At 42.0% G+C, this 72,089-nt stretch overlaps 4 protein-coding genes across 7 annotated transcripts in view; 2 read left to right on the top strand and 2 right to left on the bottom strand.

Annotated features, from left to right (window-relative positions):
* LOC121753969 (nuclear envelope-associated protein 2-like) overlaps positions 1-160 on the bottom strand; it is a 3,358-nt gene extending 3,198 nt beyond the window's left edge. Inside the window, exon 1 of one of the 3 annotated variants that reach the window (XM_042149279.1) lies at positions 3-160. The gene's annotated coding sequence lies outside the window, so the exon portion shown is untranslated. The other 2 variants (XM_042149282.1, XM_042149280.1) reach the window with 2 other exon arrangements.
* Positions 161-17,970: 17,810 nt separating this feature from the next.
* Positions 17,971-22,086, top strand: LOC121755465 (cyprosin-like). 2 transcript variants are annotated; one of them, XM_042150752.1, is made up of 14 exons: positions 17,971-18,123; positions 18,922-19,282; positions 19,360-19,420; positions 19,556-19,650; positions 19,737-19,849; positions 19,927-20,095; positions 20,209-20,248; positions 20,350-20,414; positions 20,535-20,648; positions 20,762-20,826; positions 21,236-21,386; positions 21,464-21,583; positions 21,670-21,758; positions 21,844-22,086. In XM_042150752.1, exons 2-14 carry the CDS (start codon positions 18,935-18,937, stop codon positions 21,926-21,928), a joined length of 1,515 nt encoding a protein of 504 aa, XP_042006686.1. In that variant the 5' UTR covers positions 17,971-18,123; positions 18,922-18,934; the 3' UTR covers positions 21,929-22,086. The 2 variants fall into 2 exon arrangements, with proteins under 2 accessions (XP_042006686.1, XP_042006687.1); XM_042150753.1 differs by lacking the exon at positions 17,971-18,123 and adding an exon at positions 18,309-18,444.
* A 9,835-nt stretch (positions 22,087-31,921) lies between these two features.
* Positions 31,922-32,416, top strand: LOC121754726 (secreted RxLR effector protein 161-like). Its single transcript, XM_042150040.1, has one exon. The coding sequence runs from the start codon at positions 31,922-31,924 to the stop codon at positions 32,414-32,416; it is 495 nt and encodes a 164-aa protein (XP_042005974.1).
* Positions 32,417-44,851: 12,435 nt separating this feature from the next.
* LOC121753839 (pentatricopeptide repeat-containing protein At5g66520-like) lies at positions 44,852-46,834 on the bottom strand. Its single transcript, XM_042149099.1, has one exon. It carries the CDS (start codon positions 46,731-46,733, stop codon positions 44,937-44,939), a length of 1,797 nt encoding a protein of 598 aa, XP_042005033.1. The 5' UTR covers positions 46,734-46,834; the 3' UTR covers positions 44,852-44,936.
* Between the last annotated feature and the right edge of the window lie 25,255 nt (positions 46,835-72,089).

The following is a 72,089-nucleotide window of genomic DNA, read 5'->3' on the forward strand; positions in this document are numbered from 1 at the left end:
ACTTCCGTGAGTCGATGGATTTCAGCTACCTATAAAGCGAATTCGCCACAAAATTGATGCTCCAACCATTCAAATTTGAAGAGAGAGAGAGAGGTGGCGTTGACAGGTAAAGAAAAATTAAATGCGGAAATTCGCGAATAATGGAGAGTCGTTGATTATAATTGGTATAGTTGCTGGCGATGATCGAGTGAGAGAGTGAATGAAGACAAAACAGGGTGGCGGAGCCTGAGGCTAGGAGTACCCGAGCCTCAGGTGTTGCGAAGATGACAAGATTCGAACCTGGTTCGGATGAGCTCAGCGCGGCAATATGAAATTTGACATCTGAGCACGTGGAGGGCTTCATGGCTCACGTGTCATGCTTGAGCTTGGGTTGGGCTCAGGCCCAACTATATGGAACCAAATGTTGTTTACTACTGTACATAGTTTGAACGACGATAATAATGTAAAATAATTAATGAAAATTAGGCAAATATATTAATGACCTAAGGTCTAAGTTCCACAATGCAAAGGGTTAAACATAAATATTAAGTTAAGTTAGTTGACTTGCCCGCACGTCTGCGATAGTTGGTAAATTTGTCACTTTTAAACGTTTCTTTCAATTTAGAGTAGATTTTAGGTGGTACACTTCTTACGAAAGGATTGGATCATAACGCATTTATTGCTGTGAGTGATTAATGTTTATCTACCAAAAAGTCTCCTACCATTATCTTGATTAGGCTCCATACTTTAAAAATAGCTTTGGACATATAAGGTGATTTGACCACCTATCAAGTATACGTTATACTTACTAGATTAATTTAACATACTACTTTAAAATTAAAAGTATGCTAGAATTTATTTAACAATAATAATAGTAATCTATAACAAACAGTTAATTTATTTAAAATTTCATTTCATAACTTTTCTTAACCTTATAACACATAACTTTATCAATTCGCATATATCGGTTGGTTGACTCATAAATATCAGTTCATAACTAGATATCAGAAATTGATATGGCTTATGATGTTAATTGATAATATTTCACTGATACGATTTTCAGTAATCATTTTTAAAAAAAATTCTCACTTATCTATGTATGATGTTGGTATAGTTTAACATCATAGACAATAAGATGATCGACTGAAGTGATGTCCTCCATAAATGCACTTGTTTTCTAATTCATCACAAATGTATCATTTCTTAACTACATCTTCCTCTCTTCTTTTTCGTATCTTCATACAGCTCTTGCAGTAAATGAATTGTGGCAAAGATCACGTTTAATTTATTTTCTAGGAACAAAACTTTGGCATGTAGGACGATGGCGTCGCCGGCTGGAAGGCGGAGGAGGTGAAAGCCCTGGCGGTGTGCTGGAGGTCGATGGCGGCGGCGGTGGTGGCGTTGTCGACGATGGAGACTTCGTCGACGTGATCGGCGTTGATGAGGTTTTGGATGAGGAGGCGAGTCTGGAGGATGGAAGGCTTGAGGGTGTTGTAGTAGAAATGATCGGGCTGGCGGAGGAAGAGGAGCTGGTGGCGGTGCTGGGCGGCGATGATGGAGGCGGGGCAGCAGCCGAAGCTGCCGTTGTTGACGCGGGCGATGGAAGGGTCGTGGTGTGAGAACTCCGATTGGATCTCCGATTGAGAAATTAGGGTTTGTTTAGATTTGGAATTGGCGGTGGCGGTGATAGGGCAGGCCATTTGGGGAAGAAAGGAGAGAGAGAGAGTTAGTGGAAAAACTAATAGTGCGATCGACATAATCGAAAGTTGAGGATGATTAAGCAATTGAATAAACCAATGCAAAAATGAATAGAATAAGAGCATCGCAGTGGCGGACGTCGGACCGGCGTGCCGGACGTCCGCCATTAGGCGAGCGCGAGGCTGACGCGGACGTCGCTTGCGGACACCGGAGTTCCACGGATTTCTGACGACGTCCGTCGGGAACCCGCAATGAAGGACGTCCTGATTTTTATTTTAATTTTAATTTTTTTTAAAAAAACTATATATACGGCTCGTTGAACTTCATTTCATTTGCACCACTTGTTTTAATGAGTTTCTCTCTATATACTTTCATTTCTTTTGAAGATAAATGGAGCACTAGATTGTGATTCCCCGGCCACGAGCGAGTTACAAACGCCGACGTTTCTCGTTAGAGTTGGGGGAAACGCCGGCGGAAGGAAGTGCACCAATGTCCGGGATGATGCCCGGAATGACACCGATGATGCCCCCACCCCAAATGGTGGGGATGATGCAGGGGTACTACAATATGTACCCCCGTGGTGTGCAGAGATAGGTGGGATGATGCCGCAAATGCCCGGGATGATGCAGGGCATGCCTGCCGCTACGGGAGGAGCAGGTAGGGGGTCCCCCAATCACCTGGGGACAATGTCTATCGCCTCTACAGGGATTTATTGTGGCGTGATTCCCCCCAGAATACTCCTCTGGAGACTCAGTTCACCGGCATCGAGACTTTCTCTTTTGAGAAGTTGGGACTATCTCCGGTCAAGGAGTCTCTCACTGAGATGCAATCGGCGGCAGGGAGGACGCGGAAGCAGGGGAGAGGGAAGGGCAAGGGCAAGGGCACGAGGGTGGTGCGGGGGCCGAGAGGGTGGGGGAGGAAGCCGGCGGGAGAAAGGGGACCATCTGGAGCATAGGGGAGTGTGTCGCGCTGGCGAAGGCCTGGGTTGGTGTAGTCAAGGATCCCTACTTCGGGGCTAACCAGCACATCGACAGAATGTGGTGGCGCATTAGCCAAAGCTACCTCCAATTCAAACCGCCAGGTGGGAAGCCTCACGATGGAGAGCAATGTCGGAAACAGTTGGAGCGGCTGAGGAGGCAGCTCAGTCGATTTGCCGGCATCTACCAAAACAACCTCCGCACGGCATCAAGCGGCATGTCCACCGATGATGTGAAGCTTTTGTCTCACCAGTAGTACCTCGCCAATGAATTAGGTTTCGAGGAGTTCAAATATTGGGAAGTCTATCTTGTGGTGCAGACTTCCGCCAAGTTTAGTGCGGGTGTTGAAGCTGGCTGGCCGAAGCGGGTGAAGATTAGCGCCTCCTGGGAGTACAGCAGCAGTGCCGGTTTCCCACGAACTCCCTGACCCCGAGGCAGAGTTCCCGACCCCTCAATCATCTTCCCGCCGCTGTCGCCCGGTTGGGCAAAAGACCGCGATGCGAATGGCTAGGGGGAGCGCCAGCGAGTCCCGCGAGGTCCAATCGGAATCTCCGTCCCTAGTCACTCCCGACCTTAACAATCTCGCCCGTGTGCAGCTAACGCAGAGTATGCTCGACTCCATGGACAAGTGGTATGCATCGACTGATCCCTTGTACAATAACATGTTGAAGGATGCCATCGACACTATGAGACGCGATTTGGGGATGACACCCCTGCCCGATAGTGGCGGCGGGGACGACGAGGAGTGAGATGGGGGCCGTATTTGTCGAAGCTTGAGGTTGTTTTTTTTAACTATGTATTATTTTTAATAGTTATGTATGTTTTTTGTTTTAAATAAAGGGGTTGCATTTTCTCCATATTCGTATCAAATTTTTAATTCCGTAAATTGTTTAATTTGGTGAATTTGTGAATTTTTATTATTGTGAATGTCCGTCGGAATGTCAGTCGGGATGTTCGCCATTGTGCAGTTGGATGTCCTTATAACGTGCCAGTGCAGTGAGATGTCCTTATGACGTGGCAGAATGTGTTTTTGAAAAGTCCGTCTAGATATCTGTCGGGACATCCGTGCCAACGTGGATGCTCAACAATACCAGGAAAAGGAACAGGGACAAGTTCCTCTCTCCAAGAGGTGGAGAAGCTGGTTGACTCTCTCTCCCTCCCTCACTGTGTTTGTTGCCTACACATCATGACGTGTCACACTCATATTAAATTGGATTTTTGGAGTTCTTTTTGTCTAACTTCACTAAATAATAAGAGGAAACGAAATACACGATGAAACATGAAAATAATGTTAACATAATTAAATCAATCATTGATAATTTGATATCATCGTCGCACCATATATGAGAATTAATTAGTAAATTATTGTATATCCGAATAAATTAGGAAATAAAATATGAGAATTACTAAATGATAAAACCCCATATATTTCAGTACGAATGCTTACATACTTAATATGAAAACAAATTATTTCATGCATAACTCGACTTCAGGTCATTTATAAACCTTAATTCAACATACGTATTATTCAGTATATGGAAGTAAAGCTTGATCCCATAAGAGAATGAATATTCAAGAATGTGTTCTAGACACTTTGGTATGTCGCCATGCTTAAGTTGGATTAAATTTAACTACTAGAATGAAATTACGAAAATAAGACTAAATTAAAACTGGAACCTAAAACCTAACAAATTTCCCAAATAAACTGGGAAGATGACCAAAGTTAAAATGCTAGACAAACATACTTCACAAAGAAACTTTTGTCACTTTTACCTCTCACAATCATACAAAATATTCACGACACATTTAAATAAACATACATACTAGTAGTATTACATAGGCGCATTGTAAGGTTAGAGATATTTGGACTTTGTTTTAGTAGCATTTGGGCTTGTCATTTTTAGCTATTTTGGGCCCATTTAATAGCAGTAATCATACTTTCTACTTTCGTTATTTGGTCTTAAAATTTGTGTATCATTGTAGAGGAATTTGAATGTCACCTAATTTTTATGTTGATTCAATAATGTACTGCTTGACTTTCTCTTACTTTTATGATTATATTATATGGTCCCACGTTGAAAAATTACTATAAAGGGGATTTGACAATGGATTACAATTTTTTAACTAGGGTCCTATCTTCGATCGTGATTATATATGTGTGGTATATTTAGTATTACTACACATGTATGAGAGATTTTAAATTAAATGTTACAATATTTTGCACCAAAAAAATAATGTCAAGTAGAGAAGAAGTTTTGTTATGAACATCATTTCTTATTTGAGAGTTTTATTTTTTAAATAAATATTGTATTTATTATTTATAAAGTTTGAGTTTTTCAATAATTAAAAGTTATGAGAAATCTAGTAGAATAGCCTAGAGTAATTAAATGATGATCAGCCGAAGCAATCGAGAATCATTAAATCCACTGTGAACACAAAAGAAACATAATCAATTAAACCATAGAAACTATGTATATATATGTTACGAATTAATCCGTAACGGTAGCAAGGGTGTGAGATTCGTCGGATAAAGGTCCGTTTGCAGAGATCGATCTCCGTCGAGCAACCGAAATTCCCACGCCAACAAGGTTTTGGCCGTGGAGAACAAAACTTGACAGAGAAGTAATTGCGAGAAGATTAGGAAATTTCTGATATATTGATTGATTCTCTCAATACACTGAATCCCTATTTATATATCTAAGGACCCTAGGTTTGGTTCGACTCGATCAGACCGGGAAAGAACCAACAAGAAAACCCGGCACGGAGCTTATAATTACGCTCGACTCAAAATATAAAATAAATAAGTCCAAAATAAAAATATTCCTCAAAATAATAATAATAACTAAAATACTAAACTAGCGAGAAACAAAATCTCCAAACTTCACTGGCTGCTTGGATTGCCTCTTCGGTCTTTCATCTCTTCTCGACTCCACTTCTATCTGGCCTCTTCGACCCTTCTTTCCACGTGTTCCCTCTGCTCCCTTTCTTACCACGCTGCTCACATTGGTAGCTTGAATCGCCGGAGGGGCGATTGGCGTTGATGGAACGGCACTCGTATCAACTCCCCCCGGTTAAGAGGCTCCTTGTCCACAAGGAGTTGCGGAAAACGCTGACGCACCGCCGACACAGGCTCCCAGGTAGGTTAACTTTGCAACGCTCCCGCCCATTCCACCAACACCTGATCGACGGCCTGATCTCCTTGCAGGGCTACACGGCGGTCCACGACCTTAATTGGTCGGAGGATCGGCCTGCTACCCCTAATATCCCCAGGCAGGTCCCCCTCAAAGGCCGGGGAACTCCCTTCCACAAATGGTTTGAGTAACCCGACGTGAAACACGTCGTGTATTCGCGCTCCCTCCGGCAGCTTCAAGCGGTATGCCACCGGACCAATCCTTTTAATCACCTCGAAAGGTCGGTAAAATCGTCGCGCAAGCTTCGCCGACAACGGTTTAGCCACCGAATGCTGCCGATACTGCTGTAGCTTAAGGAGAACTTTGTCCCCTACCTCGAAATTGACATCTCTGCGGTGTTTATTCGCTGAGGTTCGCATACGTTGCCGTGCCCGTTCTAGATTCTTTCTTAACTCGACCAAAAGCTCGCCTCTCTGGCGAATCAACTCCATGGTAGGCGGGTCATGAAGTTTGACCGACGGTTGAGCAGCCACCAAGGGAGGAGGTTCTCGGCCATAAAGCGCACGAAAAGGGGACGTGCCCAGGCCCTCGTGGTGGAAGCAGTTAAGAGCTAACTCCACCCACGGAAGGAAATTCGCCCATTTAGTGGGACGGTCTGCAACGAAGGTCCTCAAATACTGCTCGAGCCCTCTATTTCGAACCTCAGTCTGCCCATCGGATTGAGGATGGTACGCCGTCGAGAAGTGTAGTTTAGTACCACTGAGAGTGAGCATATTCTCTCATGCCTCGCTCAAAAACACAGGATCACGGTCTGAAACCAAGGTTTTAGGGAACCCATGGTGTTTAACCACCGTTTCAATAAAAAGACGAGCCACACGCATTGCATCAAAGCGGGCAGGCAAGGGCGCGAAGTGCACATACTTAGATAAGCGGTCTACAGCCACCATGATAGTAGTGTACCCTTTCGAGAGTGGCAGACCCACTACAAAATCCATCGAGACGTCGTCCCAGACCTGAGTTGGAATAGGGAGTGGCTGCAATGAACCCCCAGGTTTCTGCGTGGAATACTTGGTGGTCTGGCACTCCAGAAAAGCCGCCACTAAACGCTTGATATCACGCTGCATACGCGGCCAATAAAATTGCATCGCCGCCGCCGCAACGTGCGATCAAATCCAGGATGGCCCGCTTGGGGAGTGTTGTGATATTCGAACATCAATGCCTCTCGGAGTGGGGAAAACTCGCCGACGAGTACTCTGCGGGCACAATAGATCAGCCCGTCATGGAAGGCGAATTTGGGATCAGCTAGTCCCTTCTCAATTTGTCGGCGTAAGTCGCACAACGGAGCCGACGACGCTGTCTCCTCCACCAATAATCGCATGATATCTGGAATGGGATGGGCCATAGCGCTTAGCAAGGACGGGTCAGGCTCTATTTCTTCGTCGCGTCGAGACAGGGCGTCCGCCACCCGATTCGCCGCCCCCGATTTATACTCAATGCTGAATTTATACCCCATCAACTTCCGGACGTAAAGGTGCTGCTCGGGAGTTTGTATCACTTGTTGCAGCAATTCCCGAAGACTCTCCTGATCGGTTCGTATCACAAATTCCCTGCCTAGGAGATATTGCCTCCATTTCTGGACTGCCTCGACAATAGCATACAACTCCTTGTGGTAGGTGGAAGCACTGTGCCTACGCGGTCCCAACTTCTTGCTAAAGAAAGCCAACGGGTGGCCATCCTGCATCAGCACTGCTCCCACACCAAAGTCCGAGGCGTCCGTTTCCAAATAGAATGTGCACGAAAAATCAGGGAGGCGAAGCACTGGTGCTGCTGTCATAGCCCGTTTCAAAGCCTCAAAGCTGGCAGATGATGCTTCGGTCCAAAGAAAAGCATCCTTTTTCAGAAGGTCCGTTAAAGGTGCAGCGATAACCGCATAATGAGTGATAAACCGGCGGTAATACCCCGTGAGGCCCAAAAATCCCCGAAGTTGCTTGACTGTTACAGGCATCGGCCAAGCCACCATCGCCTCGATTTTAGACGGATCTGCCTTGAGTTGTCCTTCGGTAATCAAATGCCCCAAGTAATCCACTGTCTGACTGCAAAATGAACATTTAGATAGCTTGACGAAAAAGTGATGCTCCTCCAGAATAGACAGCACTATGCGAAGATGATCAGCGTGAGATTCCAAAGATGGGCTATAGACCAAGATATCGTCGAAGAAAACGATGACTGATTTCCGCAGGAAAGGTTGGAAAATGCAATTCATGGGTGCCTGAAATGTTGAAGGAGCGTTAGTCAAGCCAAACGGCATTACCAAAAATTCAAAGTGCCCATCATGGGTACGAAAGGCCGTCTTGTATGTATCAGCCTCGTGCATCCTGATCTGGTGATATCCAGAACGAAGATCCAATTTCGTGAAGTACCGAGCCGCCCCCAACTCATCAAATAGTTCATACGCGGTCGGGATAGGGAAATGGTCAGGAACCGTGGCCTTGTTCAAGGCTCTATAATCAACGCAGAAACGGAAGGTGCCGTCCTTCTTTCGGACCAACAAAACTGGAGACGAGAACGGACTGTGGCTGCGCTGGATAATCCCCTGATCGAGCATATCTTTAACCTGCTTCTCGATCTCATTTTTCTGAAAGTATGGGTACCTATATGGCCGAACATTCACATACTTTGAATTCGGCAATAAGTGGATGCGATGGTCGAACTGCAGAGCTGGAGGAAGGCCCTGCGGCATCCGGAATACACCTGAAAAAGCCCGAAGAACCGAGCTGATCATCGGCGGTATTGACGCCGAGAATTCCTCAACTACCAGCTGCGGTTCCGATTGGGTGTGGGGGTCCAGCGGGACCATCTCATATAATTCAAATAATGACGCCGAAGACATTAAGCAGGCCAACGATGATAAAGATATGCGGCGCGGCGGTTGCGCAATCCCCTGGAGAACAACCAAGTCATTTCCTCGAACAAACTCCATTGATCTTGACACAAAATCGGTTGTTACACGCCCTAATGACTCCAACCAATCCATACCCAGGAAAACGTCCGACCCGTGCATAGGTAAGACGTGGAGATCTATGACAAACGAAGTTCCTTGAACCACCAATGTTGTCCCCTTGCACATGTAGGAGCAAACAATAGATGCACCATTGCCTACATATACTCGAAATGGTTTGATAGCCGTGAGGGGAAGGTGCAAGCTCTCGGCGATACGGGGGTGCAGGAAGTCGTGGGTACTGCGGTCTCCACTAGTACCGTCACACCCACCGACCCGATAGACCCGGATAATGTCAGAGACTTCGAAGTGCGTGTCCCATCCATCGCGTGCAGATGAGAGAGATCTGCGGTCACCACCTCGTCATTCAATTTATCATCCGAATTGTCACAAAAATCGTCCTCCTCAACATCATCCGCACCCATATATGCGAGAAATCGATGTTTGCAGACGTGACCGGAGACCCACTTCTCATCACAGTAGTAGCATAGGTTGCGTCGTGCCCGATCAGCTTTTTCGGCTGCCGAGAGGCGAACAATAGGCAGTTTGGAAAGATCCAACTGTCGTCCCGGAGTCCCGGCAGGCCGAGTGCTCGTAATCTGTGGCTGGTGATTCCCGGCGCCTGACTGCAGCGTGGTCTGCCCCACCCGCTGTTCACACGGCTGCCATTGCCGTCTGTTTTGTCCCCCAGACGAGTGATTGTACTCCGGCCGACACGCCGCAATTCGAGTTGCCAAGGCGAAAGCTGCTGCCAGGGTGGGCGGGCGGTGTAGTAAGACCTCGTCTTGGATAGGTTGCCTCAGCCCCGCACATATAAATCCAAAAGAACATGGTCAGGAACCACAACAGCACTATTTTGCAATTTCTCGAAAGCTAGCTGGTAATCAGAAACCGTACCTGTCTGCGTTAGCTTCTTGATGAGGCCGACGTGGCTCGTGTAACAATTCGGGTCAAAGCGCCGGCGCATCTCATCCAAAAATCCAAACCATGTCGCTGACTCATGGCTGGCCACATAATTCCAGATCCAATCCGCCACATTCGGTTCAAAGAGCATGATGACGTAATGCAAACGCTGCTCTTCTGGAATCCCCACATGGTCGAATTAATATTGTACACTTCGAATCCAATTATTCACCTCCGTCCCATCGAAACGAGGTGCATCCATCTTGACTTTGGTGGGTTTCTTATCCCCGAAAGTAAGTTGTTGCCTGCTCTGCGTAGGGCCCCAGCAAGAGGACTGATTGATCAGAGGGGGTCGCTGAATGGAGGCCTGGCTGGAGACTCCTAAACCCATATAATCGGATTGCCAGGGTTGGGAAAACTGAAGTTGGGGCTGTGTAGAACGGATCGGCATAGTTGTAGTCAGGCTAAGCGGTGGCAAGCCAAACGAAGTGGGCATCGCTGATAGCGCTGGCTGAGTAGTAATCCCCCCAAGGGGTTTGGGGCAGAGATAAGTAATGGGCTCCGGGTTGCACCAGGGAACCCGTAGGCGTGTGACCGCTGCCCACAGTATGGGGGATCGTCGACCAGGACGCTGGGGGGAGTCCAGATGGCGGTCGATTGCGGTAGGGATGGAATGGGAGGGCCCGAACTGAACTGGGGTACAAAGAACGGAGGCGCTGGAATAGGGCGGGTTGACGTTTCGCCCCCCCCTCGGTCATTCAAGTCCATTCTGGATTCCAGCCGGCCGACTGTCACTGAGATTCGCTCCAATTGAGTAGCGAATCGATCAAGCGTCGCCGCCGTATCCATCGTCACCACCGTAGTAGACGCTGCCGTGGTGATCGAATCGGTGAGAACAACAGAGCTTTCAATCGTCATGAGATCCAATAAAAGCACCAAAATGTTACGAATTAATCCGTAACGGTAGCAAGGGTGTGAGATTCGTCGGATAAAGGTCCGTTCGCAGAGATCGATCTCCGTCGAGCAACCGAAATTCCCACGCCAACAAGGTTTTGGTCGTGGAGAACAAAACTTGACAGAGAAGTAATTGCGAGAAGATTAGGAAATTTCTGATATATTGATTGATTCTCTCAATACACCGAATCCCTATTTATATATCTAAGGACCTTAGGTTTGGTTCGACTCGATCAGGCCGGAAAAGAACCAACAAGAAAACCCGGCACGGAGCTTATAATTACGCTCGACTCAAAATATAAAATAAATAAGTCCAAAATATAAAAATTCCTCAAAATAATAATAATAACTAAAATACTAAACTAGCGAGAAACAAAATCTCCAAACTTCACTGGCTGCTTGGATTGCCTCTTCGGTCTTTCATCTCTTCTCGACTCCACTTCTATCTGGCCTCTTCGACCCTTCTTTCCACGTGTTCCCTCTGCTCCCTTTCTTGCCACTCTGCTCACATTGGTAGCTTGAATCGCCGGAGGGGCGATTGGCGTTGATGGAACGGCACTCGTATCAATATACCATAGAAATCTACAAAAGATATTTAATTACTCATGTTCATGGGAAAAACACAAAAACAAATGTATTGGAACATGATAAATAAACTACAGCACCCCTAGATGAAAGAACCATGGTTGATCCCTAAATAATCACTTCGTGGAATGAATGGAAATTTCGGCTCCTGATTCCGTCAGTCTTTTGGATTAAGAGGGTTCTTTTATGTAACATAATAAATTCAGAAGCGGGAATTCCTTCTGTCTGAGTCCTAGACTCTATATTTGTACTCCAGTTGAAAGTAAGTCAAAATTAATGAAATTCGAGACCGAATCTTATCATAACCGACTGGGAGGGATTACGAAGCCAAATCCTACCCGATCGGATAGAATTCTCTAGACACCGCCTCTTTGGACCCGACCTAGTGAAAATCAAGAAGTGATTTGTAAATGGTCTAGTACAACTCTCATGACTCTCGAGTAAACTATTTTATTAAGTTGGAATATTTTAATGAATTAAAATTTGTCTTGTATTAATTTGTTGATTACTTATTAAGCTTTAAGCATTCTATAATACATAAAGTTCTCTCTTGTATTTTGTAAATTGTGTATCAAAGTCTTATTATTCACCAATGATATTATTTTTTATGGTAGGATACATTGGAGGTTATGTACGTGAATTGAAAGTGAAGTGAATATTTTGTTACAAATTGATCGAGAATAAATTGAGCGAAAAATGTACGATCTATCACATAATGACAAGAACTTCATAACGAAACTAATCGTTTCTATACCTATAGCATGATTAATTGAATTATTATATAAATATACCACATTTGATTACAAAATAAAAAATCAATTCTTAGCAGGTAAGAAAGTCTATACATAAAAAATTACAAATTTTAAAATGAATAAAAAATACTAATTAACTCTATTATGGCAAAGTTAGCATGTGTCAAATCAATACTTATATTTTTATAAGAGTAAAAACGTTTGCGAGTGTTGTCATAATAAAGGATATTACTAGAATAATCCATTTAAAAAATCAGACTAATTTGGAGATAACCACGTAACGTGTTCATGAATTTCTCGTTGCCTACATAATTGATTTGTTTAGTTCAATTAGAGTTGAACATTAGAGCCGCATGGGGCATGGTTATTTGACTTTGTTGTTAATTTTTCTATATGTTTAATGTTTAGTACGTAGTAATTAAATATAAATAAGAATATATGGGGTGAAGAAAATGTTAAAAGTGGGTTTCTTAATCGCCCTCACATGTCAACTTCTATGTGGTGAGGAGGAAATTTCTAGGCAATTTCGATTAAATCTATCCCTTGATAAACTGACAACGTTAGGCCCCACCTAATATATACACGTCCATACTTACGTGCTAGTGTAGTTATCCAAAAACCATTTGTTTTTGCTACAAAGAAAATATTTACTTATTTTAGGATCTTCAAAGAAATATAGGAGTATGAATCACTAGAGATGGTCAGATTCGTATCGTATTGAAAATTATCGAAAAATTATTGAATTTTCAATATATCGTAATTTTCGATACGATACGGTACCGTATCGTAAGTTTTCGATACAATAACGATATGAATTTCCTTATATCGCGATATATAGTTTTATATCGAATATACGATATATATCGATATTTTCGATATATCGTTTTATATCGAATATATATAAATCCATTTAATTGTATTTGATTATGTTGTATTTTGATTATGGAGATAAGAAACTATTAATTTTATTGTGTTGAATTTTTATTAATTTTTGTGTGAATTTTAAGTTTTGAAATTATTAATTTCGATATACAGGTATTCGATATGATATTGATATTTCGATATATCGTACCGAAATATATCGAATTTCGGTACGATATATCGAAATATCGATACGATAACGATATTGATATTATCCATATCGAACGTTCGATATATCGAAACTTTTGATACGATAACGATATGAAATTCTTTCATATCATATTTTCGATACGATATACGATACAACGTTTTCAATACGATATCTCGTATCGACCCACCCCTAGGTGAGATTATGTTTTTATTGCAAGAAATATATTACTACTACCCCTTCCATTATTAAGTGAGATGTTTTTTTAACATGAAAATCAAAGAGTGTTGTTTAATTTATTGAGTGGATAAAAATAAAGTAATATCTCTGTCCTATATTAAGTGTCACATTTTGCTATTTTGGTTCGTCTCATGATAAGAGTCACATTTCACTTTTACCATAAATGGTAAGTAGACCCCACATTTCCACCAACTAATTCTACTCACATTTTATTATATAAAACTATTACATATAAATGTGACTCATAGTCTACTAACTTATTCAACCGTTTTTCTTTATCTTTCTTAAATCTCGTGCCCACATTAAATGTGACACTTAATGTGGGACGGAAGTAGTATTAAATAGAATAAAGTAGGATTGAAAAAATATAAATTACTCCATTCAACAAATGATATTAATATTAATATTACCTTTATTAGAAAAAATAGTGTTATACTTTTAAAAAAATAATGTTTTACTTGTTATTCAATAAATTTAATATTTATCTGTAAAGGTTAGTTTAAATTATTATTATATTAAAAATATAATAAAATTAGAATTCTTTCTTTTTATGCAACAGTTAATGTCAGTTAGACATCAATATAATTAATTTTTATATTAATAATGTTATATTTTCAAATTAGTTTTAACTCGCACTTACATGCTCTTCATCTATAAAATCACATTCATATTTCTATTTTTATATGTCAGCCGAAATCATATTTAATCAAGTTTAACTTTTAAGACACTTCCAGACAAAAATCTCCTTAATCCATATTATAAATGCATTACTAGTAGTATTACAAAATAATGTGGGACATTTCCTCTACTTCTAAATATGCCACCAAAATTATTAAAAATTCATGTTACTAAGAGCATCCACAGCGGGCGAGCAATTGCTCGTCTGTCCGTCCGTGCCAGCGGCGCGACATTACTATCCGCCGCTGCGCTCTTGCCGCTGGCACGGCGCAGCTCGATGCATTGAGCACGTCCGTGCCAGCGAGCAGGAGACGTGGCACGTTCTGATTGGCCAACGACATATCCATTGGAAAATTAATTTTGTTAAAAAAAATCGAAAATAATACAAAAAAAAATCACAATCCCAAAAAAATGGCCCTTTTTGCTCGTTTTTCTGTATTTTTTTGATTTTTTTATTATTTTTTCCCAAAATCATCTATAAATACACATATTCATCATCCAATTTTCACACCAAATCATCTCTCATTCATATTTTTCATACAACTTATCTACACCTTCATCTCTCACTCAAAACCTCAAATGGATTTCACCCATCTCATTGCGGAAGAGGAGAGCGAAGAATAAGAATACTACGAACAACATCGTGCCGCTTATGAAGCATATGTCGCAGCGAATACCCCCGCCCCTCCTCCTCAACCAACTAGATCAACTGACCGCTACATCCATCGTGACCGGGAGTGAGCCCACGAAAGGCTTGTTGCCGACTATTTTTCCGACCAGCCGCGGTTTCCGGAAGATTACTTTAGGCGCCGTTTTCACATGTCAAAGCACTTGTTCATGCGTATTGTCAACACATTGTCCGCCCGTGTTGAATACTTCCAAACAGGTCAAGATGCAGCCGGTCGGCAAAATCTCTCGGCGTTGCAGAAGTGTACGTGTGCCATCCGACAACTCGCTACTGGGCAAACGGCCGACCTCTTCGACTAGTATTTGCATGTCGGTGAGTCCACTGGAATCCTTTGTTTTAAATTTTTTTGCGAGGACGTTCGTTCAGCTTTCGGTGATGAATTCCTTCGGGCATCCACCACCGATGATTGCCAACGGTTGCTTCGTCTTCACGAAACAATCCATGGCTTTCCCGGTATGCTTGGCAGCATTGACTGCATGCATTGGAGATGGAAGAATTGCCCGACTGCTTGGAGGGGGCAACACTTAAGCGGCCACAAAGGCGGTGGCCCAACACTTATCCTTGAAGCGGTCGCCGACTACCGCCTATGGATTTGGCATGCATATTTTGGTATTGCCGGATCCAACAACGACTTGAACATGCTCTATTCTTCACCATTGTTACAATGATGTTTTGAATGGTGTAGCACTGGCGATCGACTTCACCGTCAACGGAAATGCATACCACATGGGTTACTATCTTGCCGATGGTATCTACCCAAGGTGGTCGACTTTCGTGAAGACGCTCAGCAACCCGCAAGACCCGAGACATGTTATTTTTGCGCAGCGTCAAGAGTCTGCTCGGAAAGACGTCGAAAGAGCTTTTGGGGTCCTTCAAGCCAGATTCAATATTGTGAAGGCCCGTCTCGGCTGTGGTACGTGAAAAATATCGTCGACATCATGTACACGTGTATTACCTTGCACAACATGATTATAGCTGACGAAGGACAGATGACAACTAGCTTTTACGACGAGGATGAAGCCGAAAGCTCAACCGCGAGGTCTCTCCCACGCCGAGGTGTGCATACGGCGGTGGGTGAGAGGATCGAAACAAGGCACACAATGCGCGATACCCGAACCCACGTTGAGCTACAAGAAGACCTAATCAAACACATGTGGGCGAAATTCGGCCACGAGTAGTAGGTTTTTTAATTTTATGAATTTAATTATGTAATTTTTAATTTTTAGGAGTTTAATTATGTAATTTTTAATTTTTAGGATTTTAATTATGTAATTTTTATTTTTTAGGATTTTAATTATGTAATGTTTAATTTTTAATGTATTTTGTAATATTATTCCGGGTATTTTTAATGCATTTTAATTTTGTGGAAATGTTTTTATTTAAATTGAATAATGGAATGATGGGACCCTTGTGCTCGTCCTTGCAGAAGAGCACGGATGTGGGTGTTGTGCTCTTACCTAAGAGCATGCAGAAAAAGTGGGGCCGGACCCACATTCGTGCTCGTTGATAAGACCATCAGCAGTGGGGCGCCCTATGGCGCGCCACATCAGCATTTTTATCCTCCTCCTTCTCCACCTGCAGTAGGGCGCCCTAAGGCGCGCCCTATGGCGCGCCACATCATCATTTTGTTGTTTTGTTTAATTAATTTAACTGTTTTCAAATAACACATAACGAGTAAAAAAAACGACTAAATAACAAGCGGCGAAGTTTTAATAAAAAAAAATTACACCATTCAACTAAAAAAAGAAAAAAACTAAGTCGGGCCAATTCCCAACTTCCTACGTAACTCATCGAGTAATGCACAGAGATACTCGGCTTGTTCGGGGTCGGTGCACTTCTTGAGGGCCTTGTGCGTCTGCAACATCGTCCTTGCCATCGACGCTGTAGCTAACGACGCAAACGCGGTGGCCGTCTGCGTCGGGAGCTCATCCGGGTCCGGAACAGGGGTTGCAGCGGTCGACGATGACGTCGCTGTCGCCTTCCCCTTGGCCTTCGCAGCCTTGATGCCGGGAGGACGCCGGGAGGACACCGGTGTGCCGGAACTCCCTTCATCCACGTACGTCCGGTTGAGGTCAACCGGGTTAGTGCCGCTTTCGCTGCTCGTGTAGTCACCAGCTTCGGTGACCTTCGTCCTCTTCGGCGCACCAGTGTGCAGAATTCCACCTTGAAACTTCAGCTTCTCCCTCAAGAGCGCCCAGATGGCCTCGTGCTTGAACTCGCCGAACATCGACCGGTACGACAACATCGCTTTAGAGCGCACGTCGTGCACGCTCTCGCCGCTCCCTTGTGACCGCGCGCACTTCTCGAACTCCGCCGAGTACAAGTTCACTTGCTTCTTGATTTGATCCCAGTGCTTGCGGAGTTGCTCACTCTTGCGCTTGTACGCGGTCGGCGGCTTGACCGAATTGTAGAGGTCCGCGATGCGCTCCCAGTACGCGGTCTGTCTCTGGTTGTTGGCGAATATCGGATCTTCCGATATATCTACCCAACACCGGGCCAAAGTGAGAGTTTCGTCGTCGGTGTAGTTCGTACGGCCGGGGGCGTACTCATCGCAGTCACCGGGAGGTGGCAACTTCTGCGCCCGCTGCCGGTTCCGCTTCGCCTTCCCCTTCCCCTTGGCAGCACCGGTCGCTGCGGGGGCGGGATCGGCCAATGCGGTTGGGCGGTGCAGCAACGGCTCTTTATCAGACAACCCATACGATTCCGTACTGAAATCGGGATCGTAATGGGTGTTGTCGCCGAACGAACGATAATCACCGGGTTCTGTACCCGGCCAATGCGCCTCTCCGCTAAACGTAGGGCTATTGGGGCTTGAATCCATTTCGTAGTAATTATGTAAATGTAAGTTTCGAAGTTGAAATCGTGTGAAATGAAATGTTACAAATGAACGCTATTTATAAAAAAACGAAACCGCGTGCCATCGTCCGCGGCCTTCATAATGGGACGTCCGCAATGGAGCGGACGATGGCGATCGTCCGCGGTTTAAGTCGCGCTCGAAGCATAGGCCGCGACTATCGTCCGCGGCCTATGCCACACACCCACAGTGGGGGCGGACGATGAATGGCGCGGACGATGCGCGCCATCGGGCGTGCTATCGTCCGCCCATTGCGGATGGCCTAAGAGCACGGACGTGGATGCTCTAATCGTCATGAATTTTTTATGAAGATAGGGAAATGACAATTTTTTATGAAGATAGGGGAATTGTCATTCTACTCATTACATTGAGTACGTATACGTACCACACAAAAAGTGCCCAGCAACTCGTATAGAGCCACGTGTAACTTTATAGTCCGTGATTAACACACTGAACAATTTCACAAGACAAAAAGTAGAACCTACTTGGCCAGAAAATATCTACTCCATTAAAAATAATCAGCTCTCTCTCTCCATTACTTTTGGACTGCACAACCTTCTATAAAACCTGAAAAACTCTCATAACTACACCTGCTTTTGAAGCTCAGGATTAACAAGGTTTGAATTCCAATCTTCATCATCTATTTAGTGAAAACTTCTTAATCATCTATTTTTGATTTACCACAAGTCTTAATTATATGTATCCTTTACTTTTTTTTCTGTTTGCTTTTACACTGGTTGAGCTCAAGGCCTACTGACGATGATGTGTCTTTCCAATTTTTTTGGTTGATGATGGCTTGCAGTTTTAGTTTCTGTTCTGCTGATCATATTTGCTATACTAAAGCTGTGGTTTGAAGCCATGACTGTTGCGGATTGTTGATTTACCTCGTTTTAGGTCGATATCTGCCTATGTGCGCATCTACGATTTTCGAGATTTAGGTTTCAGTCGTTGTATTTTGCCCAAGGCTTGAACTTATATATACCAATCATTTGCACTAGTATATTAGTCACGAGTGTTGATTAGAAATCCTGTTGATTCGATATGCAGATAGCAGTTGATTTTGATTTTTGACTTTGTACAGATGTTACATAGTGAGAGGATTGTGGGGCTTTTTTTTTTTTAAATTCTTATGTTCATTCTCAGTTTTTGGTATTAAGCTTGAGTTTCTAACTCTGAATGTTGAATCATGGATACCCTTGATGTGACTAATATTCTCAATCAAATGCTTGTCTTTTTCCATTTTATGCCTGTGGAATACACATACCTTTCTTGGCTGTGTATGATTGTTTTCTCTACATGACCTGATCCCTTTACAGGATTGTTTGGTCATTACAATTTACTGGAGTTATTATTTGATATCTTATAGGTGATCGTGGTGATCTCGTATCTTACTCTGTGTATTTGTGCTCATACAGGCCATCTTGAAACATGAAGCTCGGCTATCTGCTAACTGTTTTCTGTCTGTGGGCCGTTGTATGCTCCCTCCTTCCTTCTTCTGATGCTCTGAGAAGAATTAGCCTTAAAAGGAGGCCTTTGGACCTGGTTAGAATTAAGGCTGCTGCAGAAGCTAAATTAAAGGGAAAATTTGGGATAGATGTCAATGACAGGCACATCAAACTAAATAGTGGAGATGGAGATGCGGTGTATCTGAAGAATTACTTAGATGCTCAGTACTTTGGAGAGATTGGTATTGGCTCACCACCGCAGAATTTCACTGTTGTGTTTGACACTGGCAGTTCCAATCTATGGGTTCCATCTTCGAAATGTTATTTCTCTGTAAGTGAATTAAATGTTAAATATACTTTTAAGCTGATTCACACTCACACTGTTACTAAGACACAGTATATGTGCAGATTGCTTGCTATTTCCATAGTAGATACAAATCAAGCAAATCCAGTACATACACAGCAAATGGTATGTAACTTTTGCTTCTTTTTTGGCCCTTTTCATTTTTGCTATCATTCTCTGCTTTGAAGTTCTTGGTTAAACTAATGTACTTGTCAATGTTTTAGTTTGTTACTGATGTCTTTGCATGTTTATGTAATTCAGGAAAATCATGCTCAATTTCATATGGCTCTGGGTCCATTGCTGGATTTTTCAGCCAAGACAATGTTGAAGTTGGTGATGTTGTCGTCAAGGATCAAGTTGGTTTTCTTTCTTCTTGTTTTTCCTTGTTTGACATTTGGTAAGCCGTCCAATCATGATCTAACTTCACAATAATCCTTTACAGGTTTTCATCGAGGCTACAAAAGAAGGAAGTCTGACCTTTGTCGTGGCCAAATTTGATGGTATTCTTGGGCTTGGTTTCCAGGAAATTTCTGTTGGTGATGTAGTCCCAGTCTGGTACACGTCTTCTCTATTTAAAACTCTTCTGCTGTAGTGTTGGTGGCAAACTAATTTTTGTTGTTGCACCGTAACAGGTACAACATGGTAGACCAGGGACTTGTTGAGGAGCAGGTATTTTCTTTCTGGCTTAGCAGTGACCCTGAAGCTGAAGTGGGAGGTGAGATAATCTTTGGTGGAGTTGATCCAAATCATTACAAAGGAAATCACAGTTACGTCCCTGTGACGAAAAAGGGGTACTGGCAGGTATATGATAAGATTCAGTTTTTGCTAAAACTGTGGTAGCATCCGTGATTCTCAGTGTAGACAATTGAATTGATTTTATCTTCTCCTGCTTGTTCAAATCTTTCCTTTTGCAGATTGAAGTGGGCGACTTCCTTGTTGGCAACCAGTCAACTGGTAAGTTCTGCAACACTGCTGAACTAGTAAAGAAGGTTATTACATAAAGAGATTGTATTTCAGATTATTAAATCGTGGACACTCTTGTGAAATGGCACCAGGTTTATGTGATGGTGGTTGTGCTGCTATTGTGGACTCTGGGACATCCTTGTGTACTGGTCCAACTGTAAGTGTTTTTCATCACTATATTATCGAAAAGATAGCCGGAATTTGATTTTGCTTTCTGCTGCATTATACTCTTTCGATGGCCTTTTAAGAATCTGTTGTGAATGTCCTACAATTGCAGGCTGTTATAACTCAAATCAACCATGCCATTGGTGCAGAAGGAGTTGCGAGCGCCGAATGTAAAACTCTTGTTTCTCAATATGGAGACATGATATGGGAACTCCTAGTCTCTGGAGTATGTCTTCCTTTGCTTCCTTTCCTCTCTCTGGCTCTCTCAAACACACACCCTTACTGCCTATATACAGTTCTTTTTTCCTGATAACTAAAAAAGGTAGTGTATCCCTGTAGGTACAACCTGATGCAGTTTGTTCCCAGATTGGTCTGTGCTTTTCCAACGGAGCTCAGTCTGTGAGGTTTGTGTACCTTAACTTCTTGGTCCAACTATTGATTTGAACATTCATCCTTGCTATTTGATGCACTTATAGAACTGATGTACTTATCTGTAAGCATACTTTGCATGGATCTTGTCAATGCTCCTCGTCAAAGCTTGATCTTAATGATTTTGACACTAATCTCCCAATTTCTTTGATAGTCTTTTTCACAAGTGTATAGTACTTTTAGAGCACTGATGCTCCTAATTAAGGTTTATGCAATATTCTATGCTATGTGTATCAGTGTATTTCAAATGAGATTTACTTGACCTAGTTGGTCAAACACTTGAATCCTTGAAGAATTTTGATTGTGTATCATATACTAAAACAGCATTAGTCACTTGGAGGATGAAAACAATTTTGACACATCTAACCAGCTGACTGTTTGCAGCTCGAATATTGAAATGGTGGTTGGAAAGGAGAGTAAAGAATCGGTTGGTGAGGATCCCCTGTGCACTGCTTGTGAGATGGCTGTAGTTTGGATGAAAAACCAGCTAAAAAACGAAGGTGTGAAGGATAAAGTGATCGAGTATGTGAATCAGGTAATAATCTAAAATAGACTTTTATTTCTCTTCCTGGACGTGAGCTATTCTTAAACACCATGGTCTCTATTTGGCAGCTCTGCGATAGTATACCAAGTCCAGGAGGTCAATCCGTAATCGACTGCAATTCCTTAAAAAACATGCCAAACGTCACCTTCAGCATCGGTGGAAAGCCTTATGTTCTTACTCCTGAACAGGTTTGCACATATCAAAAGTATATACTGCTGCATTTTCCTTGAAAACCACTGTTACAAACTAAAGAATGGTGGATTTGTGTTTGCAGTATATACTGAAGGTTGAGCAAGGCCCTACGGCTATTTGCATGAGCGGATTCATGGCTTTGGACGTCCCACCTCCTCAAGGACCTCTTTGGTACGTGCAACATTATCATTCTTGAATGATAAAAAAAATGCTCAACTTTGATGCTAAATCACTTGAGATGTGCATGACAATGCAGGATTCTCGGGGATGTGTTCATGCGCCCATATCACACCGTGTTCGACTACGGAAATCTGCAAGTGGGTTTTGCTGAATCTGCTTGAAGGTTGGGTGTGTAGAATAAACATGGCTCATGATGTTTTTTAAGAAGAAAAGGGGTAATGGCTGTGGCAGTTAATATGTAAGAATATGATGGTAGGATATTTATTGTGTTTGCGACTGCGTATCAATACTATTACTACTATGTTGTGTACCGTTTCAATCCTGCTGAGTTTTAACAGTCAGGTAAGGTTTATCGACTTTCCTCTTTCATTTGGGAATAGTCACGTCACGGTAAAGAAATGGCTCCTCATTTCTATGTTTTCAAAATTTATGGATCGCGTCACTTATTTGACCACTTGATTTGCTTCAAAAAATTGTGTTAACTGTGAATACTACTTGGTGATATGGTTTCATTATTTCGTCTCTTCAATATGTAATGTAGGCCAGATTTCAAAAACATGTTAAACATTGGGGACGGAAAAATCAAAATTAAATTAGGTTTCGTATGAGTTAGAAATTTAGAATAGAATAAGTTTTGTTTTTGATGGAAATCTCCCTTGATAGATTTGAAATTTTGAAGGGTACTTAGAAACTTTCACAGAATTTCCACAGACAAAGAAAGGGGAAAATCACATACTTCTACATTGTATAATTGTATATGATTAGATAAAATTGGAACATTGAACTGAACTAATTAAAATCAAATCAGGCGAATTAAGTGGATTATATTTGTTAGAATCACTCTTTTGGAATGCTTTTCAGTTAAAATGTCGGACCCTTTTAATTGAGACTAGGGATTCGGCGAGAAGGGGGCGAGGACGCGGCTGAGGAAGAATGGGTGGGGCGAAGGCCGCGGTGCCCTATTGCGTGGAAACGGGCGGCGCGGCGGTGAAACGGCTGTGCGAGAAGGGGGGCAGCGGTGGGAGTCGGCTGTCCTCCTATAGTGGACACCCTTAGTACTAGTTGTGACACGAATTTCAACAAAAATTAGATAAATTACATTTTGAGTGGAAAAGGGTCCACTTTGTTAAATAGAGTATGTTGTGAGATAAAAGAAAATTGTGCCCAAAAATCGCAAAAGAATAAGTTTGCATAAAACTATCGGGTTGTAGCGGAGTTGACAACGTTGAGTTGTGGTTACTTTGAGATTACAGTTTAAAACCCCACCATCTGCTGGGAGATCTTCGACCTTAATCCATAATCTCAGTCGAGCATGATTAGTCGATTCCGCCAAAGGCGGGTTCAATACACACGTGATTAAACCTCCCAAAAAAAGTGTGCATAAACTAGGAAAAAACCAAATTCATAGTTCTACTATGGAATAACGTATTACTCCCTCCGTTCCAAGTAAAAATAAAATGACCCATTCCTTGGGCCGCACAGGATTTTATGCAACTTTATTTTATGTGAAAGTGGAGAGAGAGTAAAGTAATATAGAAGGAATAAACTAGAGATAAATGCGTTTCCAAATTTTGTAATGTGTCATTTTAGTTGAGACAAACGAAAAAGAAAAGTTGATCATTTTCAGTAGGACGGAGGAATATTAAATTTTGGAAATTGTTATTTACTTTTTAGTTAAATTTTATTACATGGAATAGAAATGATATTGATATTCATAGTTCTATCATAGGGTAGTGATAAAATGTAAACTTTATATATTATACAAATATCAAACTCTTTAATACAATGTCATTGTAACATTTTAAGATTTTAATGTCAACACACTGGCAACACATTTTCAATACAGCGTCAACCGTTGACACCGTGTTGACATTTTCTGTTGATGTTATTTTGTCATCGGTTAACATTTTCTAATAATCCAAATTATAATTTGTAGTTTGTACAATATAGAGAATTTGTATTTGATTATATCTTATTATCTATAACATGCTAACATAAATAGTATGAGGTATTTTGTATAATTTGTCATTTTCAATGTGTTTGAATTTAATAATGCATATTAAAGTATAAAATCAAATCACACTATCACACTATTTACCGGTTACGGATTTGAATTTTTCTATTGAATGACGGATTCATTAATTGGTCGCCCATAGAATAAATGATCCTGCCCATGACTTTAAAGATTACATGATTCTAACAAATTCGAAATTTGTAAATTTTTATTCTCATATTGATATTAACAGCTCTTAATAAAAGAACATTATTTATAAAATTTAGTTCTTAATAAAGAACATAATTTATAAAATTTAGTTCTTAATAAAAGAACATAATTTATAATATAGGTACCTATTGAGGAAAATAATTAAAAACGATTTCAAAGCAAATGTTACACGTGCAAGACACCATTCCATATCAATATCATTTAAACGTAAAGTATTAAAATTTTCAGCATATATTGCTTATCTATTTACTGGGCGAGTGGATGTGTTAATTGTTAGGATGATACGACTAAACTCGTATCGGAGAATAATGGCGAGAAATCGCCGGATAAGAGAGGTATATACACCTTCCAACTTCCCTCACTCATTCGATGTGGGATAGGTTTGTAACCCAACAAACCTCCCCTCAAACCGAGATCACATCGGGAACGCAATCGACACAAACGTGATATATGGAGCCTAATTATGGAGCCTAATTTATCTCCTACCTTGATTAGGATTTGTTTCCTTGAAGTATTTTTTCCTTGTGATATATGTTTCCTAGTTTGACTAGAATTAGAGCTCTCTAGTTTCTTATAAATAGAGGTGCTCCCTCATTGTTAAATTATTCTGAAATTATATAGTGAAATTCATGGCTTGGCATCGCCCCCAGACGTAGATACACATTGTATCGAACTGGGTAAACAATTTCTTGTGTTCATTCTCTTTCATATTCGTGATTGCCTGTGTTTATTTCTCAACAACTGGTATCAAGAGCCTAGGGTTTAAGAGACAGAAATCACGATGGGGATCGACGAGAAAATTACTGTAGAGAAGTTCGACGGATCTGATTTCGGATTTTGGAAGATGCAGATTGAGGATTACCTGTACGGTAAAGATCTCTGGAAGCCTTTAAAAACCAAACCGAAAAGATGGAACAGGAGGAGTGGGAGCTGCTGGACAGAAAAGCGATGAGCGCGATTAGGCTATCGTTGTCCAAGGATGTGGCTTATCACACGACTGCAGCAAAGTCGACAAAGGAGATGATGAAGATCTTGGAGGACATGTATCAGAAACCATCAACGGCAAACAAGGTACATCTGATTAGAAGATTGTTTAATTTTAGAATGCAAGAGGGAAAGCTGGTGCAACAACATCTCAACGAGTTCAACATGATTACTTCGCAACTGAGCTCGGTTGATATAAAATCGATGATGAAATTCGTGCCCTGATTTTGCTATTATCTCTGCCTGAGAGTTGGGCTGGCACAGTGACAACAGTTACTGCTGCAGAGACAAACCTAACAGTTGACATAGTAAGAGATCTGATGATTGGTGAGGAAGTTCGCCGGAGAGAATCAGGATCTTTTACTTCGGGATCAGCACTGAATACAGAACAGAGAGGCAGATCGAAGGGAAAACAAAATCGTGGAAGATCAAATTCCAGAGGAAGGAGCCAATCCAAGAAGGATTTGGATAAAGTTAAATACTGGAATTGTGATGAGTTTGGGCATTTTAGAAATCAGTGTGAGGCACCGAAGAAGTATAAGAATAAGGATCATAAGAACAAGAAGACAGCAAACGCTAACATGTCTGATGACGATGGCGAGGCGTTGGTCTTGAGTGTCAGTAGTCCGATGGAATCGTGGGTATTGGATTCTGGAGCGTCGTTCCACTCCTGCAGCAATGTGTAGATAATGGAAGACTACGTTTCTGGCGATTTTGGGAAGGTACATCTGGCTGATGACGAGCCCTTAGATATCGTGGGAAAGGGAAACGTGAAGGTAGTGACGTCCAATGGATCCGTGATAAAACTGAATGGAGTCAGACACATTCCTGGATTGCAGAGAAGTTTGATTTCGATTGGGCAGCTTGATGCAGAAGGGTACACCGTGACGTTTGGCTGCAACAATTGGAAGATTACCAATGGAGATATGATAGTAGCTCGAGGTAAGAAGGAGGGTACGTTGTATACCACAACTAACTCCAAAGATTGCATTGATATTGCAAGTGAGACAAATAATACAGATTTGTGGCACTGTCGTCTTGGCCACATGAGCGAGAAAGGGATGAAGATAATGTGCTCAAGAGGTTTACTGCCTGGCCTGAAAACTGTTGAAGTTGGTCTGTGCGAGGATTGCGTGTTTGGGAAATAGAAAAGGGTGAGTTTCTCAAGAGGAGGCAGAAAATTGAAGACACGGAAGTTGGAGATGGTCCACACTGATCTTTGGGGACCAGCACCTATGAAGTCCCTAGGAGGCTCTGAATATTATATGACTTTCATCGACGACTCTACTCGAAAGCTATGGGTTTATTTTCTGAAGAGTAAATCCGATGCGTTTGATGCTTTTAAGAAGTGGAAAGCCCTTGTTGAAACTGAAACCGGGCTGAAGGTAAAGTGTCTAAGATCTGACAATGGAGGAGAATATGAACTTGCAAAGTTCAAGGAGTTCTGCGCCGAGAATGGAATCCGCATGGAGAAAACTGTGAAAAGAACTCCACAGCAGAATGGAATCGCAGAGCGCATGAACAGAACGTTGAATGAGCGAGCAAGATGCATGAGGTTGAAAAGTGGATTGCCAAAGAGTTTTTGGGCAGATGCAGTCAACACAGCTGCATTCCTAATTAATAGAGGTCCATCAGTTCCCTTGAAGTTTCGGATACCCGAGGAGGTTTGGACAGGAAAAGAGGTAAATCTATCTTTCCTACGCATCTTTGGTTGTGTTGCTTATGCTCATGTTAGTTCCGTTGAGAGAAGTAAGTTGGATGCTAAATCTATTAAGTGTACGTTCATTGGATATGGAGGCGATGAGTTCGGTATTAGACTCTGGGATGAGCAGAACCGTAAGGTTATTCGCACTAGAGATGTCATTTTCAATGAACATGTATTGTACAAGGATAGAATGGAGGCGTCGAGTCCCAGCAGTTCTGAGCCACAAGTGGTATCAGAGCTCAGGTGGCTATGGGTTGTGCCTGGATGAGCCCCGGTTAGGGTCGGGCCCTGAAGGACTCGGGTTAGAGTCAGGCCCAGGATGACCCAGGGGCCAGGGTTGGAACGACCCATGTTCGTGTCAACTGCGTTTCCGCTGTGGTCTCGGTTTGAGGGGAGGTTTGTTGAGTTACAAACCCGTCCCACATCGGATGAGTGAGGAAAGTTGGAAGGTGTATATAATTCATGTCCAACCCCAATTAGTTTGAGGCCTTTTGGAAGTGACCCAAAAACAAATCCGTGAGGCTTGACCCAAAGCGAACAATATCAAACTAATGTTGCAGTCGACGATCCTAACATTAATTATGTTCTCAAAAGCCTTATTACATGCACGCAAGTAATTTTTTACTATGGAATAAAGTTTATTTAATGCGAACGTATCCAACTAGTTAAATGACCAACAAATGAAATGGATACAACCTTGCACACGAGAATATTTCATAAAGTTTGATAAAGAGTGCCATATCATAGTTAATTACAATGCTTAATTAAAAGAAAGTTGGTGGGGTGCCGATCTATAAATTGGAAAGAATTCACGCAAATCACGCCAAAAACATTCCATCCATTCGATTTTTCTTCTTCTTCTTCTTCTGTTATAGAAATAAATGTCATGCGCATAATTATAATTTATACTTATAATTGGTGTTATATATTCCGATACGTATTATGTGCATTGGGGTTAGGTTATTATTAATGATTGTTTTTAGCTATTGGCATTATACTGATTCTCTCGCTTTCTACAATAATGAGACTTTTCGATTGTTGGTCCCCAAATTAGCACTCCTATCTTATTATTATGGAGTATTGGAGAAGATTACGGAGATAAATTCTCCAAATTACCGAAGATACTGGAATTATGCTATACCAAACATAGAAGATGCTAAATCATTGTAATTAATATCATTACCTTGTATAGAAGATCATAGGCCTATATTATAGTACTCTATGTACAAGAATTATATCATTGAATAAAACAATCCCTTCTATACCAACACTGTCGAACATGGTATCAGAGCCGGCTGCCTCTCGGCTCAGAGAGTTATCATCATAGTCGGAAAATATACCAATCCCGACCCTTATTAGCCAAGAACCAGAGCAACCAACCCTACATCAAAATGTCAGAAACAGATGATACCAAAAACGGCGACAGCAAAGGCAATTCAGAACCGAAGTTGAAGAACAGCAAAAATGTCACGGTGGCATTTAAACTCAACGGGAAAAACTACCCGTTATGGTCTCGACTTATGAAAGTCAAGATAGGAGGAAGGGGCGCGTACTCGCACATCCGGGAAGAGCACCCAGAACCCGGAAGCCGGGAATATAATGATTGGGAAGAGGACGACTTGGTGGTGTTCTCATGGATCGTCGACAACATAGAAGATGAAATCATTGCTGATTTCGCCCATCATCAAACCTCGAAGGCGCTTTGGGACAGCCTCGCTGTCACGTTCGAGAACAAGGCGGATAAATACCTCATCTACGACCTGGAGGAGAAAATAATCACGATTAAACAGGGGAGTATGGACCTAGAAACGTATTACCGGAAGATCCACGGGCTATGGATCAATGTAGATCGATGCCAAAAGCAGCCAGTCACTTGCTGTGACAAAGGAGTGAACCAATACCGAACCCACTCGAACGAGAAACGACTATTTAAGTTTCTAGCCGGACTGAATCCAGAGTAAGATTCCACCAAGCGCGACATTCTCAATGAAGATCCCTACCCATCAGTTGAAGCCGCATACGGATGGGTAAAGACGGAGACGGCTCGACGTCTAGTCATGTCACCGGCATCGTCATTCCCCACCCGCGAAGCCATCGGCGGAGAAGCCGGGAATACATCATCTGGGGATTGAATTGGGAGCAGATTAGTTGCCCAAAGTCAGCGTCCGCCATATCGGAACGGGGGACCGCCTCGCTCCACCGTCGCAACCAGCCGGTCGGGAGGGCGACCGGACAAATCCGGTCTCTGGTGTACCCACTACCAGAAACCGAAGCATACGTACGAGACGTGCTTCAAACGTCTCGGATACCCGGAGTGGTGGGAGGAAAGGCAGAAGACAAGGGCGGCACAGCCGCAAGCAAAAATGGCGGTCGGAGTAACCGAGGAGGGGCAACCGCGAAACCAGAGTGGAAACCGTGGGGGAACAACAAGTCGCGGGTCAGGAGATAACCCAGAAGGCCCAACCGACGGCGGCAACGTCCGGGGAGCCGGCAATTTCACTAGGAGAGAAGGAGCGGCGCAGACTAATGGAGGTATCGGGTTTGGTTTGAGACCAAACCCTAGAACCCCCCTTTTAATTTCGATTGAAACCCCCAGAAACCACAAATTAGTTTTTCACCCCTACAAGAGCTCTAAATTTAAATGTCAGCCCCATATTTTGCAAAAAGGCCCCCCAGACTGCTCTAAATTTGTTTTTGACCCCCATCATGCTAAAAATTCGAATGATAGCCACAAATTATGTGATTTTGTATCTAAAAACCCTTTTGCTCCCTTAGAAAGAATTTCCGCTGCATTTCATGTGAGTAAGAGTACTAGTATGTCGAAGGGTTGAATATTTGATTGTGGGGCAACGGATACTATGACTCCGGATAGGAATGATTTTATTAACATGAGCACTGTTACCAAGACTTATATTAAAACAGCTAGTGGGGAATTGATTACGGTAGAAGGGTCTGGTACTGTTGAAATATCTCATACTCTGCGCCTTGAGAACAGCTTATATGTTCCGACTCTATCTCAGCGATTGATGTCTATCAGTCATGTAACACGGGAATTGAATTGTACTCTCCTGATGCACCCTGATTTCTGCATTTTACAGGATATTCGGACGAAGAGGATACTTGGGCGTGGCACTGAGAAATGTGGACTTTACTACGTGGACGAGATAGCTCAAACTGGTAGTGCGATGCTGGCTCACGGATGTGTTTTGGCGAAAAGCCACCGACAGTCTTTTAAAATTTCGAACACTCGTGTGAAATCTATTTTCTCTTTGGTTCATTCTGATGTGTGGGGTCCAGCACCTTTTATTGGGGGAAAGGGGTTTCGATATTTTGTTATATTTGTTGATGATTGCACTAGAATGACGTGGATCTATTTCATGAAACATAAATCTGAGGTGTTAGATAAGTTTGTCTTGTTTTTTAACATGGTTCAAACCCAATTTCATACTTCAATCAAAACTCTTCGATCCGATAATGTGAGGGAATTTGTTAACAACCCTATGGCAAAAAAATTTCAAGAAAAGGGGATGATCCATCAAACTTGCTGTGCCTATACACCTGAACAAAATGGGGTAGCCGAACGGAAAAATAGGACAATCCTAGAAATAGCCCGTGCCCTCATGATTGAATCCAAAGTTCCTCGACATTTTGGCCAGAAGCTATAGCCACATCCGTCTACCTCATGAACCGCCTACCCACAAAAATCCTGAACCGAAAAACCCCACTCGATATCTTATCCTCTAAATCCCAAATTCCCCAACATTTGAACCTTACACCTAAGATTTTTGGTTGCACGGTCTATGTCCATATTGACAAACACGAGAGAACCAAATTATCCCCATGTGCTACCAAATGTGTCTTCGTTGGGTATGGGGTAAACCAAAAAGGCTATCGATGTTTTGATCCCACCACTCGAAAAATGACCACTACCATGAACTGTAATTTTTTGGAGACCGAATTTTTCTACCACACCCACCTTAGTAGTCATGGGGAGAATGAGTCTAATACTTCTGTGGACTATCTATGTTGGGTCGTGCCACTTCCAAATTCTTCGATTGAGGAACCACCAGAACCAGTTGTCACTACCGCCGAGCATGTCTCGCCAAGTGAGTCATCTCAACCGCAATACCTCGATCCTACTTCGCCGATATCCGAGGTAATCTCTGAACCGAATGTCCATATGGTTGATACTGACCCGATAGATGCAGAGGCATTGGAGGAAATTAACATAGTTGACAGTGACACTGGAAGATATGTCCTTCCCCCCAGGAGCACGAGGGGAATTCCACAAAAAAGATACTCCCCTGAGAAGATTGGAAAGAAAAGCCGATATGGAGTAGCAAACTTTGTGCAAGGAAATTTGACAAAAATGGCAAGGGCATTCGAAGCTGCCCTATATGATGAAGAGGAGATCCCACAATCAGCCACAGAGGCAATGGAGCATAAACACTGGAGAGAGGCCATGCTGACCGAGATAAAAGCACTGAAAAGGAACAATACGTGGGTCAAAGATAGGTTGCCTGAAGGAGTTAGAACGGTCGGCTGCAGATGGGTATTTACAATAAAGAGGAAACCAGACGGCACAGTAGAGAGGTACAAAGCCAGACTCGTGGCAAATGGATACACCCAAACCTATGGTGTCGACTACGCCGAAACCTTTTCACCAGTGGCAAAGATCAATACGGTACGGGTTCTGTTCTCAATTGCTGCTAACAAGGATTGGCCACTTCATCAGTTTGACGTGACTAATACTTTTTTACATGGAGAGTTGCCAAAACCAGTATTTATGGAACCCCCGCCCGGGTTCACTGACGAGTTCCAGGGAGGAGAAGTATGTAGACTGCAGAAGACTCTTTACGGGTTGAAACAATCCCCAAGAGCCTGGTTCGGTAGGTTCACAGAGGTGATGAAGAAGTATGGATATAGACAAAGCAATTCTGATCACACGCTGTTCATCAAGCGAAGAGGGGATAAAATCACATGCCTGATCATATATGTGGATGACATGATTCTTACAGGGGATGATACAGAATCTGTTCAGCGAATTCGAGATGAAAGACTTAGGGTCGCTGAAGTATTTCTTGGGTATAGAGGTACTACGATCAAAGAAGGGAATCTTCATCCATCAGAAGAAATATGTACTGGATTTGCTTGCTGAAGCTGGGATGATAGATTGTAAACCAGCCGATACTCCAATGGTTCAAAACCACGGTTTGCAGATAAAGGAAGGGGCAAACCAGAATGACAGAGGAAGGTACCAACGATTGGTCGGGGAAGTTAATATATCTATCACATACAAGGCCAGATATTGCATATGCTGTAGGGGTCGTGAGCCAGTTCATGCACGCACCCCAAGAAGAGCACTGGGAGACAGTTCTACGGATCGTACGGTATCTGAAGGGAACAGTTGAACACGGAATTCTTTTCGAGAAGCATGGGCATCTACAGATACATGGATTCACTGATGCTGATTGGTCCGGGAACCCAAACGATAGGAAATCCAAAGCAGGGTACTTTACCTTTGTAGGGGGTAACCTTGTAACGTGGAGGAGCAAGAAACAGAAGGTGGTGACACTTTCTAGTGCAGAAGCAGAATTCCGGGGGATTAAGAGTGGACTGACCGAACTACTATGGCTTCGAAGATTGATGAAGGAACTAGATCTTTTTTCATCACAACCATGCAAGTTGTACTGCGACAACAAGGCGGCGATAAGCATTTCGGAGAATCCAGTTTAACATGATCGCACGAAACATGTGGAAGTCGATAGGCATTTCATAAATGACAACATCAAAGCAAAGTTAGTTGAGATGCCTTATGTCAAATCCGAAGATCAGTTAGCAGACATATTGACTAAGGCCGTGAACTCGAAGTCTTTCCGAGAAGTATTGTGTAAGTTAAGCATCGGGAATCCCGTCACTTAACTTGAGGGGGAGTGTTGGAGAAGATTACGGATATCAATTCTCCAAATTACCGAAGATACGGGAATTATGCTATACCAAACATAGAAGATGCTAAATCATTGTAATTAATATCATTACCTTGTATAGAAGATCATAGGCCTATATTATAGTACTCTATGTACAAGAATTATATCATTGAATAAAACAATCCCTTTTATACCAATACTGTCGAACATATTTAATGTATAATCAATTACAAATACTTCATAGTCACCGCCTTCCCATCCCCTCCAATTTTTCCTAAAAACCCTTGTTAAAAGGCTTTCTTTTTATTCAATTCTGAGTATTGTCACGGATTTACAATGTTCTATATAGGGAGGAGCCTCTACAAAATATGGTAAGATTTACCCTAGTACTCGTTTCCTTATTGCACGGTAATTACAATTAATTTCATATCTCCGTGAATATTTGCTTGTGATTTGGTTCTTCTTTGATTTCTTTCCAACACTCCCCCTCAAGTTAAGTGAGGGGATCATCCAAGCTTAACTTGCCCAATACTTCGTGAAAGCTTCGAGAGTCCACTGCTTTGGTGAGGATATCAGCTAGCTGGTCTTCTGATCTGACAAACGGTAGTTCCACAATTTTGGCTTCAATGTTGTCTTTGATGAAGTGTCGATCGACCTCAACATGCTTCGTTCGATCATGCTGTACTGGGTTCTCAGATATACTGATAGCTGCCTTGTTATCACAGAACAGTTTGCAGGGTCCCGAAGTTACCAACTCCAACTCGGTCATTAGCCTCTTTAACCACAGGATCTCAGTCAATCCACTTTTGATCCCTCGGAATTCTGCTTCAGCACTTGACAATGCTACCACCTTTTGTTTCTTGCTTCGCCAGGTGACCAAATTTCCACCAACGAATGTGAAGTACCCTGCGGTTGACTTTCGATCATTCGGGTTTCCAGCCCAGTCAGCATCTGTAAATCCGTATATGTCCATATGACCATGTTTCTTAAACATCGCCCCATGCCCCGGAGTTCCTTTTAGGTATCGAACGATCCGCATTGCTGCTTCCCAATGAGCTGCCTGAGGTTTGTGCATGAATTGACTCACAACTCCAACTGCGTATGCAATGTCAGGCCTTGTATGAGACAAGTAGATCAGCTTACCAACCAAGCGTTGGTATCTCGTACGATGAGTAGGTTCTGCTCCTTCTACTATCTGTAGCCCATGATTCTGCACCATAGGAGTATCTGCTGGCTTGCAGTCCAGCATCCCCGTTTCCGCTAGCAGGTCGAGCACATACTTCCTTTGGTTAATGAAGATCCCCTTCTTCGATCTCAACACCTCAATTCCCAGAAAATACTTTAGTAATCCGAGATCCTTCATCTGAAACTCTGAGAACAGGTTCTGCCTTAACATCTTGATTTCTTCCTCATCGTCGCCGGTGAGGATCATATCATCCACGTAGATGATCAGGCAGGTGATCTTTCCTCCCCTCTTCTTTAGAAACAGAGTGTGATCAGAGTTACTCTGTTTGTACCCATACTTCTTCATCACTTCGGTGAATCTCCCAAACCATGCTCGAGGAGATTGTTTCAATCCATATAGCGTCTTCTTGAGTTTACACACTTGTCCGCCCTTGAAATCTTCAGAGAACCCTGGTGGGGCTTCCATATATATTGGCTTTGAAAGTTCTCCATGTAGAAATGCATTAGTAACGTCGAACTGGTGAAGGGGCCACTCCTTGTTGGCCGCAATAGAGAACAGGACTCGGATCGTGTTCATTTTGGCTACTGGGGAGAACGTCTCTGCATAGTCAACCCCATAGGTCTGAGTGTACCCCTTAGCTACTAACCTCGCCTTGTATCTTTCAATCGATCCATCAGGTCTCCTCTTAATGGTGAAGACCCATCTGCATCCTACGGCTCGCACTCCTTCTGGTTTGGTACATATGTCCCATGTTTCACTTTTTGTCAGGGCATTCATTTCCACCATCATTGCTTTCCTCCAATGGGGTATCTGCATAGCCTCTTCTGCTGTTTGAGGTATCTCTTCTTCTTCATATAGGGCGGCCGTGAATGCTTTAGCCATTTCGGTGAGATTGGCTTTAGCAAGGTTGGCTACTGAGTATCTGCTTTTAGCCCCGATCTTCTCCGGACTGTACCTCCTTGGCGGAACTCCTCGAGTACTGCGGTGAGGAAGAATATACCGGCCAGTGTCTCCATCGACGGCAGTGACTTCCTCTGTGTCAGAATTGTCAGCGGTAATAGATGTATTCTCAGGATCGGATTCAGGAGTTACCTCAGATATCACTGGAGGAGGATTGGATGGAGGCGCGGTTGGCTGAGGAGGATCTACAGCAGACATGACCTGCTCGGCGGTGACGCTAGCTTGTTCTGTTGGTTCCACGGTGGAGTTGCTTAATTGAGGCACCAACCAACTTGGGGGTCCATTTACATTTCCTAGGCTATTCCTAACTTCATCATTCTCCCCCTGACCCCGAAGCTGGGTTTGGTAAAAATACTCGGACTCAAGAAAATTGCAATTCATAGTGGTGATTATTTTCCTAGATGACGGATCATAGCACCTATATCCTTTCTGATTTATCCCATACCCAAGAAAAACACATTTTACAGCGCAGGCAGAAAATTTAGTTCGTTCGTGTTTTGGGATATGCACATAGACAGAACAGCCAAAGATTTTGAGCGGAAGAGTGAGGGGTTCAGGGACCTTTGTTTGTTTCGTGAGGACTTGGAGAGGTGTTTTCATATCAAGCACTTTGGTGGGAAGACGGTTTACCAGATAGACCGAGGTAGCTACTGCCTCCGGCCAAAGAAATTTGGGGACATTGGAATCAAAAAACAAAGCTCTAGTTATTTCAAGAAGAATTCTATTTTTTCTCTCAGGTACCCCATTTTGTTGCCGGCATAATTCTTAGCCGTGCGGCTTCTCGTCTAATCCAGCCGTATGCAACCTCCGCTGAGGGGCATGGTTGATCCTTGAGGACTTCTCGTTTCATCTGGTCGTACTTTGGATTGAGGCCGGTCAAAAACTTGAATAGCCGGCGTGTCTCGATGTATTTCCGGAACTGCCCTACTCCTTTGTCACAGCACGTGACCGGTTTTTCTTGACACCGGTCCACGTCGATCCAGGTTCCGTGTAGGTGTCGCCAATACGTCTCGAGACTTTGTTCTCCTTGTTTAATGTTTTCCGTCTTCTCCTCCAGGTCGAATAGCAGGAACGGATCCGAAGTGGCTTCGAAAGTCACGGCTAGGCTCTTCCATAGCGCCTCCGCCGTTTGGTGGTGAGCAAAGTCGATGACAATATCGGTCTCGATATTGTCAAGGATCCATGAGAAGACGATTAAATCCGTCTCCTCCCACTCCGTGTAGCCAGCCGCCCCTGGTTCGGGTGGTGGCGGGCTGCCGTTGATGTGGCGGAGTACTCGTCTACTCCCGATTTGGATCTTCATGAGTCGGCTCCATATGGAGTAATTCGTCCCGTTGAGCTTTACTGCCACGGTCACATTCTTGCTGACCCGTAGCTTGTGGTCGTCTTGAACTGGGGGTTTGGTTTCGTCGGCCATGGCTTAATCTGCCTTTAGGTCGAGAGAGGTAAACAAAGGCTATGATGAAATTATTTCTGAGCCTTGCTCTGATGCCATGTTAAAAGGCTTTCTTTTTATTCAATTCTGAGTATTGTCACGGATTTACAATGTTCTATATAGGGAGGAGCCTCTACAAAATATGGTAAGATTTACCTTAGTACTCGTTTCCTTATTGCACGGTAATTACAATTAATTTCATATCTCCGTGAATATTTGCTTGTGATTTGGTTCTTCTTTGATTTCTTTCCAACAACCCTAATAAAAATCTCACACCCTTCCAAATTTTGTGACACACAATAGCCAATTATCTATATATAAGATGACACAACTCTATAAGAAACATTTATAAATCTCACAATACTTCAAAAACTATGTAACTACTAAGATATTGTATTTTAGTGTCTAACACACCGCTGAAAATTGGTACTATGAGTATTTTATTTATTTATTTGGAGTATAATTTTTTTTGCTATCCCCGCCAAAATCACGTAATAGTGGTGGATATCATATAGATAGACATTGGAAAAATAATTTGAGAGGGAGCTTGCCCAAAAACATAAGATTTCTTACAATGAGAAGTGCTATAAAGTAAAAGATATAAACAACTCGAAGTAGTACTAGTAAGATGAGATCGAACCAATAATTAGATATGTGATTAAATTAATCCAACAATTGAGTAGTATATATTTAATTAACATAGCTAGAAATATTCTTGGTTTAGAGGCGTGAAGAAATAGTAGGAAAGAAACTAATTCGATCACGCGATATCTTAGACAGCCTAACAGTATATTGTACTAAACCTTTACTCAAAAAACTCTTCTAAAAATAGTAGATTAATAAAACTAAAGCTAAGACAGCAAATTCTCACTATCTAACCAATGTGAAAATAGTAATTTAGTGAAAAGCAAAATGGGAGCATGAATTCCGTAGTTGCTAAGTACAAGTTGGATATAATTAATTGAGATACTTATTTTGTTTTAGTTTTTCTTTTTATAAGAATCCCAAAAGGTAGACAGCTTGAAGGCAACTTTGGAAGCTGAAATGAAATTAGCCCTTAGCTTTCTAAAGAAAAAAGTTTGGCAATACATCAATTCAATCATTCAAAAAAGAGATCTCTACTTTCTTTTGACCCTTTTCCTTTTTCATGGCTTTTCCACTTCTTAATTCTTTGATTCTTAGTAAGGATTTTTTGTGATATTTCATTATTACAAAATAATGAATGTTTTAATAATATGTGTAGAGGTTTAATTAATTGGCTTTTCTTGCAACTTGAGTTAACAATTTTGACGATGTGGGGATAAATCGTCCCCATTAAATGTCTGATATTACTATTTTGTGATATGTATTAGTATCTTATTTCTCTTTTACTATTTTTATAAATAACTATACGTTTCAATAATTATATTATAAAATAGTAGTATTTCATTTCGTGTATAAATTTCTTCGTAGTAATAAATTACAATATTGTTCTATTGTTCCGGTCAAGACACTCCGATAAAAGATTATGTGTTTACATATTCTTCAAGATAAAGTAGCTTTTAGACTTATAGTTATGAATTTCAGATACCTAACTACTAGGACTTCAATGTTAGGGTACTTAATAAACTATGCAAATCAGGAAGACTAAATGTTAGTCTATTAATGGTTAATTAGACAAAAAATTACTGCTTATAGATTAATACCTAACCTTCCTACTATTCTATTTCTGTGATGAATATTGCTGATTTAAAATTGGTACACGATTCCTAATTAAAAAAAAAGAACCTTGTATAATTTGCACGTTATAATGAATTATTTAGTGCACATCTTGAATGGCTATAACATTATTTCGTTGAAGAAGATGGTAAATTATTAGTATGTGAATTATGTGGTACGTTGTTGAGTAGTGTGAGTTGAGAATAAAATAAATTGGAAGGCATTTTGATGTTTGAATGCGCTTTTGCTTTTTTGATGAAATGACATTTTAGTAGGGAAATTTCCCATAATATAGACTGGAATACGTAGTTTCTTTACTAAATTAATTTACATCCATCCTATCACACCGAATCAATTTCAGTGACAAAATTCGAATAAAAGGGGTCAATTCAATGATTTCATAGAAACCAATGTTTAGGAAATAGACAAAAACTGTCGTGAATTAATCACCAGAATAAAAATTATTATTTTTTTAAAAAAATAAAAAGGATACAACAACATATATTCTTGGCCTGGTCTAAGCTAAGCAAAGCATGTATTAGGTAAATTTAATGGGAGCCATTGGTTGAAATTACATATTCTTTTGGTCGAAATATTCAGCTCAGCGCGTATCGCTTTTCTAGCTACTAACATTATATTACTCTTAACCACACTTTTTTATTGTACAATGGATGTTTGTAAAAGCATTGGATTGGAGAATTTTAAATTAAAGAAAGGAATTTCATAGTATTATAATATTGATTATTGTCCTTTGAATTTACACGAATGAGTATTTTTGAAACTATGTTATTTATCAGATCAACCAACATATTTCCACATAAAATTGGATTAGATATGTAAAACTTAGTAGCCAATAAGTACCAAACTTTGGTCAAATCAAATTGTGTGTGTTACAAAAGATTTTACATGGAATATATTTTTAATTTGCAACTTATACAGGTGTGACATTGAGATGCAATATCTTCCATCCAATTCATACAACAAGATTCATCGATACAGGATACTTCTTCATATTAATAAGCATAATCCTTTTATGGGTGATAAACCGATCTTGATTGCAAAATCCAAATCAGTTACAAGTAGTAATTAATAAACATAATCCTTTTTTATAGGGATATTGGCACCTAATATCATGAAACATTCAAAAAGTTAGTTTTTTCCCATGAACTTTGAAATTGACAAATAATATCATGAACTTTACCTTGTGTTTGCTATTTCCCACCAATGAAAAAATTCCGACTATATTAATAGATTGAAGAACAAATTCGGAGAAAACCTATTCTCAAAGATTGAAAATCTTGAAGCTCTCGAAATTGTTGTCGAGAAATTACGAAAAAAATCCGTATCATAATATTATTTACCGGATTTTTTCATTGGTGGGAAATAACAAAGTCGGGGTAAAGTTCGTGATATTATTTTCCAATTTTAAAGTTCGTGGGAAAAATCTAACTTTTTAAAAGTTTCATGATATTAGGCGTCAATATCCCTTTTTATATTACTCCTTCCACAATTTAAAATCCGTCTCATATCTTTAGGACACTAATTTCAATAAACATTAGATGGAGAAATGAACGTTCACATAAATTTTAAAGAAATTATATTTAATCATACATATTCGGTAAGTGTATACAAAAATAAACTATATTGTATAGGAATATATAATGGAATTATTAACATTAATAAATACTCCCTCCGTCCCACATAATTTGACCCAGTTTTCCATTTTGGGCCGTCCCACATAATTTGACCCATTTCACTTTTACCATTTTTGGTAGTGGACCTCACATTCCACTAACTCATTCCTACTCACATTTAATTATAAAACTAATATATAAAAGTGTGACTCACGTTCCACTAACTTGTTCAACTCACTTTTCATTATATTTCTTAAAACCCGTGCCCGGTCAAAGTGTCCCAAATTATGTGGGACGGAGGGAGTACTAGTAGTATACAGTAATTTTTTGAAAGCTGAAATGGAAGTATAAGAAAAGTTGAAAAATAGTGATGAATTTGAAAAACAGCGGGTGGGCATATTCCACCTCCACTTTGTATAAATACCACAGCGATACACAACAATATAACTCACACTTTTTCTTTCTATCTCACTCTCTCTCTTATCTGATAAATAAGAAGAAAGAGAGAGATGGCAGGCAACAGCAACGGCAACGGCAACGGCAGGCAGCAGAAGAAATTCTCTCTATTTGGTCTGTTCAAAAGCAAGAAATCAAAAAGAGGGGACGCCGACGACTATGTCAAGGCTTACAAGGTGTATCCGAGCGATGAAGACAGAGGGCGGTGGGTGGCTGAGCCCGGCATCGATAAGAAAGCCGCGGCCTACATCACCCTCACCACCAACAAATGGGAAGCCAACAACTAGCCATCATCTCTCTTCATTTATTTTTCTTCATACATTCAATTCTAATTTCTTTCATTTTATTCACCACCACCTCTCCCAATTCTGTACTTAAATCTCTCTGAATCCCAATAATACATCACATGCTGATGCCTCTCATTCTCATCCTTCTTGTAATAAATTTCATCTTCCATTCACTCATTCTTCTACTTTGTCCTTCTGTTTTGACGTTCAAAATAGAATACTATGATTTTGCTATTTTATACATTTTCTCTTTTTCATTACAATAGTACATAGCATGAAATAAAAAAAAATATAGGAAGCATTAAAATACAATATAATTTTGCCGTTTTTATGTTCTTCATTTACTTTAGATAAATTTGCAATCAAGGATAACAAAGTGATGGTGTTTTGGGTGTGTATTTGTACGGAATCGTTGTACATGTGCTTAGAGCATTAGCAGTGGTGCGGATGTTCCGCCGGACATCCCAAAAACACCTTCTGCCACGTCATACGGACATCCCACTGCGGATGCCACGTCATACGGACATCCCACTGCACAGTGGCGGACATCACCAAGGACATCTCAACGGACTTCCCACAATAAAAATTCACAAATTAAACAATTTACAGAATTAAACAATTTACAGAATTAAAATTTCGACACAAATACGGGGAAAATGAAACCACTTTATTTTAAAAAAAACATACTTAATTAAAAAATACATAATTGTTAAAAAAATTACATTGTTAAAAAAAACCGCCTTCTCACTCCTCGGATTCCTCGCAGCCAGTCCCCTCGTCGTCTCCGCCGCTGCCACCCCCCTCGTCGTCACTCTCCGACATGTCTCCGAACCCCAAATCGCACCGCATACTGTTGATGACATCCTTAAGCGACCGCTTGTAATGGCAGTCGGTCGATTGGCGCCATTCAACCATTGCACGTAATAAGATTTCATGTGTCGCGATGCGGGCGAATGAGGGGTTCTCGGAATCGTTTTGGGTGGGTGTTGCCGATTGGCCTCGCCGGATCCGCTGGCGCTTCCCTCGCCATCCGCGCTGCAGACTTTTGCCCAACCGGGCGACAGCGGCGGCCCGACGATGTGGGCGTCGGGAACTCTGCCTTGGCGGGGGAGAGTTCGTGGGAACCAGCACTGCTACTGTACTCCCCGGAAGCGCTGATCTTCGTCCTCTTCGGCCAGCCAGATTCAACACCCGCAGTGAACTTGGCTGAAGTCTGCACCACAATATAGACCTCCCAATATTTGAATTCCCCGAACCCTTGTGCAGTGTCGATGAACTGATGGTGAGACAGAAGCTTCACATCCTCGGCAGACATGCCGCTGGTTTCCGAGTGGAGGTTGTTTGTGATAATGCCGGCAAATCGGTCGAGCTGCCTCCTCAGCCGCTCCCACTGTTTCCGGCATTGCTCTCCGTTGTGAGGCTTCCCCCCTGGCGGTTTGAACTGGAGGTAGCTTTGACTAATGCGCCACCACATCCTGTCGATGTGCTGGTTAGCCCCGACGTACGGATCCTCCACCACACTGATCCACGCCTTCGCCAGTGTGATGCACTCCTCCATGCTCCAGACGATCCTCTTCTTCCCGCTGGACCCCTCCCCCACCTCAGCGGCCCTCGCCTCACCACCGTACATCGGGACGGGCGAGGTAATGCCCCGTCCCCTGCCCCTCCCTCTCCCTGGCCTCCCCCCTCCTCCCTGTCGTCGTTGGTGCCTCGGTGGGAGAATCCCGGATCGGAGATAGCCCCAACTCCTCAAGTGAGAACGTCTCCATGCTAGTGAACTGAGTCTCGAGAGGAGTACTCGGTTGGTTGTCTGGCGCCAGTAAATCCATATAGGGCCGATAGACGTTGTCCACCGGCGATTGGGGGACCCCTTACCTACTCCCCCCTGCAGCGCCATGCGATCCCTACATCATCCCCGACAACATCATCCCGGGCATCTGGGGCATCATTCCCGGTATTTGGGGCATTCCGGGACTCGCCCCGGGCACCTGGGACATTTGGAGCATCATACCATACCAATGCGGGTACATGTTGTAGTACCTGGGCATCATCCCGCCGCCGTTTGAGATTGGGGCATCATCCCCGGCATTTGGGGCATCGCGGCGGACATCAGCGTACTACCGCCGACGGGAAAATATGGCGCCTGTGACTCGCTCGTGGTGGGGGAATCGCTATCGTGGTGCTCTATTATTTTTCGAAAGAAAAGTATTTTAGAGAGAGAGAGAGAGATACTCGTTAATACAAGTGGTGTGAATGAAATGAAGTTCAACGATACGTATTTATAGAATTATTAAAAAAAGAAATTAATGCATTAATCGGGACGTCCGTGGGAGTCAACGCAATGGCGGACATCCGCACGGACGTCGCGACGGATATCCGCGGAACGCCGCGGAACTCTGGTATCCGCAGCGGATGTCCGTATCCGTGCCTCCCTTGCACAATGGCGGACGTCCCGCGCGGACTTCCGGCACGCCGGTCGGAATTCTGCCGGGACGGACGCCATTGCTAATGCTCTTAATTAAACTTTATGTAGTGGGATCAGACATGCATACTTTAGAACTGGGAAGAAGAATATTGGAATTTTTTGGGGCTTTTTGGATATGGAAATCTACAGGGGACAGATATTTGTTTCTGTGTGTTTTGTTTATTTAGAGCTCAACTTGATATTCATTAATAAATAAACTAGCTAGGGCACATAATCAATAACATATCTTGTCTGTGATTCTTTTTTTTTTTAAAGTTTTTATCTTAGTTTTGTTTCAGATGATATATAGGAAAATATTCAAATAATTTTTGACCTCATCGTATAAACTAACAACTTTTTTTACCCATTACAGAAATTAAGATCTAGTGGATAAATATTTATACATGTTGTACTTGGAATTAATGATTCATACTGCTCCATATTTATTTGAATCATAAATCTTTTTTCTAATATAACTGCAACTCTATATTCAATAAATTGACATACATTAATATTTGCCTCAACTTAAGGAATATGACTATTACACTTATTTATAGTATTAGTTACGTTATGTACATAATTTGTATAACTAGGTAATACGGTAAGAGTGATTAGGATGTACTAATAATGTAACTTTTAGTCTAATAATGTAGCTCAACTATTATTATCACAACCATCCATCCAATCCAAAGATCCAAGTATTATGATTTGTATTGTGTTTTATACTAAGGAGGTGTAAGGACCCTAATACACCCTATACTAGTATGCTTATCTATTAAATACTTATAATATTAGATATTAATATGTTAAACTGAGCCAAATCTGTGGGCTGTGGCACATCATCTCGTACTGTATACTCTACCATTACCATTGTAGAGTTTTAGGTATAAGTAGTGAGTGTTTTTGGATGAGATATTAATATATCTACTTTTTAGATGAGGTACTATTTACTGTATACTAGTGAAGACTAAAAAAACAGAAATACTACTACTAACATACTCCATAAAGGGCAGCAATATTTCCAGGTTTTTTTGCTGTGATTAAAATACTGGAAAAATTTATTCTTAACTGTATGTTATTTATTATTGTAAATATATAAAAGGAATCTAATTTAGACAATATAATGGAATATTTTGGTGTGAGAGATTATGACTAACTTAACAGTAGATCAAAGTGTAACCCTGAAGAATTTCCAGGGTTTGATTAGAGAAGATTCCATTCCATCGCCAAGCTTATGAGTAGCTAGTGTTAATAAAAAAAATGAAAAGTAAAGAAAATCTTTTGAGTAGAGTTTATATATGCAATTTGCAAGCTGGAGACCATTATTTATGATATTTATATGATTGACAGTTTCTCTAAATCGGCCAGACAATAATGAGTGCAACAAAAATAAACAGATTCTTGGATACATATGTATGTCATTCGTAGATTAACAGCTATTTGATCTTGCTTACATTGCATATTAGGAACGCACATTTTGAAATTGAAAGATCCAATCCCAAGCTTGATGAATCTGGACATAATTTATTGCTCATCTTGATGCTTGGACAGTAGTCAGTAGATGACATAGTTTTTTTTATGGGCAGACAATAATTGAGTGGAGGCATAAAAAAAACATGAGATACTGAAAGCTGCCTACTTCTTCTATGTCTTTTTGTTGTTGTTGTTGTGTTTATATAGTTGGCACAATCCATACCCTCATGGTGGCCCTAAACGACAAAATAATAATACCTCTGTCCATAATCAATAGTCTTTTTATTTCATTTTGCTACGTCCGCAAAAATTAGTTTTTTCATATAATCAATAGTCTTTTTATTTCATTTTGCTACGTCCGCAAAAATTAGTTTTTTCATTTTTGGTAATATGTAGAGGTGTTCACGGTTCCAGAGCTGCTGATTCCGAGACAAAGTGAACCGCAACTGTGCTATTTGGAAATATGAAGGAAATAGTTCGTCTAATTGAACATAATGAAGATTTTTATTGGAATAATGAAGATTTTGTCCATCTTATTGAACAATGAATTATCATGGATTCATTCAAATTAACTTCATTCCTTCCAGGTTTAAACTAAAAGAAACCATATTCGGTTTTATAGTAATAATAATAAGTCCCCACTATCTTAAATTTAAAGAAAAATGAAAGCATTTGATGTGAATCAAAGTGAAGAAAGAACTATTCGAATATACAATAACAAGTGAATGGTAACTAACTACCAATAGTCCTTGCAAGAGCAAGAGCCATCTTTAAAAGTATGAAATCTATTGCGATCACGCACAACTATTTCTCTCTTCACAATCTCAGACAACAGCTTAAACGCAGCGTGACAATCTTCACACACTCGAAGATTCTTGAATATTCTAACCGTTTCTCGTGGAGGCAAGTTTATGAGACCAAAAACCAGTGCTAGTTTCTCACTGTCACCAAAAACATACCTCTCTTTCTCATCTTCTTCCATGTCAAGTAGAACAACTGAGGTATTTGGTACATAGCCTTTCTGCCTCAAAGGTACTAGCAATTCATTCCATTTCTCGAATATCGATTGACCAGCAACAAATTCGTGGACCACACCATTGATTGTAATCGAACTACAGCCATATGTCTTCTTTAGCCCCCTCTCTTTCATCATCTTTCCCACTCTCGCTGCATCTTCCCATTTCTTTGCTTCCGAGTATATGTTTGCAAGCACAACGTAGTAGCCATCGTTGTGGGGGTCGAGCTCATGGATGTGTCTCATTGCTACTTCAACCATTTCGATGTCCTTGTGAACTTTGCACCCACCAAGAAGGGCGCCCCATATGGCTGCATTCGGTGTTATAGGCATTTTTTTTATGAACTCATACGCCTCTTGTAGCAGCCCGCGTCGACTTAATAGATCAACCATGCAGCCATAGTGTTCAATACTCGGCGTGATTGCAAAATCAGTGGTCATCCTGGCAAAGAATGCACGTCCTTCGATTATCAATCCCATATGGCTACAAGCGTTTAAAAGGCCAATGAATGTGACATCGTTGGGCTTCATTCCCATTTGATTCATTTCGGAGAAAAGGCATAAAGCTTCATCAGCCTTTCCATGGAGTGCTAGACCTTGAATCATGGCTGACCATGAGACAACTGTTCGTTTCTTCATACCCTCAAAAACGTCTCTTGCAGCTTTTAAACATCCACATTTGATATACATATCAATCAGTTTGTTACAAACTAGGACATTTTCCGTAAACCCACTCTTATCCGAATAATCATGAATCCACCTCCCAAGATCAAGATCACCCAAATCTGCACAGGCTGCTAGAACAGCCACCACAGTTGCTTCATTAGGTTTCAAGCCCACTTGTTTCATTTCTCTGAAGATATCAATAGCCCTCTTAGGCTTCCCACAACGAACAAAACCTGCGATCATAGCTGTCCACGACCTCAAATTCCTATCAGGCATTTCCAAAAACATTCGGTGTGCTGAAGCAATATCACCCCTCTTCACTAGCTGCGTGATCATCGTATTCCATGTAACAACATCACGCTGGGGCATCTTGTCAAACAGTAGAATTGCATCACTCATCTCCCCACACGATGCGTACAGGTGCAATATCACATTTTGAAGAACCAAGTTAAACAGAAGGCCAAGTTTCACAACGAGCGCATGAACGATTCTCCCATGAGAAAGGTCCATCAGCTTCACACATGCCTTGAGAACAAAGGAGCAAGTAAAACTGTCTGGGCAAACATTGTGCCTTTGCAATTGATGAAACAACAAGATGGCATCTAACGGAGTGTCACTTTCAGCAAAGTCTCTTAAGCAACAATTCCAAGCGGAGGTTTCTGACTGGCCTACTTGCAGAAAAATTCGTAGAGCGTAGAGGAAACTGGGGGTAAGAGCACAAACTGAGGCTACACGGGATAGTGGGAGATGTGAGAGAGGTGAGCCTGATTTGATGAGAAGAGAATGCACTAATTTGAGCTCGGATACAGAGTTGAACTTATGCAATAGCTGTTGTAATAATGGAGTGCTCATTTCAGTTGGAAGAAGAAGGCAGAGTTCGGTAAGCTCGGCTTACCGAGCTGGAACTAGCCTGGAACTAGCCGAGAAGAAGAAGGCAGAAGAAGGAAGCTCGGCTTTGAGCTGGAACTAGCCGAGAAGGAAGAGTTCGGTTGTGAGCCGAGAAGGAAGAGTTCGGTTGTGAGCCGAGAAGGAAGAGTTCGGTTGTAAGCCGAGGAAGGAGTTCGGTCTTGAACCGAGAAGGAAGAAGCAACCTAGCCGAACTAGCCGTTGGAGCAGCAGTTAGTTAGCTGAGATATAGCGGTTATTCTTCATGCTTTCTTGATTCTTCTTGTAGTTAGTTAGTAGCAGTTGCTACTTGATTGTAGAGCTTTAAATAGCTCACCGTGTATGTAGTTTAGAGTAGAGTTTAATCAATAAAGAGTTTTCCAGTTTTCTCTCCAAGATTATCATCTTCAATACTCAAAGTGTGAGTGTGTGTGTTTCTGCATTGTGTGATCTCATACAACAGTGAGTGTGTGTGTGATCTTCTTGAGTGTGTGAAAGCCTTGTGTGCGTAAATCCCAACAAGTGGCGCCGTCTGTGGGAAAGGGATATTGAAGCTGATTTGCAGAGGATCAAACGGTTTCAGAGATGGCAGCAAGGCTTGATGCAGAAAAGTTCACAGGCAAGAATGATTATAGCCTGTGGAAGATGAAGATGAAGGCGGTTTTGATTCAACAAGGTTTGGCCGCAGTTCTTGCAAAACCAGAGGAGAAAGGAAAGGCTCCAGTGCTTGATGATAAAGCTCAGGCAAAGATGGAGGAGATGCAGCTCAAGGCACATTCTGCAGTGATTCTGTGCCTTGGAGATAAGGTCTTGAGGGAAGTTCAAGAAGCCAAGACTGCGGTGGAGATCTTGGACAAGTTAGATGAAGTTTACTTGGCCAAATCCTTGGCTAACCGGCTGTATCTCAAGAAGAGGCTGTATGCCTATAGTTTTTCTGGAGATAGGTCCATCATTGAGCAGCTAGAGGAGTTCAACAAGATCATTGATGACCTGGGATCTGTTGATGTCAAGATTTCAGATGAGGATAAGGCCATTCTCACATTGAATGCCTTGCCTAGCTCGTATGACCAGCTAAGTGATGCAATTATCTATGGAAGAGATAAACCTATCACCTATGCAGAAGTCTATTCAGCCTTGATGGCCAAAGAACTCCAGAAGACAGCCAACAGAGGCTCTGCAAGCTCCAATGTTCAAGCTGCAGAGGCCTTGAATGTGAAGAAGTTCAAGAAGCAGAACTTCAAGAAGAAGTTTGAGGGCCCTAAACCCTCAAGTTCTGATGCTCAGAAGGAAACCAGAGCTTGCTATTGGTGCAAGAAACCTGGACATTTGAAGAAAGATTGTCATGCATGGAAGAGAAAGATGGCCTCTGAGGGACACAACCAATCTGATTGTGTGGAGAGTGCTGATCCCCCGGCTCAACTTATGAATATTAGTGACAGTGGGGTCAGTCACAGGTGGATAATGGACTCGGCGTGCAGCTTCCATATGTGCCCCAATAGAAGCTGGTTTCATGATCTTCAAGAAGCATCGGGTACGGTTGTTCTTGGTAATAATCACATTTGTCAGATCAAAGGAATAGGGAAGGTAAAGCTAAGCCTACAAGATGGCTCTATAAAGATCCTAACTGGGGTGAGGTATATTCCAGAAGTGAAGAGGAACCTCATCTCATTGGGAATGCTGGAGCAGAGGGGGTTCACCATATTGATGAGTCAAGGAAAATTGTTTGTTAAATCTGGAGATGCAGTGATGATGGAGGCTGACAGAGAGCATATTCTCTATTATCTGAAGGCTAAGGCTGTTGATGGAGAAAGCAATGCAGTGTCAGATGATTCCATAATGCTATGGCACAAGAGATTGGGCCACCCAGCTGAAGGAAGCTTGAAAGAACTCATCAAGAAGGGTCTGATCTCTGGAGATTTCAACAAGATGAACCCCTGTGAGCAGTGTATACTTGGAAAGGCTAAGAAGGCACCCTATCCTACAGGTATTCACTCTTCTACAGCCCCTTTAGACTACATACATAGTGATCTTTGGGGGCCTTCACCGGTGTGTTCAATTGGTGGAGGAAAGTATTATCTAGCTATCATTGATGACTATACAAGGAAGTTGTGGGTATATATTCTTAAAGAAAAATCTGAAACACTCACAAAGTTCAAGATATGGTGTAAGGAGGTTGAGCTAGAGAAGGGTAGAAGTGTTAAATGCTTAAGGACAGACAATGGCCTAGAGTTCTTGTCTGCTGAGTTTGATCTGTTTTGTAAAGAGAAGGGTATGAAGAGGCACCGGACTGTTCCTGATAATCCTCAGCAAAATGGTGTTGTGGAGAGGATGAATAGGACAATCCTAGAGAGGGTGAGGTGCCTACTTCTTGGTTCTGGTTTGAGCAGCAGGTTCTGGGGTGAGGCTGTGTATACAGCAGCCTATCTCATCAATAAATGCCCATCTACTGCCCTGAAATCTGAAACTCCTGATTACATGTGGTATGGAGCTCATAGTGACTACTCAAAGTACAAGGTGTTTGGGTGTGTGGCCTATGCTCATGCTAGGCAAAGCAAGCTTGAAGCTAGGGCTCTGAAATGTATTATGTTGGGGTATCAGAGGGGTGTTAAGGGGTATAGGCTCTGGTGTATTGAGCCCGGTAAGCAGAAGGTCTTGGTGAGTAGGGATGTGGTGTTCTTGGAGGATCAGATGCCATACCTGAAAGATAAGCTGGACTCCAGTGAAGATGAGGGTGATTTCTTCAAGGTGGAGCCTGTGGGGGTTGGCCTAGGAGCAGGTGGAGTTACTGACTCAGGAAGTGAGTCTGATTCAGATAAAGAAGAGGCTCCAACTCAGGGCAACCAGGCTGGTGAGTCTATATCAGACTCTATCAGAGACTATCAGCTTGCAAGGGACAGAGTTAGAAGAGAAACAAGGCCACCAACAAAGTTCTCTGATGTTGTATATTATGCTCTGTGTGCAGCTGAAAGTATTGATGGTGCAGATCCACTCACATATAAAGAAGCTATGCAGAGTAAAGATAGAGAAAGATGGATTGAAGCCATGAATGAGGAAATAGAGTCTTTACTCAAGAACAAAACATGGATTTTGGTGGACAAATCCAAGCTGAGTACAGATGGTAAGGAAAGGAGGCTGGTAAGCTGTAAGTGGTTGTTTAAAAGAAAGATTGAGACCACTGATAAGGATAGAGTCAGGTTCAAGGCAAGGCTGGTGGCTAGAGGCTTTACACAGCAGGAGGGAATCGATTTCAATGAAGTGTTTGCACCTGTTGTGAAGCACACTTCAATTAGGATCCTATTGGCTGTGGTGAATCAGCTTGACTGGGAGCTGCAACAGCTTGATGTGAAGACAGCCTTCCTAAATGGAGATCTAGAGGAAACTATCTTCATGGAACAGCCAGAGGGCTATGTGAAGAACTGAGATGAGCCCTCAGGTGGAGAATTGTAATAATGGAGTGCTCATTTCAGTTGGAAGAAGAAGGCAGAGTTCGGTAAGCTCGGCTTACCGAGCTGGAACTAGCCTGGAACTAGCCGAGAAGAAGAAGGCAGAAGAAGGAAGCTCGGCTTTGAGCTGGAACTAGCCGAGAAGGAAGAGTTCGGTTGTGAGCCGAGAAGGAAGAGCTGCAACAGCTTGATGTGAAGACAGCCTTCCTAAATGGAGATCTAGAGGAAACTATCTTCATGGAACAGCCAGAGGGCTATGTGCAAGAACTGAGATGAGCCCTCAGGTGGAGAATTGTAATAATGGAGTGCTCATTTCAGTTGGAAGAAGAAGGCAGAGTTCGGTAAGCTCGGCTTACCGAGCTGGAACTAGCCTGGAACTAGCCGAGAAGAAGAAGGCAGAAGAAGGAAGCTCGGCTTTGAGCTGGAACTAGCCGAGAAGGAAGAGTTCGGTTGTGAGCCGAGAAGGAAGAGTTCGGTCTTGAGCCGAGGAAGGAGTTCGGTCTTGAGCCGAGGAAGGAGTTCGGTCTTGAACCGAGAAGGAAGAAGCAACCTAGCCGAACTAGCCGTTGGAGCAGCAGTTAGTTAGCTGAGATGTAGCGGTTATTCTTCTTGCTTTCTTGATTCTTCTTGTAGTTAGTTAGTAGCAGTTGCTACTTGATTGTAGAGCTTTAAATAGCTCACCGTGTATGTAGTTTAGAGTAGAGTTTTAATCAATAAAGAGTTTTCCAGTTTTCTCTCCAAGATTATCATCTTCAATACTCAAAGTGTGAGTGTGTGTGTTTCTGCATTGTGTGATATCATACAACAGTGAGTGTGTGTGTGATCTTCTTGAGTGTGTGAAAGCCTTGTGTGCGTAAATCCCAACAGCTGTGTTTCCAAAGTTTCCAATTGGGGCTTTGGTGAACCTTGCAAGCTCTGTCCCTTTCCAGTGGTTAAGGAAGAACTTATACAACAAGATATAGAGGGTAGGGCACAAATCATAGCAACTCTCAAATTGTAGAGTTAAACTTCAAAACACCTTTTCCACTTCAAAGGCATCTACAATCCTGGCAGATATCCAAACAACACTAGGTTGAAAATATTGTAAAGATATGGAGTTGTAAAAATATGTGAATTGCAAGTACAGCTTCTTATTAGTCCCATTTATATGAATTCCCCCAAAACAGAGGAATGATACTATACAACTTCTTATTAGTCCCATTTTTCATGAATTCCCAAAACAGAGGAATGATACAACTTCTTATTAGTCCCATTTTTATGAATTCCAAAAAAAAAAACAGAGGAATGATACAACTTCTTAATAGCCCCATTTTTCATGAATTCCAAAAAAGAACAGATGGCCATATCTTCCACAAGAAATATACGCTTGTATTAACTAATATATCCAAAAATATTGACAAGCATTCAACAAATTGAGAAAAAAGAAGCATTGAACCTGGAAAGGGAGATTTGTAGGTGTATCATTTGAACAAAAGTAGGTAGGTTGAGGAATATATATCATATTGTGAGAGAATTAGAGTTTGGGAAAAGGGGAAAAGTGCTGATGTCGGCGCGGGAGATGAAATCGGAAAGGGTGAAACTATGCTCAACTCACATCTTTCTTCAGGATAATAATAAAAAAAGGATTCCTATCAAACCAAATTAGAAAAAGAAATTGAAATGAAATATTCATATAAATAAAATCGATCGAATAGAACTTGTATTAGAATTTTTAATAGTGTTGATTGATGGAGTACGTACTAAACAAGCCCAACAGCAGTAAAGCCCATCAGCCTAAAGCCCAAGAAAGAGTATCAGTTCGGCATGACTAAAGAGTATCAGTCCGGCATGACTAAAGAGTTCAGTTCGGCACAACCAAAGAGTTCGGCCCCAGCCTACAGCTCGGTAAAAGCCAACCAATCAAACTCTGCTCTCAGGTCGGCATCAAGCTCTACTCTCAGATCGGCAAAAGCTGCTCGGCAATAATTCAGCAGTTCGGTCTCAGTATTCGACCGAACTAGGAGATAGTGGACTCATGCAGGATTTCCACCTCCACTACACCCACGATCTATTTAGTGGTGTCAAGCAGTCATTAACTCATGCAGGATAGTGGACCCATGCAAGATCGCCACGATCTCCACGACATCCACTACCTAGTAAATGGTGCTGCATGCCACGATCTTGGTCCTTTGTATAAATAGAACCTAGATCAGATAGATAGGGTTAGACTCTCTCGCTCTCTAGAGATCAAATATAAAATAGCAAGTCTGTATTGTAAGCTGTAGAAAACAGATCAAGCAATACAACTCTGCCCTCTTTTCTTCCCGTGGACGTAGATTTACCTCAGTAAATCGAACCACGTAAATTCTCTGTGTCGTGATCTGTATTTTCCAGCATCTTTCACCATCAGAAATTCGCCGATTCATCACTGGCGCCGTCTGTGGGAAAACAGAGAACCAAATTTGTGATAAAGCGAATTTTTGACCCTTTTTCCACCCCAAAAAAATGCATACCAGATCACACACTACCCGTAATACCGTTCGTGATAACCGTGAGGAAGCTAGTCCAGCTCGCAGGTCTGAAAAACGGCCTCGGGAGACATCTACCTCCGGTTCTCACGAAGAAGGAACAAGCCACTCCAGGAGAAATCGCACCGAGTCTTCCCAGCAGCCCGATTTAAATGAAGCTGTCAAGCTGTTCTTGGCCGAGAAGCAGGAGGAGTTCTTAACCTTCCTGCAGAAGAGCCAACAGCCGGAGAAGACAACGGCGGATTCTCCCTCCTCATCCAGACATGAAAGTCACTACCGCAGTAGTGACGTGTCTTCCAGGAGAAAGAATCCTCAACCCCGACATGTTCCTGTTCCTCCTCGGTACCGGAACCACAGGAGAACTCCATCTCCTCCGTACCGAAGAGATGTCGGGTTCGCCATGTACGGAGCATTAAAGACTCCGTTCTCGGACGATATCACCCGAACTCCTTTGCCGCGGAACTACCGGACACCGTCAATGACTTATGACGGGCTAGTGGATCCTCATGACTTCTTGGGACGCTATCAGTATAATATGGCGAACCAGGGTCTCAATGAGGTCCATATGTGCAAGCTGTTCCCCGAGCTGCTCATCGGGAACGCCAGAAGGTGGTTCGACAGCCTTCCTCAAGGCAGCATTAGATCCTACCGAGATCTAATGGATGCTTTCCACAGGAGGTTCTTTCAGAAAGCGGAAGCCCGAATTACTTCGGCTCAGCTGCTTTCTATACGTCAAGGTCGCGACGAAAAGATCAGCGACTTCATGACGAGATTCCACAAGGAATGCCTACAAGTAGATGATCTCAACGATCTACTTGTCATTTCGGCATTCCAAAATGGAATCCTGCCCGGAGCTCTCTACAGAAAGCTCGTGGAATGCAGTCCGCAAACAGCTCAAGAGATGTGGGACATTGCGGACCAGTTCTCCCGTGCCGATGAGGCAGACCGTCGAAAACGGTCTTTAGACAGCTCATCTAGAGGAGACGAAAAGAAGCCCGATCATAGCGATCAGAGGTTTCCTCGCCGAACTCCTTTTGAAAGAATTCAAAGGGCACCGGTACAAGGCAGATTGGGACCACGTCTCAATCCTGAGAAGCCGCCCGCTCAGTTCGTACCCTTAAACAAGTCAAGAGCGGAAATTTTCGAACTACATTCCGATATGTTCGAAAAACCAAGGCGGATGACGAAATCGGCCGCGCGCCGACCTCAGGATCAATATTGCTCCTTCCATCAAGACTACGGTCACGATACCGAGGAGTGCCGACATTTGGCTGCAGGTATTGATGCCCTTGTGAAAGCAGGGACGTTAAAAAAATACCAAAGCAAGCAGCCGAAAAAGAACAAAAAGCAGGGAGGTGCGAACTGCGCTCCTCAGGATCCGAAAAGGCAACAGGATCCCGAAGACGATAACGAGCCGCAATATGATGGAGTAATCCTAACTATTGACGCTCTCCCTGCCGAGAAGACTAAATCGTCTCTGAAGTCATAGAGCAGAGGTTTAAAAGCTCAGTCCGTTTGCTGGGTTGTTGGGTTTCAAAGGACGGACTCAAGGCAAATCCCTCAAAAGTTCCAAGTTATTCAGAACATGGCGATGCCGAAGTCCATACACGATGTGCAAAGACTAACTGGATGTCTAGCCGCATTGAATAGATTCCTTTCCCAAGCAGCCGAAAAGCAACTGCCGTTCTTCAAAGTGTTAAAAAAGGCACCAAAGTTTGAGTGGGGAGCCGAGCAGAAAAAGGCCTTTGACGAGCTCAAAAGTTATCTAGCCGAGCTTCCTATTCTCTCTGCTCCAACCGAAGCTGAAGTAATATTCTTATACTTAGCGGCATCGGATCAAACCATCAGCGCGGTGCTTGTACGAGAAGAAGGCCTAAAGCAGCTTCCCATCTACTTTACAAGCCGAGCATTAAGAGGTCCAGAAACAAGGTATCAACCTCTGGAAAAAATTGCTCTGGCGTTAGTAAATGCAGCAAGGAGACTGCGGCCATACTTCTATGCTCACAAGGTATGCGTCTTAACTGATCTGCCTCTTCGACAAGTTTTGACCAAGCCAGAAGCATCAGGCAGAATCGCCAAATGGGCCATAGAGCTGGGAGAACACTCAATCGAGTACCTACCTCGGAAAGCCATCAAGGGACAAGCCTTGGCAGATTTTCTTGCAGAGGCCAAGTTCGATCAAGCAAACCCTGTCATTGCCGAACAGAAAAATTCTGCCAATGCCGAACTAGCACAGCCCTTGGAATCCGAAGTAGAGCCGCCGGACTGCTGGAGCGGATTCGTAGATGGAGCTTCAAACAAGATGGGAAGTGGAGCTGGTATTTTACTTGTCGCTCCCGACGGACACGAGGTAGCCTACTCACTTCGGTTCCTATTCCCCACTACTAATAATGAAGCCGAGTACGAAGCCCTCCTGGCCGGACTCCAGTTAGCGCAAAGTCTGCTCGTCAAATCTCTCAAAGTCCATTGTGATTCACAAGTCATAGTAAATCACATGTTGGGTACAAGTGAAGCCCGTGACGAGAGAATGAAGAAGTATTTGGACAAAGCGCAAAGCATCAGCCGAAGTTTCTCCTATTTTCGGATAATCCGCATTCCCAGAGCGGAAAATAGCCGAGCAGATACCTTAAGTAAGTTGGCCTCAGATCCGAGCTCAAAGGCGGAAGAATTAATGCATCGAAGCATTGATGAAGCCGAGGTACATTCAGTATCCAGCTCGCCGAACTGGATGACGCCGATCTTGCAGTATCTGGATCAAGGACAATTGCCCGAGGATAAGAGAGAAGCTCGGAAGATCACGTGCCGAGCACTTCGGTACGAACTTCATGAAGGAGTCCTTTTTAGAAAGTCTTACCTCCAGCCGTTATTGCGGTGCGTAGGACCAGAAGAGACGGACTACATCCTCAGAGAAGTTCATGAAGGATCGTGCGGTAGCCACATCGGAGCCAGAGCTTTAGCTAAAAAAGTTCTGAGATGGGGATATTATTGGCCAACCATGGTACCAGAGGCAGTGCAGCTCGTCAAGAAGTGTACGAAGTGCCAAATTCATGCAAATGTCCCAAGGATGCCGCAGACCGATCTATACACTATGCAAAGCCCTTGGCCTTTCATGCAATGGGGCATAGACATAGTGGGACCACTTCCTCAAGCTCCTCGGCAAATGAAATTCCTTATCGTCGCCGTGGACTACTTCACGAAGTGGGTGGAGGCTGAACCATTAGCTACGATAACGAGCTCAAAGGCATTGGACTTCGTCTGGAAGAACATAGTGTGCCGATTTGGCATACCCCACATCCTCATCTCGGATAACGGGACTCAGTTCACCGACAAGACGTTCAAGAATTGGTGCCAAGAGCTGAATATTCAACAGCGGTTCACTTCGGTCTCTCATCCACAAGCAAACGGACAAACGGAGGTAACAAATCGTATCCTGGTGAAAGGGTTAAAAGCTCGGTTAGAACAAGCCAAAGGACAATGGGTAGAAAATCTCCCTCAAGTCCTATGGTCCTACCGAACTACACCTACAACCTCCAACGGTGAAACTCCGTACAGTCTTGTGTACGGCACTGAAGCCGTGATTCCGGTGGAGATCGGCATACCCAGTCCCCGAACTCTAAATTTCTCAGCAGAAATGAATGACGACGGACTGAGAGCCGAGCTAGATCTTGCCGAAGAAAGAAGAGAATTGGCATGCATAAAAGCAGCCAAGTACAAGGAGCAAGTAGCCCGGTATTACAACCAAAGGGTGAAGAAGCTGCAATTTCAAGTCGGAGATCTCGTCTTGAGAAACAACGAAGTAAGCCGAGCAGAAAAGCTGGGCAAGCTCGAACCCACATGGGAAGGTCCGTATCGGGTGTCAGAAGTCCTCGGCAAAGGGTCTTACAGATTGGCTCACATGTCAGGAGAACAGGTACCCCGAACATGGCACATTTCCAACCTCAAGAAGTTCCATTTGTAAGAGACAGTCCGGTCAGTCAGTCTTGAGTCCTGTTCGGTCAATGTGCTTTCTTTGGTTTGCTTGGTCTTTGTTTGTCTATGTGCGTTTTGTCTATGTGCGTTTTGTCTATGTGCGTTTTGTCTGTCTATGTGCGTGTCGTCTCTTACAAATGTTACTGAGGTATCTTGTTCTTCGAAGGCTGATCCCCTTCTTAGAACATATACAAGCCAACGATTGTGAGTCAAAGCTTCTGAAGAGGATACCAGACCACAATTCAGCTTAAACAAGCAGTTCGTCTGAAACGAGCTGCAATAAGCCAACGATTGTGAAGTCAAAGCTTCTAAAGAGGATACAAGACCACAATTCAGCTTAAATAAGCAGTTCGTCTGAAACGAGCTGCAATAAGCCAACGATTGTGAAGTCCAAGCTTCTAAAGAGGATACAAGACCGCAATTCAGCTTAAGAATCAAGCACTTCGTCTGAAACGAACTGCAACGAAAGTCCGATTCTCGCGATAAAACTTGCCTGAATTAGGACAAGGGAAAGTCCGATCCACGCGATAAAACTCGCCGAATTAGGACAAGGGAAAGTCCGATCCCCAAATTAGGACAACGGAAAGTCCGATCCGAGCGATAAAACTCGCCAAATTAGGACACAAGACGAGTCCGGTCAAAGATGTTTATTTCATCAGACCAAAGACGAGTCCGGTCAAAGATGTTTATTTCATCAGACCAAAGACGAGTCCGGTCAAAGATGTTTATTTCATCAGACCAAAGACGAGTCCGGTCAAAGATGTTTATTTTATCAGACCAAAGACGAGTCCGGTCAAAGATATTTATTTCATCAGACCAAAGACGAGTCCGGTCAAAGATGTTTATTTCATCAGACCAAAGACGAGTCCGGTCAAAGATGTTTATTTCATCAGACCAAAGACGAGTCCGGTCAAAGATGTTTATTTCATCAGACCAAAGACGAGTCCGGTCAAAGATGTTTATTTCATCAAACCAAAGACGAGTCCGGTCAAAGATATTTATTTCATCAGACCAAAGACGAGTCCGGTCAAAGATGTTTATTTCATCAGACCAAAGACGAGTCCGGTCAAAGATGTTTATTTCATCAGACCAAAGACGAGTCCGGTCAAAGATGTTTATTTCATCAGACCAAAGACGAGTCCGGTCAAAGATGTTTATTTCATCAAACCAAAGACGAGTCCGGTCAAAGATATTTATTTCATCAGACCAAAGACGAAGTCCGGTCAAAGATGTTTATTTCATCAGACCAAAGACGAGTCCGGTCAAAGATGTTTATTTCATCAGACCAAAGACGAGTCCGGTCAAAGAAGAGTTCACTTCATAAGACCGAGGACAAACATCAACTTACCCCGTACCTTTATCCAGAATGCCGAAGTAATTCACTTCGCTTTCCGGGGGGGGTAGTGATGGAGTACGTACTAAACAAGCCCAACAGCAGTAAAGCCCATCAGCCTAAAGCCCAAGAAAGAGTATCAGTTCGGCATGACTAAAGAGTATCAGTCCGGCATGACTAAAGAGTTCAGTTCGGCACAACCAAAGAGTTCGGCCCCAGCCTACAGCTCGGTAAAAGCCAACCAATCAAACTCTGCTCTCAGGTCGGCATCAAGCTCTACTCTCAGATCGGCAAAAGCTGCTCGGCAATAATTCAGCAGTTCGGTCTCAGTATTCGACCGAACTAGGAGATAGTGGACTCATGCAGGATTTCCACCTCCACTACACCCACGATCTATTTAGTGGTGTCAAGCAGTCATTAACTCATGCAGGATAGTGGACCCATGCAAGATCGCCACGATCTCCACGACATCCACTACCTAGTAAATGGTGCTGCATGCCACGATCTTGGTCCTTTGTATAAATAGAACCTAGATCAGATAGATAGGGTTAGACTCTCTCGCTCTCTAGAGATCAAATATAAAATAGCAAGTCTGTATTGTAAGCTGTAGAAAACAGATCAAGCAATACAACTCTGCCCTCTTTTCTTCCCGTGGACGTAGATTTACCTCAGTAAATCGAACCACGTAAATTCTCTGTGTCGTGATCTGTATTTTCCAGCATCTTTCACCATCAGAAATTCGCCGATTCATCACTAAAGACGAGTCCGGTCAAAGATATTTATTTCATCAGACCAAAGACGAGTCCGGTCAAAGATGTTTATTTCATCAGACCAAAGACGAGTCCGGTCAAAGATGTTTATTTCATCAGACCAAAGACGAGTCCGGTCAAAGATGTTTATTTCATCAGACCAAAGACGAGTCCGGTCAAAGATGTTTATTTCATCAAACCAAAGACGAGTCCGGTCAAAGATATTTATTTCATCAGACCAAAGACGAGTCCGGTCAAAGATGTTTATTTCATCAGACCAAAGACGAGTCCGGTCAAAGATGTTTATTTCATCAGACCAAAGACGAGTCCGGTCAAAGATGTTTATTTCATCAGACCAAAGACGAGTCCGGTCAAAGATGTTTATTTCATCAAACCAAAGACGAGTCCGGTCAAAGATATTTATTTCATCAGACCAAAGACGAAGTCCGGTCAAAGATGTTTATTTCATCAGACCAAAGACGAGTCCGGTCAAAGATGTTTATTTCATCAGACCAAAGACGAGTCCGGTCAAAGAAGAGTTCACTTCATAAGACCGAGGACAAACATCAACTTACCCCGTACCTTTATCCAGAATGCCGAAGTAATTCACTTCGCTTTCCGGGGGGGGTAGTGATGGAGTACGTACTAAACAAGCCCAACAGCAGTAAAGCCCATCAGCCTAAAGCCCAAGAAAGAGTATCAGTTCGGCATGACTAAAGAGTATCAGTCCGGCATGACTAAAGAGTTCAGTTCGGCACAACCAAAGAGTTCGGCCCCAGCCTACAGCTCGGTAAAAGCCAACCAATCAAACTCTGCTCTCAGGTCGGCATCAAGCTCTACTCTCAGATCGGCAAAAGCTGCTCGGCAATAATTCAGCAGTTCGGTCTCAGTATTCGACCGAACTAGGAGATAGTGGACTCATGCAGGATTTCCACCTCCACTACACCCACGATCTATTTAGTGGTGTCAAGCAGTCATTAACTCATGCAGGATAGTGGACCCATGCAAGATCGCCACGATCTCCACGACATCCACTACCTAGTAAATGGTGCTGCATGCCACGATCTTGGTCCTTTGTATAAATAGAACCTAGATCAGATAGATAGGGTTAGACTCTCTCGCTCTCTAGAGATCAAATATAAAATAGCAAGTCTGTATTGTAAGCTGTAGAAAACAGATCAAGCAATACAACTCTGCCCTCTTTTCTTCCCGTGGACGTAGATTTACCTCAGTAAATCGAACCACGTAAATTCTCTGTGTCGTGATCTGTATTTTCCAGCATCTTTCACCATCAGAAATTCGCCGATTCATCATTGATCAAACTAATTGCTTAGAATCACTCATCCGAGCAAGTGAGTTGTGTGCACTCAACTGTTTGTCCGAGCAAACGTTTGTTGACTGCGCAAATTTTGCAATTTACAATGATAGCTTTCTTTTATGATTTCGATTAAGGCAGCTGAGGGATTAATTGAAAATCACCATTGTTTTTTCCTTCAAAATTCAATAAACTGGTTAACACATCTAATTGGCGAAAATATTGATTAAAACAACGAAAAACTATAGCTTAATTAAACTAAGTAAACCGCTCTAAATCTAAAAAGAGTATTTACATAAAATATGAGGGGATCAACTAGTTATTCGATTACGATTAATCGAGTAACTAAATTATCGAAAGATGTCGAAGCCAAAATGACAACATTGAAAATTAAGCCGAATGAGATTCCTGATCCTACAATTATTTTCGTCTCACATTATCCCACTAATTATTAATCTATCTTAAATACTTATTTTTTTGTAAAATTATACCTAGAATAGTAGTACATCATTATTTATTGTTATAACAAATTAATTGACGAATGAAGTAATAAAATTACTAATGGAGCGCAAAATATTAGTATGTGATATAAGATCTTATTTCCGATTTCAGTTAAATCGGTAAATTGGGTATTCAACTTAGTTTTGGACTAGCCGAGGATAATGTAGATAGTGTGGACTGGCCCAATCAACCAAGTACCAGGCTAGATGCATGGCCGGGCCTGGCCCAACAACAACCACGTATGGCTAAGCCCAAGAAGTTTCCAATTTTAATTTATAGAATTAATTGTATTCGAAGACCTCTTGCAATTTGTCTTTGGACTCATAATGTGTAATAACTTTTGTAATACATTGATGCAGATATTTTTGTTGTCAATTATCTCAAGATTGAGTTGGGTAGCTTTTAGATGTGAATAGCAATGAGAAAATTTTATGGAGTTGAGGCCGACAGATGGGAGGCTGGAAATGTATTCTTTCAAGATAAGAAACATATATGCATCCTTGTACTCCAATTTTGTGGCATACTTTAACTTTTTCATAATTATTGAACTATACATGGATGCACCTCTGCATCTTGCCTGTCCACATTCAATCGAAAGACCCTCTAAAATTTAGATCTAAATCATCAAAGAGGTAGAGAGAGTGAGAGAGGGTACTTTTCTCACCTTCAATTAGTTTGCTTCTACTCTTCTACTACTCCTAATTTTGATGCCACTGAATAAGATCAAAGTTATTCTCTTTTGGGAGCTTGATCAGCACTAGTGATTTCTGACATTTTATGAAATTAATGCATTAGCTCACTTAAAAGTTAAAATACTAATTGACTAGCTAGAAGTTTAGTTTAGTGGATGTGATTGATAAAATTGATATCATAGAATAGGAATTAAGTATTTGGATTTTGTAGTTTTGTGTTAGTTGTTTAATTGTTTGATTGCGATGTAGGATAAATTATAGGATTATGACTAAAGATTAGCATTCGTTTTTTCATAATATGCATAAATTAAGGACAGTAAAATCATACGTATAAGTTTTTGGAATTTTCTATATAGATTGGAGAAATAATCAACCCTACATTAACAAAAAAAAAACAATTAATTGTCTAATTAGTTAATTAAGTACGAACGTACCTACTATAATAACAAACATTTTATATTATCAATAATACATTACCACTCAAATCAAACACTCACCTAATTAAAAAAAAGTGAGTAGGAATTTAATAATTTACAAATTAATTATGCAAACATATATATCCATATCCGCTTTTGTATTATTTTTTTATGGGGCAGTTAATAATAAGCATGCTGGGTGTTAGTAGTGCAGTGAAGGTCGGCCACTATATATCCTATTCTATTTAATTTTATTTTATTTAGTAATGAACATATAATATTCTCATACACTATAATATTCTCTACACTATAACTGTGCATCAGAAATTCAGCATGCCAACCACTTACTCTTCAAAGTTAAAATTATACAGTTGTCACTGCAGGATTTGATGCCCCCTTCTATCACCGTTATGCAAGTCATCATTTTCGATTTTCCAAATTTAATTTGACTAAATTAGAATTTTAAAAATGAATTGGTAAAACCACATTATTATAAATATGATAGTATTAAAAAAATGTTTGATGACTTTGATCATGCCTAGGGCTTAACTCCAACATGCGAGTGGGTAATATTGGTGAAAGTTATTAATTAAGTTTGATGAATTCAAATGTACAGCTATAAATGAGAGGCTTTTGCCTCCTGATTTAATTATTTGGCTCATAAATAATCATAATTCTGGCTTGCAAATTTAATTTCTGTATGGATATCAAAACATATTATTTAGGATTTTTGTGATGAATATGAAAGTGTCAGATGCATGTTGTAGAGTGACCATGTGCAGAGGCAAAGTGTTGATGGTTGGTTGTAATAAACAAGGATGTACATGTACCTAATAAAATGATGGGGCCTCACTTTTTTTAAAAAAAGTTTGGACATTATCTTCCTCATCCTCCCATATCTTTGCACCAATTTTCTTAATTAATAAGTCTGGAAATTTGTATTAGTTTGATCGTTAATTTCGGTTGTTCGATTCCATCTTGCTTTGAGCTTTAACAAACAAAGTGAAATGATCAATTTAATTTCATAATCTATACTTTGTTAAAATTTAAGTTTAATTAGATTGGAATATGTGTGCTTCGTATTTCGATTGACTATGTATGTAAAAATTGTGAATAAGAATTTTCTAAGAATATTGATAAGCACCGTAGTTGAAGTTGAATAATAGTAGTAATATGAACTTAAAGGTTAGATTTGTAAAATAATATATAGACCGTAAATTAACAACGAGACATTTTGCTACATATTTTTTGTGTGCATCAATTGTTAACACTACTCTCGTTTAATATATATGTAACACTATTTATTTTACTATTTTTATGGAGTACATATTGTGATTTCATAACCTACAAATTTAACATTAAATGTATAAATTTCTTAAAAATTGAAGTTTAGTTTATTCATTTTCTTTGTAACTTCAAATAAATAAATAAAATAACAAATTAAAATGTGACTAGTATTATGTAATTTATAAAATAAAAAATATTAATAACATTTTTAATATACTATTAGAAATAAACTAAATGCATAACATAAAATAAAATAAAGCTAGACACACATTAAATACGAGAGATTCTCATAGATGATGTTCATATAAGATGTGCGTGCAGTGTAACACTTCTTTGGAAATTATAACAACAATAATAGTAATAAAATATTTTCTAAAGAGTATACATAAAATTAGATATGGTTTTGCAGTTCAAATATTTGAATATATTCAACATCTTGATTTTCAATAATGTATTACTCCTACTATACAGGATCAGAGTCATATCAAATGTTTAAATATATGAGTCTTAGAGAAATTTCAATATTAAAATTTGACATAATAAGATGTCTTTTGTATAAATGTAAAAAATAAAGATGTTGTTATGAAAATATGTAAGAGTCAAACATGCATGACATGACAACATTACTTTGTGGAGGGAAAGAGTGAGGGATCGGACAACCCTCAACGCAGTGGGCAGCTACATGGCCTTTTGCTTATGTATATTTTTGCCCCTCCTAAGTTTAATTTCTGCCTCCGTCCTCGCCAACACACCCTTGTGTGGTGTGCGTAAAAATCCTTGTATATCGTGTGAGTGGTCAAGCTTTTCTCATTTCTAATTTTTATTTTTCAAAAATCCAATTTTCTTTTTTAAAATATATCGACATTTTGGGAAAATATTTATAACTTAATTTCCTACCTTATTTACTAGTACTATTATTTATTTTAAGGATTTTAAGGAAAGCTTTTATTTTATTTATTTGCTTTTTTATTTTTGATTGACAAATGAGCAAAGCTTAAACGCTATATCATGTGAACAAATGGTGTAAGACCGCTTTGTATGACAATATCAAACGTAGTTTGTGTTAAAATGACAACACCCCTTAAAGTGATACTGTGACATCACGTATCCAGCAATATTATAAACGCTACACAACAATAATATAAACGCTAGACAACAATCTATAGATTGCTGTCTAGCGTATTGGATATTGCTGGCCGAGAAAAATTATTGTATAGTGTATTGGATATTGCTGGCCGAGAAAATTTACCCTTGAGCATTTTTTATGATTGTCACATGACAGCTGATTATTCGTCCACGCGTGCAAATGATTGGCTAGGAATGGTGATATGATGTTACTTTAAGATGTGTTGTCATTTTAATGCACCAGTATCAAACGTTAATCAAAACAAGTACTATCACATTATAGAAAGCTAAACGACGTCGTAGTAAAGAGAAAAAAATGTAGTTGTACTAAGGCAAGAAGGCTAAGTCTGTTGCGTGACATTTGCATCTGTTACTTATTACTTCCACTCACCCTAAGCCCATATCTTCAGGTTATTATTTTTGCGCTGCTCTGCTCTTTATATTCAATCATTAATTTGTATACTCTTCCACCAATATTAATTTGCCACCACAATGCTCTCAGAAACTGCTCAACACATTTGCCACCAGCTTAACATTGTACCACTTGTTTGCTTATTTATATAGGTATTTTTAATTTAACCAACTATATACAGTAGATTTCTATCATGCATTCCAAAAATCTTTAAATTCCACTAAATGATTGATTTTAGAATAGAGGAATCATCTTGGTATCTACCAATTACATTCATTAACTTCAAAATATTACTCCTACGACTATGTAAAACCTTATATGAGTGGAGTATAAAATAAGTACACAAATAGACGAGCTAACATAAACCAAAATTGTGTATGATATGATCTGACAATGAATTCGTCCTATTACTTTTGGTGGTTAATATATATGCCAACCAATAGAAAATCATAGTATAACCATTCATTTTTTAGTGGAAATCATGAAAGCGACTGATACATAGCTTAATTCAATGCTGGAATGGAAAACAAATAATTGTAGAAGATAATGTTCGCTAAAACTCACACAGGCCATATCAATTGCGTGTTCGTGAATAAATATTAAAATTGGAAATGACATAAGTAGAATTAATAGAAAAGGAGAAAAAAATAAAGTGAGATGACATCCATAGATGAAAGTGCACGTGAAGTTCACCTGATGTGGTCTGACTGCCATGCGGGGGCGGGCTCCTCTATGTGGGTCCACTGCACCGAGTAAGAGATCGCTATCTTATTGGAGGAAACCTCCACGTGGAAAGCAGCGGATCGTTTCGACCTCTGGGACCCACTCCCCATCTATGTACGTATGTATGTATGCACTAGTATTATTTTCCCATTCAATCAACTTTTATTTGTGGGGAGGGGATGGTGACGAGGTGGATTCGTGTGTGCGAAATTGGACACACAGTTTTTTCATCGTATCTGAGGTTGTTTATGTCTTCACGTGGTCATCGATTCATATGGTGTAGGAGTGTGATGAATGGGCGAATTTTTGATGGTGATGAATGCAGGAAGATGCAGATCACGACACAGAGATTTTACGTGGTTCGATTTACTGAGGTAAATCTACGTCCACGGGAAGAAATGAGGGCAGAGTTGTATTGCTTGATCTGTTTTCTTACAGCTTACAATACAGACTTGCTATTTTGTATTTGATCTCTAGAAAGCGAGAGAGTCTATTTAGAACTTTTTCCTATCTATCTGATCTAGGTTCTATTTATACATTGACCTAGATCGTGGCATGCAGCCATTTACTAGGTAGTGGATGTCGTGGAGATCGTGGCGATCTTGCATGGGTCCACTATCCTGCATGAGTTAATGACTGCTTGACACCACTAAATAGATCGTGGGTATAGTGGAGGTGGAAATCCTGCATGAGTCCACTATCTCCTAGTTCGGTCGAATACTGAGACCGAACTGCTGAATTATTGCCGAGCAGCTTTTGCCGATCTGAGAGTAGAGCTTGATGCCGACCTGAGAGCAGAGTTTGATTGGTTGGCTTTTACCGAGCTGTAGGCTGGGGCCGAACTCTTTGGTCGTGCCGAACTGAACTCTGATACTCTTTAGTCATGCCGAACTGATACTCTTTCTTGGGCTTTAGGCTGATGGGCTTTGCTGCTGTTGGGCTTGTTTAGTACGTACTCCATCACTACCCCCCCCGAAAAGTGAAGTGAATCACTTCGGCATTCTGGATAAAGATATGGGGTAAGTTGATGTTTGTCCTCGGTCTGATGAAGTGAACTCTTCTTTGACCGGACTTGGCTTTGGTCTGATGAAATAAACATCTTTGACCGGACTTGTCTTTGGGCTGATGAAATAAACATCTTTGACCGGACTCGTCTTTGGTCCTAATTTGGCGAGTTTTATCGCTTGGATCGGACTTTCCGTTGTCCTAATTTGGGGATCGGACTTTCCCTTGTCCTAATTCGGCGAGTTTTATCGCGTGGATCGGACTTTCCCTTTGTCCTAATTCAGGCAAGTTTTATCGCGAGAATCGGACTTTTGTTGCAGTTCGTTTCAGACGAAGTGCTTGATTTTTAAGCCGAATTGTGGTATTGTATCCTCTTTAGAAGCTTGGACTTCACAATCGTTGGCTTATTGCAGTTCGTTTCAGACGAACTGCTTGTTTAAGCTGAATTGTGGTCTTGTATCCTCTTTAGAAGCTTTGACTCACAATCGTTGGCTTGTTGCAGCTCGTTTCAGACGAACTGCTTGTTTAAGCTGAATTGTGGTCTTGTATCTTCTGTAAAAGCTTTGACTCACAATCGTTGGCTTGTTGCAGCTCGTTTCAGACGAACTGCTTGTTTAAGCTGAATTGTGGTCTTGTATCTTCTGTAGAAGCTTTGACTCACAATCGTGGGCTTATATAAGTTCTAAGAAGGGGATCAGCCTTCGAAGAACAAGATACCTCAGTAACATTTGTAAGAGACGACACGCACATAGACAGACAAAACGTACAGACAAAACGCACAGAGACAAATAAAGACCAAGTAAACCAAATAAAGCACATTGACCGAACAGGACTCAAGACTGACTGACCAGACTGTCTCTTACAAATGGAACTTTTTGAGGTTGGAAATGTGCCATGCTCGGGGTACCTGTTCTCCTGACATGTGAGCCAATTTGTAAGACCCTTTGCCGAGGACTTCTGACACCCGATACGGACCTTCCCATGTGGGTTCGAGCTTGCCCAGCTTTTCTGCTCGGCTTACTTCGTTGTTTTTTAAGACGAGATCTCCCACTTGAAATTGCAGCTTCTTCACCCTTTGGTTATAATACCGGGCTACTTGCTCCTTATACTTGGCTGCTTTTATGCATGCCAATTCTCTTCTTTCTTCGGCGAGATCTAGCTCGGCTCTCAGTCCGTCATCATTCATTTCTGCTGAGAAATTTAGAGTTCGGGGACTGGGTATGCCGATCTCCACCGGAATCACGGCTTCAGTGCCGTACACAAGACTGTACGGAGTTTCACCGTTTGAGGTTGTGGGTGTAGTTCGGTAGGACCATAGGACTTGAGGGAGATTTTCTACCCATTGTCCTTTGGCTTGTTCTAACCGAGCTTTTAACCCTTTCACCAGGATACGATTTGTTACCTCCGTTTGTCCGTTTGCTTGTGGATGAGAGACCGAAGTGAACCGCTGTTGAATATTCAGCTCTTGGCACCAATTCTTGAACGTCTTGTCGGTGAACTGAGTCCCGTTATCCGAGATGAGGATGTGGGGTATGCCAAATCGGCACACTATGTTCTTCCAGACGAAATCCAATGCCTTCGAGCTCGTTATCGTAGCTAATGGTTCAGCTTCCACCCACTTCGTAAAGTAGTCCACGGCAACGATTAGGAATTTCATTTGCCGAGGAGCTTGAGGAAGTGGTCCCACTATGTCTATGCCCCATTGCATGAAAGGCCAAGGGCTCTGCATAGTGAATAGATCGGTCTGCGGCATCCTTGGGATATTTGCATGGATTTGGCACTTCGGGCAGGTCTTGACGAGCTGCACTGCTTCTTGTACCAAGGTTGGCCAATAATATCCCCATCTTAGAACTTTTTTAGCTAAAGCTCTAGCTCCGATGTGGCTGCCGCACGATCCTTCATGAACTTCTCTGAGGATGTAGTCCGTCTCTTCTGGTCCTACGCACCGCAATAACGGCTGGAGGTAAGACTTTCTAAAGAGGACTCCTTCATGAAGTTCGTGCCGAAGTGCTCGGCACGTGATCTTCCGAGCTTCTCTCTTATCCTCGGGCAATTGTCCTTGATCCAGATACTGCAAGATCGGCGTCATCCAGTTCGGCGAGCTGGATACTGAACGTACCTCGGCTTCATCAATGCTTCGATGCATTAATTCTTCCGCCTTTGAGCTCGGATCTGAGGCCATCTTACTTAAGGTATCTGCTCGGCTATTTTCCGCTCTGGGAACGCGGATTATCCGAAAATAGGAGAAACTTCGGCTGATGCTTTGCGCTTTGTCCAAATACTTCTTCATTCTCTCGTCACGAGCTTCACTTGTACCCAACATGTGATTTACTATGACTTGTGAATCACAATGGACTTTGAGAGATTTGACGAGCAGACTTTGCGCTAACTGGAGTCCGGCCAGGAGGGCTTCGTACTCGGCTACATTATTAGTAGTGGGGAATAGGAACCGAAGTGAGTAGGTTACCTCGTGTCCGTCGGGAGCGACAAGTAAAATACCAGCTCCACTTCCCATCTTGTTTGAAGCTCCATCTACGAATCCGCTCCAGCAGTCCGGCGGCTCTTCTTCGGATTCCAAGGGCTGTGCTAGTTCGGCATTGGCAGAATTTTTCTGTTCGGCAATGACAGGGATTGCTTGATCGAACTTGGCCTCTGCAAGAAAATCTGCCAAGGCTTGTCCCTTGATGGCTTTTCGAGGTAGGTACTCGATTGAGTGTTCTCCCAGCTCTATGGCCCATTTGGCGATTCTGCCTGATGCTTCTGGCTTGGTCAAAACTTGCCGAAGAGGCAGATCGGTTAAGACGCATACCTTGTGAGCATAGAAGTATGGCCGCAGTCTCCTTGCTGCATTTACTAACGCCAGAGCAATTTTTTCCAGAGGTTGATACCTGGTTTCTGGACCTCTTAATGCTCGGCTTGTAAAGTAGATGGGAAACTGCTTTAGGCCTTCTTCTCGTACAAGCACCGCGCTAATGGTTTGATCGGATGCCGCTAAGTATAAGAAAATTACTTCGGCTTCGGTTGGAGCAGAGAGAATAGGAAGCTCGGCTAGATAACTTTTGAGCTCGTCAAAAGCCTTTTTCTGCTCTATGATTTCAGAGACGATTTAGTCTTCTCGGCAGGGAGAGCGTCAATAGTTAGGATTACTCCATCATATTGCGGCTCGTTATCGTCTTCGGGATCCCGTTGCCTTTTCGGATCCTGAGGAGCGCAGTTCGCACCTCCCTGCTTTTTGTTCCTTTTCGGCTGCTTGCTTTGGTATTTTTTTAACGTCCCTGCTTTCACAAGGGCATCAATACCTGCAGCCAAATGTTGGCACTCCTCGGTATCGTGACCGTAGTCTTGATGGAAGGAGCAATATTGATCCTGAGGTCGGCGCGCGGCCGATTTCGTCATCCGCCTTGGCTTTTCGAACATATCGGAATGTAGTTCGAAAATTTCCGCTCTTGACTTGTTTAAGGGTACGAACTGAGCGGGCGGCTTCTCAGGATTGAGACGTGGTCCCAATCTGCCTTGTACCGGTGCCCTTTGAATTCTTTCAAAAGGAGTTCGGCGAGGAAGCCTCTGATCGCTATGATCGGGCTTCCTTCTGTTTCCTCGGGACGATGAGCTGTCTAACGACCGTTTGCGACGGTCTGCCTCATCGGCCCGGGAGTACTGGTCCGCAATGTCCCACATCTCTTGAGCTGTTTGCGGACTGCATTCCACGAGCTTTCTGTAGAGAGCTCCGGGCAGGATTCCATTTTGGAATGCCGAAATGACAAGTAGATCATTGAGATCATCTACTTGTAGGCATTCCTTGTGGAATCTCGTCAAAAAGTCGCTGATCTTTTCGTCGTGACCTTGACGAATAGAAAGCAGCTGAGCCGAAGTGATCCGGGCTTCCGCTTTCTGAAAGAACCTCCTGTGGAAAGCATCCATTAGATCTCGGTAGGATCTAATGCTGCCTTGAGGAAGGCTGTCGAACCACCTTCTGGCGTTCCCGATGAGCAGCTCGGGGAACAGCTTGCACATGTGGACCTCGTTGAGACCCTGGTTCGCCATGTTATATTGATAGCGTCCCAAGAAATCATGAGGATCCACGAGTCCGTCATAGGTTATCGACGGAGTTCGGTAGTTCCGCGGCAAAGGAGTTCGGGTGATATCGTCCGAGAACGGAGTTTTTAATGCTCCGTACATGGCGAACCCGACATCTCTTCGGTACGGAGGAGATGGAGTTCTCCTGTGGTTCCGGTACCGAGGAGGAGCAGGAACATGTCGGGGTTGAGGATTCTTTCTCCTGGAAGACATGTCACTACTGCGGTAGTGACTTTCATGTCTGGATGAGGAGGGAGAATCCGCCGTTGTCTTCTCCGGCTGTTGGCTCTTCTGCAGGAAGGTTAAGAACTCCTCCTGCTTCTCGGCCAAGAACAGCTTGACAGCTTCATTTAAATCGGGCTGCTGGGAAGACTCGGTGCGATGACTCCTGGAGTGGCTTGTTCCTCCTTCGTGAGAACCGGAGGTAGATGTCTCCCGAGGCCGTTTTTCAGACCTGCGAGCTGGACTAGCTTCCTCACGGTGATCACGAACGGTATTACGGGTGGTATGTGATCTGGTATGCATTTTTTTTTTTTTTTTTGGGGTGGAAAAAGGGTCAAAAATTCGCTTTATCACAAATTTGGTTCTCTGTTTCCCACAGACGGCGCCAGTGATGAATGGGCGAATTTTTGATGGTGATGAATGCAGGAAGATGCAGATCACGACACAGAGATTTTACGTGGTTCGATTTACTGAGGTAAATCTACGTCCACGGGAAGAAATGAGGGCAGAGTTGTATTGCTTGATCTGTTTTCTTACAGCTTACAATACAGACTTGCTATTTTGTATTTGATCTCTAGAAAGCGAGAGAGTCTATTTAGAACTTTTTCCTATCTATCTGATCTAGGTTCTATTTATACATTGACCTAGATCGTGGCATGCAGCCATTTACTAGGTAGTGGATGTCGTGGAGATCGTGGCGATCTTGCATGGGTCCACTATCCTGCATGAGTTAATGACTGCTTGACACCACTAAATAGATCGTGGGTGTAGTGGAGGTGGAAATCCTGCATGAGTCCACTATCTCCTAGTTCGGTCGAATACTGAGACCGAACTGCTGAATTATTGCCGAGCAGCTTTTGCCGATCTGAGAGTAGAGCTTGATGCCGACCTGAGAGCAGAGTTTGATTGGTTGGCTTTTACCGAGCTGTAGGCTGGGGCCGAACTCTTTGGTCGTGCCGAACTGAACTCTGATACTCTTTAGTCATGCCGAACTGATACTCTTTCTTGGGCTTTAGGCTGATGGGCTTTGCTGCTGTTGGGCTTGTTTAGTACGTACTCCATCAGAGTGTAATTTGTTGAATCAATTCATAATCTTGGGCTCAATTCATGTAATAATACTCTCTCCGTCCCGGACTACTTGCACTTATTTCCTTTCTGGGTGTCCTAAGTTATTTGCACTTTTTCCATTTTTAGTAAAAATTATCACCTACAACCGCAATTGTTGACTTTGTTATACACTCATTCCTTAATCTCCGTGCCGAAAAGGAAATGTGCGAGTAGTGCTGGACGGAGGGAGTATTTCACATCATTTTGTTTCACCTAGTACGTACACTTATGTCACCAATGACAAATCATCATGTTTATAATTTCAACTACTAATTTAAAATGATTTTTTGTACCTAACGGTTGAGTCTGTTGATTAGATTGGGGTTTTTTCAAGGTATATACGCAATAAATAGAGTAATATACAGAGTACGTTAGGGTGTCCACAATGGGGGAGCCGCGGCCCGCGGTTCGGCGCGCGGCCCCCCATTGCAAAGGCCGAG

This window comes from Salvia splendens, chromosome 11 (genome assembly GCF_004379255.2).
Source record: "Salvia splendens isolate huo1 chromosome 11, SspV2, whole genome shotgun sequence".
In the NCBI taxonomy this organism is placed as follows: domain Eukaryota; kingdom Viridiplantae; phylum Streptophyta; class Magnoliopsida; order Lamiales; family Lamiaceae; genus Salvia; species Salvia splendens.

Coding starts and splice junctions, on each gene's coding strand:
- LOC121754726 (XM_042150040.1), top strand. CDS start 31,922: ATGACAGAGGAAGGTACCAACGATTGGTCGGGGAAGTTAATATATCTA.
- LOC121753839 (XM_042149099.1), bottom strand. CDS start 46,733: ATGAGCACTCCATTATTACAACAGCTATTGCATAAGTTCAACTCTGTA.
- LOC121755465 (XM_042150752.1), top strand. CDS start 18,935: ATGAAGCTCGGCTATCTGCTAACTGTTTTCTGTCTGTGGGCCGTTGTA. Junction 19,283..19,359: donor CTTCGAAATGTTATTTCTCT/GTAAGTGAATTA, acceptor GTATATGTGCAG/ATTGCTTGCTATTTCCATAG. Junction 19,651..19,736: donor ATGTTGTCGTCAAGGATCAA/GTTGGTTTTCTT, acceptor AATCCTTTACAG/GTTTTCATCGAGGCTACAAA.